This window comes from Myodes glareolus, chromosome 2 (genome assembly GCF_982192425.1).
Source record: "Myodes glareolus chromosome 2, mMyoGla1.1, whole genome shotgun sequence".
NCBI lineage: Eukaryota > Metazoa > Chordata > Mammalia > Rodentia > Cricetidae > Myodes > Myodes glareolus.
The window spans coordinates 1,343,573-1,415,661 of NC_142027.1; the positions used below are offsets into that span (position 1 = coordinate 1,343,573).

A 72,089-nucleotide genomic window follows, 5' to 3' on the forward strand; every position below is an offset into this window, starting at 1 on the left:
ATGAATTTATGGAAAATATAACAGATGAAACCTTTTCTTTACTACATGAAATGTTTGAAAAAATAATTTGGAGTGTTTTACAACAGATAAGGATAATGAAGGATAAATAGGTATATCTTTTGAAGTAAATGGCTATAAAGAACAAATGGAAGCACAGAAACAGAGCAGCCCTTTATGATGCTAATAATAACAGTATTATTTTAGAAGTAAATGAGCTTAAAATTAACTCACAAATAGATAATCATAGAATTTATCCTAAAATTTTATTTTAAATTTTTCTTTCATGAACATTGTATTCAAATTCATTAATCTCTATGATTATATACCTACACACATGAAGACTAATTAACAAAGACATTGCAATGTTGTTGATATAGCAGAAAATTAAAATCACAAATTCTCATATAGTTGTAGTGAATGCTATTTGAACAACTACTAAGTTATTTTGAATCCATGTCATTAATTAGTAATTCAATATTACAAGATAAATGCACAGCTAAAAATGAAACAGTGCTAATTAATTATGCATCTAAGAGCTATTGAAGAAATCAACATTATATTCTATTACTAATGACTCAAAAATGTTTGTTTTCTAATCTGTGCTTCAAACTGTCTCTTCATCCCACCTGGGTCCCTTTGCTCATAGCATTCCCTCTCGTGGAAATGATTCTGCATTTGTCTTCATCACAATCTTATATGGAGCTTTAAGTCATTTTTTGTTTGCATTTTTATTTCAGTTATTTATTAATGTTGAAATTAAGCTTATTATTTTTCTCTTCTCTAAAGAAACAGGTCACATCTAAAATGTTTATGACATACTTATCTTCATAACTAATCAAGGAAACTAAGGACAGAAATATATGGCAAAGAACATTAAAGAGAGGAATTGAAATTATCCTCAAGTTCATTAAAATAATCATTCTAAGTGTCACTTTGAAGCTAGAGAGATTGCTTAGCAGTTAAGAGCACCACATCAGAGAGAGAACTGATCTTAAAAATATATAAAGAATCAAAAAAATAGATGCCAAAATTCCAAAAAACTCAATTTAAAAATGGGATACAGAACTAAAGAGAGAATTCTCAACTAAAGAGTTTCAAATGGCCGAAAGACACTTAATGAAATGTTCATCATCATTAGCCATCAGGGAAATGCAAATCAAAATGAGTCTGATATATCATTTACACCAGCCAGAATGGCTAAGATCAAAAGCACCAATGATAGCTTATACCTGAGACGATATGGACTAAGGGTAACATTCCTTCATTAATAGTACAACAACTCAGGAAATAAGTAGGATGGTTTCACAGAAAACTGGGAATCAACTAGCCTCAGGACGCAGCAATACCACTCTTGGGCATATATCCAAAGAATGCTCTATCATACTACAAGAACATTTGTTCAACTATACTGCATAATTCTTACAACAAAAGCTTGGAGGGAGAATAACTGATTAAAAGCAAGTGTGTTCCCTTGATAGGTGGAAATACAAAACTAAAAACAACCACTAATTATAAACCATATTTATTTATGTTTATTTTAGGATTTACAAGATTCAGTTGGAGCTCACCTAAAGCAAGAAAAATGGGAAATCACAACAATGTGACAGAGTTCATTCTTTTGGGTCTTACAAAGAACTCAGAGCTGCGGAAACTGCTTTCTGCTGTGTTTCCAATCATGTATGTGGTCATGGTGCTGGGAAATATGCTCATCATAGTGACCATGATCACAAGTCAGAGTCTGAGATCACCAATGTACTTTTTCCTTACATTTCTGTCCCTAGTGGATGTCACCTTTTCTTCTGTCATTACTCCAAAGCTGACTGTGGACTCCCTTTTTGAGAAGACGATCATCTCTTTTGAAGGATGCATGACCCAGCTTTTTGCAGCACATTTTTTTTTTAGTAAATTTTATTAAATTATAAAAATTTCCATTTCCGCCCCCCCTCCCAACACCCTCCCACTCCCCCCACTCCCCCCCTCCTTCCTCCCCTCAGGGTTTCCTGCCCTGTGGGAAGCTCCACCTCCCTCCCCCTCCCTCCAGGTCCAGGAAGGCTAGCGTCCAAACAGACTGGATCCCCAAAATCCAGCATATGCAGAGGAAACAGGTCCCAGTGTCATAGTCAATGGCTTTTCAGAAAGACCCCGGGCCAGCCACAGTCAGAGAATCCGGCCAAATTCCGAGAATCCGGCTAGATCACGTCCTCGTTCAGTCCCAGTCCGACTGGCCCTGGTAAATTCTCATCAGATCCGTTCCCTTGTATCAGTGGGTGATAGCATCCCTCGCAGTACTGATTTCGTCTTTCATGTTCCTCCTCTTTCCGCTCCCCCTCCGGACCTCGGGGGGCTCAATCCGTTGCTCCAATGTGGGCCTCCGACTGCATAGCCGTCCTTCGCCAGACGAAGGATCTATGGTGATAAGCAAAATATACATCAGTATGGTCATGGGCCACGGCCGATTCAGGCACCCTCTCCTCTGTCCAGAGAGCAATCTGGGGGATTTCTCCTTGGACCTGGGATCCCATATATAATCAAGTCTCCTGTAAACCCTAAAATGGCTCCCTTAGTTGAAATATATTGTTCCCTGATCCCATATTCATCCTACCTCCTTCCCCCCCCCATCCCCGGCCACCAAGCTTTCCCCTTCCTCCCCTACTCCCTTCTCTCTAGCCCTCTCCCCCTCCATCGACCCTCCCACCCCCCCATGCACCCGAGGTTACCTGGGACTCTTGTCTATTTCCTACCTCCTGGTGGATAGCTAAATAATCTTCATCAGGTTCATCTTCTTATTTTGCTTCTCTAGGATCACGAATAATAGGCTCAAAGACCTTTAATTATGGTTAGAATCCACTTATGAGTGAATACATACCGTGTTCCTCTTTTTGGGTCTGGCTTACCTCACTCAGTAAAGCGTTTTCTATTTCCATCCATTTGGATGCAAAATTCAAGATGTCATTGTTTTTTACCGCCGAGTAAAACTCTAATGTATATATGTTCCACACCTTTTTTAACCATTCTTCTATTGAGGGGCACCTAGGTTGTTTCCATGTTCTGGCTATTACAAATAGTGCAGCTATGAACATAGTTGAACAAATGCTTTTGTAGTATGTTAGGGAATCTTTAGGGTATATTCCCAAGAGTGGTATTGCTGGGTCCTGAGGGAGGTTGACTCCCAGTTTCCTGAGAAACCGCCACACTGATTTCCACAGTGGCTGCACGAGTTTGCATTCCCACCAACAATGGATGAGTGTTCCCCTCACCCCACATCCTCTCCAGCATAGGCTATCGTTGGTGTTTTTGACTTTAGCTATTCTGACAGGTGTAAGATGGTATCTCAAAGTGGTTTTGATTTGCATTTCCCTGATCGCTAAGGAGGTTGAGCATGACCTTAAGTGTCTTCTGGCCATTCGAAGTTCATCTGTTGTGAATTCTCTGTTAAGTTCAGTACCCCATTTTTTAATTGGGTTAATTAGAGTTTTAGTGCCTAGTTTTTTTGAGGTGTGGGGATTATCATCCTCATTGTGATGGCCTATGACAGATATGTGGCCATTTGTAAACCTCTGCACTACATGACCATCATGAGTCCTCGGATGTGTTGCATTCTTTTGGGGGGAACTTGGGTAGGGGGGTTTGCACATGCAACCATTCAGGTTCTATTCATGTATCAAATACCTTTCTGTGGTCCCAATGTCATAGATCACTTTTTATGTGATTTATTTCAGTTACTGATACTGGCCTGTATGGACACCCATACCCTGGTTCTCAGTGTCGTCTTCAACAGTGGGGTGATGTGTGTGGCCATCTTTCTTATTCTTATTGCCTCTTACATGACTATCCCGTGTTCTCTGAAAACTCACACTTCTGAAGGAAGACAGAAAGCCTTATCCACGTGTGGTTTTCACTTCACAGTTGTTGTGTTGTTCTTTGTGCCATGTATTTTCTTATATGTGAGACCTGTGTCAACCTACCGCATAGACAAGGCAATGACTGTGTCTGAGTCAATTGTCACACCCATGTTGAACCCCGTGATCTACACACTGAGGAATTCAGAGGTGAAAAACGCCATGAAGAAACTGTGGATGAGACAGTAGTTTCTGTTTGCTATTATGTAGCTCTCATGTCAAATGTGCATGTGCTTTCCATGAACATTTTTTTCAAGATCTTATAAATCTGCTACTGTTAATTTTCTGCTGGCAACAACTGGGATATTTATTTAGAAAACTGCTTTCGATTACAGAATATCTATAATTTATTTATGTTCCTTCTTGGTACCATTTCATAGAATCATTTTGCTTTTTTAAAAGATTTTTCTAATTAATATTACAGTTAGAACTAAGGTTGAAATGTCTTCAGCCCACCACTTTCCTTCCTTATTCACCAGAGCAGTCAGGGCTTCCATGTTGTCCTAGAGACATGCAAGTCCTTTTTCTCCACAGTGCCTGTTATTTCTCCCTCAAAACCATCATCCTTGTCAGTTAATTTCTTACTTACTGTTAATCTTAGATAAATATTATATATTATTACCCTAGTAAAGCTTTACTCCATGACTCTATCCAACGCATATTCCATTTCTTTCCTCAGATTATTCAATCTTTTCATTTTCTTCACAGTAATATTTTCAAAGTGCTTTCATCTTTCTATACCTTCTAACCATTATTCTTCTCTCTCTCTCTCTCTCTCTCTCTCTCTCTCTCTCTCTCTCTCTCGTTGATAACTGTGCAAGAAATCCATTTTTGTTGTTGTTTATGCCTGGCATATACTAAGCTTTAACTTTATGATATCTCCAAAATTATAGAAATTACTTTATTTTCTTCAATAGTAGAATATATAGGTAAAGGGAACAAGATTACCAACAAACAATAGAAAATATACAATTATTGAGATCATTAGCAAAGGTTTTTGAAAAGAGAAGTCTTCTGTGTTCCTTAGAGAATTCTTCATATTTGTAGTGGTTGAAAAATAATTAATTTTTTTGGTCCTAGAACTTTTGAGCTGAGTCATTCCATGTTTCTGTGAGCCCTTCTAGGTAATTATGTCCTACACTTATCTAAAGGAGACATTGGCTTTGTCAAAATTCTCAACTCCATATAAATAGAGCAAGTTTATAAATACACCCAAAGCATCAATCTAGTTTGTAGTACTCTATGTCAGAAAAACATTTATTAAATTACTTTGTATATGTGAGTGTATTGGGTCTCACAAATATGTGTTTTGAGTATACATGCATGTGTATATACTAGAGTGCATAGGAAAGTGATAGGTTTCCTTCTCTATCACTTTCTGCCATATTCCTCTGAAACACGGTTTCTCCCTGAGACTGGAGTTATGCCAGCAGCCAGCCAGCTTCAGAGATACTCTGGTGTCTTCCTCCCACAGTCCTCGGTTAGGAGAATATCCCTGATAAAATTAGTGCAAGACTTGGTGGGAGCCTGGTTTGTTTGGATGCTCACCTCTATAGACCTGGGTGGAGGGGGGAGGGCCTTGGACTTCGCACTGGGCAGGGAACCCTGACTGCTCTTAGGACTAGAGAGGGAGGGTGAAGTGGGGAGGGAGAGGGAAAAGAGAGGTGGGGAGGAGGTGGAAATTTATAATAAATAAATAAATAAATAGAAAAAAATTAGTGCAAAATGTTTTTGATATTTTTTCTTGTCATATATTTAGAATAAAAAATTAAATATTGAAAAATATCAAGACTACCTTTGATCATTACTGGACATACCTATTGTTGGATACTTCTTGTCAGATTTAGAGTAAGAATCAGACAAAAAAATCAGAATAACAGAATTTGAAAAGTAGTCTTACTGCAAATATAATGAGTTAGAATTTGTGGAACAGACGGTGTGGCTGTTAAAAACAATCACATGCTTTTCACTGGGACAAAAAGAAAAGTAACCCTGACATATTTTGGTGTTTGGTTTAACTACAACCATCGCTTCCTTCAAGATACAAAACTGTAAATTTATTTGAAAGAGCCACCATTGAGAGGAGAGATCCTCAAGAGAATTCTGCTTATAGAGATCTATATAAAGAATAGAATTTAGCCATCAAAAAGGCAGTTAGAAGACATGGGTCCACAAAATTAACAGCTACTTCATCAGCTTCAGAGAAACCTCAATATTTTCTCTTTGATAAATATTTTTTTCCTTCATGCAGAATGCAAGGACTAAGGTGTTATGGGAAAAAAATTTACCTATTTTTATTTAAATAGGAAGCTTGGGAGTTTAGACAATGTTAAGAGAGTCAGTTTCTCTTAGAATTAACTGTGTGAGGTTGTAAATGTGAAGTCTAAGCAGCAATTAATTCCAATAAAACTGAAATTCAAGACATGTAAAGATCTGGCTAGAAAATCTTTAGGACATGAATGGAAGCAACCAAGGAGATGCTTCATGGGGTCTATAAATATCAAGAACTGAAAAAAAAAGAACAAAGAAATGCATATCGTGATACCACATGCTCTGACACTGGACATGGGACTCAGGATTTAATATTTGTCTTCCTAGTTTTGATACCGAAGTGACAGTTTTGGGGGGGTTCCTGTTCCTTGCTTTGGGAACAGCAATGTTTATTGGTGTCTTTGTATATTGGAAACATTAAGTTTCTTTACAATTTGTGGTAGATCATAGCCAAGAGTTTACATTGAGTATTAGAAGACATTTCTGAATAGTTTTATAATTTAAAGACTCTGTGAGGCTCATGGAGATGAAATTAATGCATAAAAGATGAATGTGAGCTGAAATAGTTCAGAGTAGAACGTTATATTTTAAAAGAATGTAATTGGATGCAAAATTGCTAAGGATTGGTAGCAGCTGTGAAGGTTAATCTTCATGGGAGTAACAGTTTGGTAATTGAAAGCATACACTGAGTCCAGTACGATGGTCTAAGGAAACTAATTAAAATATTTTTACCTGTATTTATCTTAAGGATAACATAATTTACTTTCAGCACTAGAAATTGAACAAGTTCTTCAAAAAGCTAGGCAACCCTTTACTTCTAGTCTTCTACTCTACAGCACACGGCAAGAAGACACCATTTAATGCTGATAGAATTTTGCTGGTCACTAGTTCTGTTGGTGCTATAGCTTTGGACTTCCTGTCTCAAGTAACTGTGAGAAAAAAAAAGGTATTTTTGTAATTATCCAATGTAAGTTTGTAGCAACAGAAAAACACCAAAATCAGGCTGGATAGATGGTGCAGTGATTAAGAGAAAGATAAAACTTGATTGTTCTATCTAATACCTTATATGAAATTTGACATAAATTTTTCCTGGTTTGAACATCATATATAAGACAGGACCATCATGATGGATCAGCATATACTGGCAATTGATATCATGATGAAATGCTTTCTTGATGATGGTGAACTGTATGCTCTCAAACATTCAGAAAAAAATAAATGTTGGGACCATTTGCATGGCCTCCAGCTGCTCTTCCCTGCTAGAGATCTTTACTTTCCTTCGGATTTGAGCTACTGAAAGCTGTGTCAAAGTTGTTTACCAGTTCTTCTTCATGAGCATGTATTGCCTTGCCTTGTGGATAAGAGGATAAGGTTTTCACCTGTTGGCCCACCTGACTGTTGGGTATATAAGCCTCCGTGGTGCTATTGAATAAAGGGCTTCTTACTAGTGACTAGAGGTCCATGTCTCTGTCTCTCTGTGTGTTTCAACCTCCAACCCTTGCTCGAAATTCGTGAACTGTATGATAGCACATAGAACACAAACAGGCATTGTGCACTGCAAATAAACACATCTTTCTTCCATTGCCATTTTTGTGATTTTTTTTGTCTCAACACTAAGAAAATGTATACATCTCTCTGAACACTGATTAAATCCTGATATAGCAACCATATCCATATTTCCACTGGCAGAAATTTGTCTTATGCTGGCAGAAACTCTCTGATAATGCCTTCTTATCAAAAATGAAATTCACTATGACATTCATCTGTGACCTCTCTTCTTCCCAGTTTCTGGATCCTTTCTTCACTCAAAAGCTACTGTTCCACAAATTCAGGAGAAACTGTTTAATGTAAATATCCATTTTTCTATCACTTCCACCTCTCCAAATCTTTGTGCAAAACCCTCTAGTAAGTTTACCTTGAGTACCAGTCTAAATCGACAACTAATCCTCAGCCCAAATGATCCTGACCACCACTCTACATTTGCCATTTGTATATAGAACACAGAAAATTTCTAAGAAATTATTTATCAGTTTACTTTTAGATATAGTAATTTCTAACAGGAAATTTCTAACAGGAAATTCAGATCACCAGGCAAGAAAAATTATACTCTGTATACTCTGTTATCTTGGGTGCTGTAATTGAAAATAATAATTATTTCAGTCATATTTGTTGAAACAATGTGTAATTGTATAGAATCCAATAATAGAAAAACTGTATAGTCATACATTCATTATGGATGGTAATAATAAAACACAGTAAGATAAAGTGAGTCTATAGTAGACTTCGGGTCACTTCAATATTTGAAGAACTTTCAAAATTCCAGAACTTTTATTATTTTAACTTGCTATATAATATAAAATATTTTTTTAAATTTTAAGTTTTATAAAGTCAATTCTTTATGAAAATGAGATCTTTATAGTTAACAAATCAATTTACAAAAATTCTCTGGTTGTGTCATTTTGTGTTAAATTATTTCTGAAGGATTGTCTAACTGAAAATTCTATGTTTCTCTCAATTTTTAAAAAATTACTAACTGGTGAATACATACATGTTGCGCTATGGCTGCACTTTTAAGAGTTTCACTATTTGTTTTTCTCAAGCAACTACAGTTAATGTTCAAAAGTATAATTGTTAAATAACATTAAAAGAAAAAGTAATCCTATATTAAATTAGTATAATTTTACTTTTGTTGAGATTTAGAAGCAAGAAAAATAAAAATATGTGGTAGCATGTATTAATTAACTCAATTTAGCCACTTTCAATATGCATATATAATGGTTTGGATACAAAAATGTATTCAGAAGTTTCATGAGGTTAAAGACCAGCTGTTGGTCACTGAGAGTTTGAAAGGTTACTGGGTCCTGAATAATTCATAGATGAATTCATAAACTGAATTGCTCTGAGAACATGAGGCTGCATTGAAAGAAGTGGGTTATTAGGACAAACCTTTAGAGACTATATATCTCCTCCGATCTTTACTCTCACCAGTATTTTATGTAAATTAATTACTGTGCTCAGCCACACACTACATAACATGATATCTAACTCCACCATGCACAGACTTAGAAGCAGGAGACTCACTGACAATAAAATGAAGCCTCTTACTCCATAAAAAAAATAATTATTCACCCTTAGAAACTTTTTTCACAGGTTTTTGTCTACACTGATTAAAAACCAAATCAACTCAACCCTCACACTTCAAGGAAACATGTTATTCATGATAAGGATATAAATTTGTATTTCTCAATTAAACAGAGGCAAAACTAATATAAACAGAATGAAATACATACGACTTAGCATCTTGTGATAGTCATATGTGCGGTTAGATGTTGGGGTGCAATCAAGGACAACTGCACACTCAGCATTGGAGAGGTACTGAAAAATATTTAAGGACAGAAACAGTTTTAAAACTATAGGATAGATGCTTTGAATAGCAATATGACTGAACATTGTGAATATGTTGATGATGTTATTTCATTCAATAATTTATTTTATTCAATAATTATGAATGAAATATATTCACTCATGGCAGCAGTATATCTGGGAATAGATTATTCTGAGAAGTAATATATCCCTTGAGGATTTCAATTTCCATTCATAATTGCTGGAACCTAAACTATAACAAAATGATGTAAGTTACCTCGCCTTTGGCATGGTACACTGATAACATGAGACAAGTCTACATATTCAAATCAGAAACATGGTATCATGTTATTTTATAAGGAGAGGTCAGCAAAGTTAGATTGAATGCTGATGACGATGTAAAAACAATTAGGAAGATGAGATGTATTGACAAAGACAAATTTGTTCTTCCTGTCTCTGAGACTCTCTTTTTCTCTCTTTTTTTTTTCTCTCTCACATTGTATGTAGGCAAAAAAAATACATTCTATAAAACTGACTTTTTGTTTTACTTGTTAGTACTAACTTGGAATGGAGATAAAAAGCAGCAAAGCTATGGTGGTAAGCCATGTCTGTGAACAGAGACCTGGTGCTGAGGACAGTGCAGGAAACAGAGACGAGTTAAATTTTAATGAGCAGTATTGTGGTGGTTTTCATGAAAATGTCCTTCATAGACTGCTATATTTAACTGTTTGGTTTCCACTTGTATTGTTTTGGGAAGGGTTAGGAACTATGGAGGAGATGTGTCACTAGGGATGGGTTTTGAGGGATGCCAAGCTCAGTATTACCCTTCAGCCTCTAATTTTCAGATGAGATGTAAGCTCTCAGCTCCTGCTCCAGTGTCTGCTTCCCTGCCAGCTGCCATGCTCTCCAACATGATGGGAAGGGACTCACCTTTGATCCTGAAAAAAGACCCCAATTAAATGTTTTCTTTCTTAAGTGGCCCCAGTCATAGTGTCTCTTAACAGCAATAGAAAAGTAGCTAAGACAAATACACAATCATTAACTCTGTTCATACTATTTTACTATCAGACCTGAAAGTATTTAGGGAAAAACAATGAAAGCAGTTGTTCCTGCCGCCATGGGGAAATTCAAGCTTGAGGCAACAACTTTCTGCAAAGGACTACAATTGCTGATGAAATGACAAGATTTTGCAAATGGAATTATGTAAAATTATTTTTTTTCTGATGAGTAGTAAAGATAATGGGAGAAAATTCTAGACAGCTATATTTCAGACACTTTGTTGATATCTATACTGTATGGAGAACTGAAAATAAATAAATAAACCAAGAAGTAAATAAATAGCAAGAAATCAATTATAGACTCCATATGGGAGAAAATGAATGAGTAGGTAGTACTCCAAGGATAAAGTACAAATGGCTAAAATCCATGAAAGCATTTATTATCACTTCCTATGCTTCATAATTTTCTCATTGTTGTGGCTGAATAAAAAATGGTTTAAGGTAAGAGGTGTTCATTAAGGCTTAGTATTTGTCAGGGCCATTCCTTCATGGCTGGGGAAATGGGTAGTAGGCAGGTTAAGAATCAGGAGCAGGATACCTGCTGGTAACAAACATCCTTAGTCAGCACACAGTGAGTAAGAATCAAGACTGGGTTCTAACTCCTCAATTAAGTGTCTTCTCCCTACATCTACTTGTCCCACAAGGCTCCAGCACTTACAATATCACAACCTCCTCAAACAGCGACATCTAAATATTCAAAAACATCATCCTAAGGAAAATATTTATGTTCAAATCACACTGCCCATAAGGAAATGGAAATTTAAGATGGATCAAAATTCTTTCATATTCCAATTGCAATTACAGTCATTAAAAAAAATAACAAATACTCCTAAATATGAAAGAAAAAAGGGCAATAATGTACAAAGTGAACTGGAATGGTCTTATCCAGTATATAAATTAGTATAGATATTCCTCCAATTCCAAATATATGATATTCCTGTTCCGTTATTCTGAAGGATTCTAAGTCAAAAGAAATACTTCTACAAAGTCAATGTTTATTGCCACACTCTTCACAATGTAAAGTTATTATATCAAACTAGCTGTCCATCAACAGAACGTGATAGATACATACACTGGAGTTACATCCAGCCACAATGAACAGAGCTATATTATCTATATAAAGATTATCATACTGAAGCAAATTAAGTAATACATAGAAAGACAAATATTGCATACATGTCTAGATTTTTATATAGCTACATGAATCGTGGATGTTTATATGTCAGGAGGATTAAGTGAAAGTTAATGATTGGAATTAACTTTCAAATTATTGGAGTAATTGGAAGAGAAGCCAGAAAACGGAGAGTGAACTGGAGGTAATACAAGGAACTTGGTCAAACTGTGTACACTATTATGAAAATGCTATTACACAGCAAGTTATTGCATATATAGTGATATATGCCAACTAAATTGTGGAATCAATGCAAATGAAATAACTTCATAGACAGAGAGCTCAGTTATATTATTTCTTCTTTCTCACATTGTATTTATATTTCATATATGAAAATGGACACATCTATAGCACTTTTCTTCCCAAAAATTCAATATTTCACTTGCTGATATCTTATTTTGATTTGGCTCCAGGGAAGTTTCCATCCTTGAGAACACACTATTATTACAGTTGGTGGATGAAAATGCATTAAAACTGAATTAGTATCTTCATCATTGTAGAATCAGCCTCAAGGGATGAATCTGGGATGAAGAAAGTTGACCTCAAGCAAGCACTCTATGCTCTTAACAGTCCTAGATAATACCCAGAGAACAGATACTCATATTTCTCAGAAGAAGCTAAAAAAAATTCTACTCTCATCCACAAATACAATCATCTGAAAATAGAAAGAGAATATGAAATGAATTGGTAAGTCTCCATTTGACTTCTCTTTAGTAATTGCTCTTCACTTATAAGGCAATATATCACTTAGTGATCTAGGAAGGTTATGTCTCTTGTAGGCTCAGAGAGTCTAAAAGTTCCTTCTAATTCTTTCTATGGACACAATAAAAGTTCTGGTCTACACATTTGATAAAAACTGGATAATTGCTTGAACTCCCTTGTTTATATTCCTAGATTTCCACATGATTAGATAAAAATAAACTGGGATAATTCACAGGTTCTATCTTCTCTGAGAAAGTTTGTTTCATGTCACTGAAATGAGGATGAATTTTAGAAGATCACAGATCACCCTATAAGGTATCTGAGAAACTTGACCTGTTCCCCATTTCCAAAGCGTTGTGAAAACAATCATCTAATCATCATTCTACAATGGTGAAGATATTACTTCAGTTTTATGCATTTTCATTCACCAACTATAATAATAGTGTGTCCTCAAGAGTGAAAACTTCCCTGGGGCCAGATGAGATTAAGGCACACCAGGTGAAATACTGATTTTCTGGGTAGAAAAGGACTATTAATTAGATTAAGACTTCATGTGCAGATCTCATCATTTTATGGAATAAGAGTATAGAAAAAACTTATAAAATATGATGTGTGCCCTCCCCTTGAGTTGTTCTGAAGTTTCTCAGAGATTTCTGTAAAAGACAGGGCTACAGATTTCACAAGCTCAGAGAAGTTATTACTAACACAAGATCAATTCATCATTCTCTCATGGAGTGTGAAGGGGTTCATGAGCCCTTACCATTAACTGAGGAGTTATTGGCACTTAATGGCCTCCAGAGAAGGGACAGTCTATTTTTTTTTAACTTCGCAGCTTTTAGTAGGTCAAACAAGTTCCACAGGATGGCCCTACAACTAGAGCCACATGGCGTTGTAAACTGGAGTCAGTGAGTTATAAAATTAAGAAAAGGAAGACATGAAGTCGGGATAGTTGTGTAGGAATATGAAGCCATATCTTTGAGAAGTTAGCGGGAGGAGTTGAATATGATCAATATATAAAATTATCAAATAATTAATATTTACTAAAATACGACAAGTTTTATTGAATTAAATTTCTTGAATAAAGAATAAAAGTTTCTACTCAGAGGGACATGCTTGCCAATGAGGCTTATTTTTTTTAAAGTTTAACTTAGTTGGTTTTTGTTTTTCAGTGTATCTATCTTTTTTCATATCTTGATTTACATATTTATTTATCTAACTGTTTTGTTTATGTTCTATTTCTCATATACCAAAATATTTTATGTTTTTATTAGTTAGTTTTTATTAGTTTCTTTATTTTTGGTCAGGGTCTCACCATGTGTCCAGGTTGCTCTCAGACTTGCCTTAAGTCAGTATTTTTCTTCAATTCCTTCAGTACATTTATTTCTATTGGAATTATTTTTAGTCTATGAGTTTTGTTCTCACAGACATATACTATATCTAAAAAACTGGTGCAATTAATCTGTCCTTGTTTGAATAAATACTTCTGGAGATTAGATTTATAAAACTTAGAGAGTTAACTGATTTTCTTCTCTTCAATGGAGTAGCTTTTTAAAAAAGAAAGTCTATTATTTTTCTATTTATTTTATTTATTGTTCTCTTATACATCACATGCAAACCAAAGCTTTCGCGCCCTTCTGTCCTCCAAGTCCCTATCTCTATCTTCTTTCTTCCTCAGATCTATTCATCTCCTCTTTCACTTCAAAAAATGGCAAGACTCCAACAAGTTTCAACCAAGCATAGAATATCATGTTGTCGAAAGACTAGGCACATCTCATACTAAGGCTAGATGAACCTACCCAATAGAAGGAATAGGATCCAAAAGGCATGCAAAATTGTCAGATACAGTTTCCACTTCCACTATAAGAACACCAACCTATACAACAGTAGCATTGATGCAGAGGGCCTAGGTCAGACTCCTGAAAGCTTCCTGATTGTTGCTTCAGTCTCTGTGAGTGCCTAGGAGTCCAGGTTAGTTGGTTCTCTGTTTTCTTGTCTTTCATTGACTTCTCTGACTTCTACAATCTTTCATCTCCTTCTCCCACAGCATCCTCAAGCTCTGAACTAAGCCTAATGTTTAGCTGAGTGTCTCTGTCTCTGTCTCTGCTCTGCCCTTCAGTTGCTTGATGAACATTTTCTGCTCTCTGATGACCATTAGACTAGGCTATACTCTACAAGTATAGTACAGTATTATCGGGAATCATTTCATGGGCTTTTTTTAAAAAAAAAAATAAAGTTTTTTTTATCCTAGATCTTGAGCTACCCGGGTTCATAACCCTGCAGATAATGTTAGCCATGGTTTCAATTGAACAAGTAGGGAACCCTAACTGCTCTTTGGCCTGGAGAAGGAGGGGGAGGAGGAGTGGGGGGAAGGGAGGGAAGGGAAGTGGGAGGAGGGGAGGAGGTGGAAATTTTTAATAAAAAAAAGAACAGAAAAATATTGAAAAACATTGTTAAGATTTTAGAAAATTGTTCTAAAAAAATGCAAGAAATTTAAATTGCCTCTTACATCCTATCCGATGACCTTGGATTAAAGATTGATCTTAACAATAATAAAACAACAGAAATCCTACAAACTCATGTAAATGGAACAACTCCCTACTGAACAAATACTGTGTAAAAGAAGAAATAAAGAAAACAATTAAAGACTACCTACAATTCATTGATAATGAAAGGAAAACATACCAAATTTCTGGGACACAGAGAAAGCAGTGTTAAACAGATTGTTTGCCAGGAGCAAAGATCTATATTGGTTATAGTTAAGCCATCTTAGTTCACAAGCTAAGTAAGCTATTCACCAGAAACCTCGGCTGGGCAAATTCTGGGTCCAGGAAATAACCCAGTATTTCCTTATCTCTGCATCCCTTTGTTAATTAACATTTAGAAACCCTCAGTATTTCCTTACCTCTTCCTATCAGTAAGGGACGTCTACATGCCTGACATTCCAGTTAGAACAATTGCATAGCAATCTACCCACCCCCTCCCTGCCCTTTTGCTATATAATGCTCCTGAGAAAAACTAAAATTTGCAGCTTGATCAGAATACTGACTTGCTGTCCATTTTCTTGTGTCTCTTGTCTCTCCATTTCTCTCCTCCAGAGTCTGGGTACCTGATTCGTGTCCTGCTGGTCAGGACAATTGTTCATAGAGCTAAAACCTTCATAAAAAAAATTGGAGGGATCTCATACTAGCAACTTGAAAGCATACTTGAACGATCTGCTTCACACTGAAGCCTGAACAAAGGAGACCTGGAAGACCACTCCCACAGTGAAAGCTGTCTCCAACAAGACTACACCTCCAGTATGCCACTTTCTTTGGAGGCCATTGATAAGGGACTCCCCTCTATATGCTGTGAGTATGTTTGTTACCACTGATTAATAAAGAATCTGCTCTGGGCCTCTGGCAGGGCAGAATAGAGCAAGGCGGGAATTCCAAGCAGAGATAGAGGATAAAGAAGGTGAAGTCTGGGAGATGCCATCTCGTCACTGCAGGAGACAGATACTGCACAGAGCCTTACAGTAGATATGTCACAACCACCGGACAATACACAGATTAATAGAAATGGGTTAACTGCTGGGCAGTGGTAGTGGAGACAGATCTCTGAGAGATCGAGGCCGACCTGGTCTACAAGAGTTATTTTCAGGACAGGCTCCAAAGCTACAGAGAAACCCTGCCTTGAAAAACAACCAACCAACCAACCCAAAAGAACCAACAAGAAGAGGGTTTATTTAATATATAAAAGTTATCCAGACAGAACTGTGTGGTAGTGACGCTCTCCTTTAATCTCAGCACTCGGGAGGCAAAGGCAGGCAGATCTCTGTGAGTTTGAGGCCAGCCTGGTCTATGGTCTACAAGAGCTAGTTCCAGGACTGGCTCAAAAACTACAAAGAAACAATGTCTCGAAAAGAAAAAAAAAAGAGTCATTTAGTAGTACATCTAAACTATTGGCCAAGCAGTGTTGTAATTACTAATTTCTGTGTGATTATTTTGGGTCTGGGCAGTGGGAATGAATAAGCACTGTCCACCTACAGGCCATTTTCTTTCAAACCACCACAGACTTGCATGACAAGAACTTCAAGTCTTTGAAAAGAAATTGGAGAAGATATAAAAAACAGAAAGATCCCTCATGGTCATGGATAGGTAGGATTAACATAGTAAAATGTGCCATATGCAGATCCAATGACATCCCCATGAAAATTCCAACATAGTTCTTTAAAGACCTTGAAAGAAAAATACTCAACTTCATATAGAAAAATACCAAATACAGAATAACTTAAATAATCCTATACAATAAAAGAACTTTCAGAGTTATCACCATCTAGGATTTCAAGTTGTACTACAGAGATATAGTAATAAAAAATGGCAGGTTGTCCTTAGTGATCGGGGAAATGCAAATCAAAACCACTTTGAGATACCATCTTACACCTGTCAGAATAGCTAAAGTTAAAAACACCAATGATAGCCTATGCTGGAGGGGATGTGGAATGAGGGGAACACTCATCCATTGTTGGTGGGAATGCAAACTTGTGCAGCCACTTTGGAAATCAGTGTGGCGGTTTCTCAGGAAACTGGGAGTCAACCTCCCTCAGGACCCAGCAATTCCTCTCTTGGGAATATACCCTAGAGATGCCCAAACATACTACAAAAGCGTTTGTTCAACTATGTTCATAGCAGCACTATTTGTAATAGCCAGAACCTGGAAACAGCCTAGGTGCCCCTCAATAGAAGAATGGTTAAAAAAGGTGTGGAACATATACACATTAGAGTTTTACTCAGCGGTAAAAAATAATGACATCTTGAATTTTGCATGCAAATGGATCGACATAGAAAACGCTTTACTGAGTGAGGTAAGCCAGACCCAAAAAGAGGAACACGGTATGTATTCACTCATAAGTGGATTCTAACCATAATTAAAGGTCTTTGAGCCCATTATTCGTGATCCTAGAGAAGCTAAATAAGAAGACGAACCTGATGAAGATTATTTAGCTATCCGCCAGGAGGTAGGAAATAGTCAAGAGTCCCAGGTAACCTTGGGTGCATGGGGGGGTGGGAGGGAGGGTTGTTGGAAGGGGAGAGGGTTAGAGAGAAGGGAGTAGGGGAGGAAGGGAGAAAGCTCGGTTGACCGGGATGGGGGGAAGGGAGGAAGGATGAATGTGAGATCAGGGAAGAATATATTTCAACTAAGGGAGTCATATTATAGTTTACAGGAAACTTGATTATATATGGGATCCCAGCTCCAAGGAGAGATCCCCAGATTGTTCTCTGGACAGAGGAGGGGGTGCCTGAACCGGCCTTGGCCCGTGACCATACTGATGAATATTTTGCTTATCACCATAGATCCCTCATCTGGCGTTGGATGACGATACAGATGGAGGCCCGCGTTGGAGCACCGAACTGAGCCCCCCAAGATCCAAACGAGGAGCAGAAGGGGGAAGAAAATGACGAAGGACTGCGAGGGATACTATCACCCACTGATACAAGGGGTCGGATCTAATGAGAGTTTACCAAGGCCAGCTGGACTGCGACTGAAGGAGGACGTGATCCAACCAGTTTCTCTGAATGTGGCCGGATTTTCTGAATGTGGCTGGCCTGCAGTCTTTCCGAGAAGCCATTGACAATGACACTGGGACTGGTTTCCTCTGCATATACTGGATTTCTGGGATCCAGTCTGTTTGGATGCTCACCTTCCTGGACCTGGAGTGAGGGGGGAGGAACTTGGACTTCCCACAGGGCAGGAGACCCTGACTGCCCTTGGGGACAAAGAGGGAGGAGGAGAGGGAGGGGGGAGTGGGAGGGCGTTGGGAGGAGGGGCGTAAATGGAAACTTTTTATAATTTAATAAAATTACTAAAAAAAAAATGGCAGGTTGTTCAATGGTATTGGACGGAAGATTCAGACAGAAATTCACATATCTATGAATATATTATTTTGACAAAGTGAGAAATACACAATTGAAATTAGATAATATCTTCAACAAATAGTGTTGTTCTAACTGAATGCTGGCATGTATAAGACTGCAACTTGATTTAAAATCTATCATCCTGCACAAAACTAAAGTCCCAGTGGATCAAAGATTTTAACTTAAAGCCAGATACACTGAATTTAATATGAGAAAGTAGAGGATAGCCTTGAATGCATTGGCACAGGAAACAACTTCCTGAATAGATCAGCAGTAGTGCAGAAACTAGGATCAACAATTAATAAATGGCAACACATGAAATTGAAAAGCTTCTGTATGGCAAAGGATACTATCAAGACAAAATGACAACCTATGAAATGGGAGAAAATTACAAACCTCACATCAAATCAAGGGCTGATTTAGAAAAATATATAAAGAACTAAATAAATAGACATAGAAAAATAAATAATCCAATTTAAAAATGGGTTCAGCTCTAAAAAGAGAAGTCTCAAATGTTTGAGAGAAAAAAGAAATATCCAATATACTTAGCTATCAGAGAAAAGAAATTTAAAACTACTTTGAGATTCCATCCATCTTACATCTGCTTGAAAGACCAGGTTCCAGCAGTTAGATACACCAGAGATCTAAGATAGAATCAAATATGAACAGAAAAAATCAAATAAATGACTCCTAATAGTATTCTCCTTTTTTCATAGATTTGTGCCTATCCAAACCATCATTCTGATGAGGCTTCATCCAGTAACTAAAAGAAACAGATACAGAGACCCACAGCCAAATATTAGGTAGCACTCTTACAAACTGGTGAAAGATGGGGAGGAATGATTATAGAAAACAGAGGGGGTCAAGGACATCTTAAATTCCATAGATCAACTAACCTGTGTTCATAGGAAACTACAGTCTGAACCAATAACCAGGGGGCCTGTATGATAATGACATAGGCATTCTGTATATATGCTACTGTTGTGTAACTTGGTCTTCTTGTAGAAATCCTAACAGTGAAAGCAGGGGTTGTCTCAGACTCTTATGTCTGCTAAGGGGACATTTTCCCTAATATTGGGTTGCCTGGTTTAGCCTTAATACTAGTGGAGGTGTCTAGTCTTCCTTTATATGTCATGTTTGGTTGATATCCATGGGAGGCCCACTCTCTTCTGGAGAGAAAAGGAGGAGGAATGGATTGATAACAGAGGGAGTGTGAGGGTAGGAACTGGGTAGAAAAGAGGGAGAGAGAACTAAAATAGGGATGTATAATAATAATAATAATCATAATAATAATGATAATAATAATAAATAAAATTTATCTTATATATCTGATTCATTGGTGAGTTTGATTATAGTGAATCAAGTCATTTTAATTGAGAATAAAAGTTATGATGAATTTATAATTTTGTTGGAATACCCTGCATTTGAAGTTCACCATGTCCATTCAGCTTTCTGAACTTGGTGTAATATGAAGAACTCCCTTTACAGCATGACTCCATTTCTACCTTATTTGGATTGAGTCTCTAGGATCACATGCCTGACTTTATTTAGAGCATGACCTTGCATTAAAACCTTCCTGCAAATTCTGTTTGACTTAACACACAAGCCCCTTCCCTTTTCCCATGCTATGGAATTTGAATGGGTTCACCATGTTCTCTTGTCCTCAATTAAGTCTGCATATGTAAATTAGGTACATTCCCTTCCTTGTTAGCCTCCCTTCCCCCCTGACCTGAACCATATGAACCTGCCTCCTGGCTTCATTAAACTGAGCTATCTTACTGAGGCTGGCACCTGAAAGTTCTTTCTGCCATACTCACAGCTATCTGAACCCTGCTTGACTTTGCTGTTCTATCTCCCTGGGCCTGGTGCCAGCAAACATAGAGGAAGAAAGAGAACCATATTATTTATTACTAATTTTTATTTCAAAGTAAAGAACAGATTTATGTCCTTTGTAGGAAGATAGATCAAGCTGGAGATTATGTTAATGAAATAAATCAGAGTTACAAAAAAATGGATTTTTCTCTTATATTCAAGAATTGTATTCAGTATCTATATTTGTTCCTATATATTAACTTACATTTTATGAACCTACAAAGTGGCAATATGATAGTATTGAACAGGTTGAACATAGTCAGAATCAAATAAGCATAATAGAATACATACTATAAAAAGTTGTAGATGGGGCATTCTGAGAAGAAGGGAACCATTGTGTATAGACCATATTATACAAAAGACATTTTAAAGAATAAAATCAGTAAAGAAAACATATTTGTGATCAAATAACATAACAAAACAAACTACTTTGTGTGCTCATTAACATACAGTAATATAAAAGGTAAAATTCTCCTACAATATAGTTACAGCCAAAAAGATAACAAGAAGACATGATAATAAATTTAGTGTAGCATAGTGCAATAAAACCAAGAGTTAAAAAAAGATTAAGTAAATTCCCAAGAATATGAATTCAGGACTATATTCTGGAGTACAGTTCACAGTGCATCAAAATTTGTTTATTACTAGTGGTTGACTTATAGATACACAAACACAAGGGATTGGGAATTGAGAAGATAGGAAAAGGTGCATAGAAAAGGTATAAAATACTTAGTGACAACTATTCATTAAATCCATGTCTATTTTCAATAGTAAACACTATCAAAAAGAAAACCCATAGCAAAAATATAATAAGGTGTTATGTTTATATTAAGCTGATGAGTAATGGTTTTAAAGGAAATGCCAAGTAGTTTTAAAAGATGAACCGAAATCCAATAACAGGTCTTAATATCTCTGGGTCTAAGTTAAATGGAGACCCCTAAGACCACTTATGTGAGGCATCTGCGAGGATGCTGTGCATCATCTGCCTGTTCTAGTCACCTCATCTATAAAAGTGACATAGAAATACTGACCACATTCAACTTTATAACTTGGATTATGACAGTAGTTATTGTAAGTGTATCACTTGGAGTGTAGAGAGAACTCAGCAGTATTCATCATATCTCTCTCTTCTGTGGGGAAACTCAATGGTGACTTCTCACCCTTTATTATGTCTGTACTGGACTGTAGAAATAAGAAAAACATCTCTTATGCCACCTATTTACATATTACACAGAGGTAATGCCCAGTAGTAGCATACATTGTTCATCAAGAAACTTGAACTAAATATTGTTATCTTAGGATACACTGAATCACACTGATTAATTTTATAACTCATTATACTAATAATTGAATCTCCAGAGGGAGTAATTTCCTTGTTGTTACAATGATATCCCACAGAGATTGGTGCTTGTTTTCAGAAGCTTTAGAATCATATACACACACATAAAGACGATAGCATTTCTGTACTGATAATATCAGGAGAAGAGGGTGGCATGTGATGTTCATTTGACAGGTTGGTTGGATGATTGGATCTGCATAGATACATTATTTTGTGGTGGGATACATTAAAATAATAGCTTCTTACAGTTCAATATTTGGATTTTCCCCTATTGGATAATACTTGCTTTAGAGTCTGGTTATACTATAAATTCTTTGTTAAAACATAATAAGAATAAAAATTATTCAAATAGAATGGAAAAAGCAAAACATGCAGTTTATTTTCACCCTATAATTATCATGTTTTGAACTTACTATTTTCTCTTGTATTTTGTGAGATCATATTATAAAAAACATAAAATCAAGTAATGTGTTTTCATAACTATTAATGAAATTTCTGAATCACCCTCTTTTGTTCACTTGATTTATAAACTCTTTTGTTGTTGTTTTGGTTTTGGTTTTTAGTTTTGAGTTTTTTGTTGTTGGTGGTGGTAGTGGTGGTGGTGGTTGGTTGGTTTGGTTTGGTTTGGTTTTGATTTTGTTTCTCTGTGTAACTGCTGTGGCTATCTGGTAACTCATACTGTCTCTAACATAGAGACCCTCCTGTCTGCTCCCTAGTGCTGGAAATAGAGGTATGAACCACCACTGCCCAACTGATTTATATGCTTTAGCACATTAAATAATTTACAATAATCAGTAGGCAGTCTTCTTAAAGATTTTTGGTCAACATCTTGATTAGAAATTATCTTTCAATTTCCCAAGAGATTCAACCAATATATTTTAAAAGATATTTTATATATATATATATATATATATATATATATATATATATATATATTTAAGCTGAAGACCCATGAACAGAAGGTGGAAAATAGCACTCAAAGATGTTTATTTACTGAAGCATGACTGGAAATAATTCTTAAAATTACCGAAATCTGTGTGATTATTTCACAGTTGTAAATGACAGTATAGAAACTAACTTCATTCTCCCAATTTTAAAATAACAGAAGCAAATAACTCATCACATCAGTCATATAAGTTTTTCTGGAGACAGTAAAGGCCACCTCTAAACTTAGAAGTTAATTCCAGGACTTTAATGTTTTGAAAATATGGGACTCGTTATCTAGATGAGACTTCTAGGTGGAAGGAATATAAATCTTAGAGATCAGGGAGTTAAATAAAGCATTGAATAAGTAATGCTTCAAACTTTTTCCTATAATGTCACAATTAAGAAAAAAAGTAAAACCATTGCATACAATGCACAGATCTTAATTTTGCTTTGCTGAATTAAACTGTAGACTTTATGCATTTCTATTATCAAGGCCTTGGTCAAGGATAAATTCAGATGTACATTTTCTTATATCATTACAGATATTTACAACCCCACAACCAGAATCTGTTTGTAACAGAGAGGCCAAGCTACATTTTAAAGTACATGAATAATGTAGTTCGTTTCTCCAACCACTTTTAAATGTAACACATGGTTGAGGGAAACTGCACCTCTGTGGCACAATTCATTCTCCGGGATTGTCAGATGTCCCTGAGGTGAGTGTTGTCCTCTCTTTGGTGTTCCTTCTCATTTATGGGGTGACTGTCTTAGCCAACCTGGGCATGACAGCCCTGATTCAGGTCAGCTCCCAACTGCACACCCCCATGTACTTCTTCCTCAGCCACCTGTACTTTGTGGATTTCTGCTACTCCTCCACCATAGTGTCCAAAATGCTGGCTAACATCTTCAATAAGGACAAAGACATATCCTTCCTGGCATGTTTGGTCCAATTCTATCTATTTTGCACATGTGTGATCACTGAAATCTTCCTGCTGGCTGTGATGGCCTATGATCACTTTGTGGCCATTTGTAACCCACTACTGTACATGGTCATCATGTGTCGACATCTAGTTCGTCGGGGATCCCCGGGTAAGAGTGCCGAACAAACCAGGACACAGGGGATGCAGGGTGGAAAACAGCACTTGCATCTGCATGCTGTATGTTTATTAAGTTATCCTTTTATACACTTTAGAAACAATTGCTTCAATCAACAGTTTTACCTAAAAGAGGAACTATAGATCATGAGTTAACCAAGAACTTATTTAGATTATGCACACAAAGCAGCTTAATGTAGCAAGAGTGGTCTGGGGGCTTTCAAAACATTCTAGCCTATTTTAAACAAGGGCCTCTAGAGACATTATCTCACTGTCCCAATCTATTCTAAGATTTCCTTCAGTGAGTAGAATAGTTGCTTCAAGCTGAGACTGCAACCTCAGGGCAGCCACTTCCACAAACCACAGGGCATGTGATACTTGCTCTCAGAATTAAAAGTCAGAGGGCTTGTCACTCTGAAATGTCCCATAGCATTCCATGGAACTTCTCTTAGATTCCAAGGTAGTACTCAACACCTCCCCTGGCACGGGTGGCACGATCCCTGCATTTTATAACACAGTCTCCAAATTTCCACAACTTCTTCTTTTTTCTTTAAATTTTTAAAAATTACTGCCTTCCACAGAGTGACCAGTGAGCTATGTGTGGACCGAATGCAAGCGAAGTATAAAATAATAATCAGGAGTAGGAGCACGAGTAATACAATCCCCATGCCTCCTGCAGTATGGGACAGACTTTGTAAAAGACCTTGAGGGTCTAATCCTTCCAGTTGTTTCAGGAATGCATCAGCCAAGGCCGGAACATCATCATGCTCAAACTGTCGGCCAAATACCTCTTGTATGTTTAACTGTAGGCTATTAATAATCTTAGAAGCAGATATATTTCCTTCTAAGTATTGCTGAATTAATTGCCAATCATGTTCAGAGTCATTATTATGCAAGCTGGTCACACAAAAAGTAGTGGAATTCCAATCACACCTAACCCAGATTTGTCTTTCTATAACCAAAACCTTCTTCCCAAATCAGTTAACTGTTTGCTTGAGAATGTTAATTTGAGTCTGCAGTCATGTGTCAATCTGTGTTTGGGCTAACCACAGCTCATGGGAATCTTTATGCCATTGTTCAACAAAATGCTTAGTCTGGAGGTAAGGATGTAGAGCCATTCCTGACATGGTGGCTACCGTGGCTACAGCTATAAGACTTAAAACAACTGCCAGAACCACTCCAATCATACGCTTAGTGCGCTTAAGAAGTTTGGTAAAAAATTCCATCACAATAGTATCAACAGGATTCTGGGACCATTCCTGGCCCAGTTTAATGGGTAGCCAAATATGGGTTCTTTGTTGCAGAAGCACAATGCTGTCCCCAGGTTGTAAAGAAACAGAGGTATTAAGACATGAATACAAACGGCAAGAGGGGCAGGACATTCCTAGCCCAAAAGTAACCTTTCCAACAAGAAAAACATACGGAAAAGGCACACAGGCAGTAACATTATATTTTTGAAAAAGGGTAAATGAATAACTAGAAGCAGATTGAGCAGTCCCACTAAATGACCCATTAAACAGCATAACAGGTTTCAACACGGCAGCAATCTTCCAAAGGTGTGTCTGCACAGCTGCAGGAGCAGAGAGCGAAGCCATCCGCAAATCTGCGATGCCACAATCTCCCCAGGCCATCAGGCGGGAACCAGTCACGATACCCTCTTTAGGGTCAGGCATCCTAGTGGTTTGAGATAAATCACACAATGTCAAATTCCATTCAGAGCAAGTGTTAATAAATTGTCCATATGGTCCCCACGCTGTAACACGAGGGCCGGCTTGTTGGGGTTTCTGTCCCGCCCAGTACCCCAACAAGCCAGCAAGTACCAAGGAAAATCACACCGAGTCTACATTAGGTTATAAACTGATTGGCCCATTAGGTCAGGCTTCTTGTTAACTCTTATAATTTATGTTACCCCATTATTCTTATCTACGTTACCCACATGGGCTCAGTACCTTTCTCAGTGTGACAGCTTACATGTTGCCTCTTCGGTGGTCTGCGCAGGAATGGCTGAGGAACCTTTCTCTTCTCTAGCCTTATCCTATTCTCATTACTCCGCCTCTACTTCCTGTCTGGTTGACCCGCCTATACTTCCTGCCTGGCCAATCAGCGTTTTATTAAAACACATGATTGACAGAATACAGATAATTCTCCGGCACCACCCACACAACGTAGGGGTCCATGCGCTTCCCAAACTTTCCTTGACATTCTTGCCAGGAAAAGTACTGATGTCTCAAATCAACATATGTAAAGTCAGAGCAATATGGAATAGTCAGTTCATCAGCAAATTTAACGTTATTCCAGGTCACATTAATAGACCAAGCAGATACCTGCTGTAGCCAAGTGCGTGATGTTTTAGTACGATTCCCAGGAAGCAGCCAATGCTGCCACCCAAATGGCAAGCAAGGAGGCTTGCCAAGGCAGATGGGCAAACCTGAGCCTGTATGAGAAAAATTATAAGCACTTCCATCATCTTTGTTAAGGTGTGTCAAATTGCCCCATGAAGGGGGGGGGGGCAGGATGGCTGGGTAAGTAAAGATAGATGCGTCCACATCTCCCCAAAACACCGGCTCAAACAAAGGTGGATTAGGGATATAGGTCCGGTAATTTACTCCCGCTTCCACAGAAGAGGTTACAGACAACAAAGCACACATAGCCAGAAACAGGTTTTTCACGTTAGGTGTTTTGCCTGTACGAGCCAAAATCTTTTGTCCTTCAAAAGTTAATTTTTTAATTTGCCCCCAAGTAGGTAAAGGTGTGGCCTGATTATGTCGAGGTCGGCGTCTACGTGGTTGAAGAGTCAGCTGCGCCATGGCCTGCACAGGAATATCAGGTGGTGTAGACAATGGGGGGCTCTGATTGCGAGCCCTCTGGTGCAGATACGGAGACATTCTTATCGGGCCATGCCTGGATCCATTGTGCGGGTATCCATTGTTGTTGTCCATTGCCTATGGAGACAAGACCATATCCCCTGCCTCTATGTATTAACACTCCTGGCTGCCATTCGGTATCCTTAGCCAATTTTATCCATACTGATTGATTCAGATGTGGATATCCTTCTTTCTCTGTAAAATGCTTCTCTGCTCTAGTCAATATCTCTCCTTGTGGTAAATTTAGAAAATTCAAAATAAACAGTGTTTGATGTAATATAGTTCTTGCATTATTGTGTAAGGTGTAAAATAATTCCATTCCAAAATCCTCCTTTTTAATTTTTTAATTTGCATTTTTAAAGTACCATGAATATGCTCAATAAGGGTCTGACCCTGAGGATTATATTCAATGCCTGTTTTATGAATTATATTATGCAAGGCACAAAAGCGTGCAAAATGCTGGCTGGTATAAGCAGGTCCATTATCAGTTTTTAAGATGGTTGGCACACCCATAATTGCAAAAGTCTTGAACAAATGTTGAATAACATGTTGTGTGCATTCTCCAGGGAGAGCAGTGGCCCACAAAAATTTAGAATAAGTATCTATGGTCACATGTACATAGGATAAGCGACCAAATGCAACTACATGAGTAACATCCATTTGCCACAATTCATTGGGAGATAAACCTCTAGGGTTAATTCCAGAAGGTACAATGCGAAGATGCATGGGATGACAAACAGGGCAATCTTTAACTATTTGTTTTGCCTGCTGATATGGAATTTTATACTGTATATGTAAATGGCCAGCATTGGAATGATACAGGGCATGGTCTTCTTCAGGAGTAATAAAGGCTAGTAATTTAGTTACCTGAGCATTTCCATAAGTAATAGGCCCAGGCAAGGAAGTATGAGAGCGAACATGGGTAATATATAGTTTGTTATTGCGATGCTGCAATAAATGCTGTAAGGATTTAAAAAGAGATAATAAGGATTGTTTTGGGGAATAAGTAACTGCATTATAAATGTTTTGTACCACGCCCACTACATAGGCTGAATCTGCTACAATATTAACTTCACAAGGAAATTCCTGTAATACCTTAATGACTGCAAATAATTCATTCTGTTGAACTGACCCCAAATCTGTATTTTGTACTCAATACTTATCAATGGTCCAAGAGGCACATTTTTGAAAAGAGCCATGTGCAAACATGGTGGGTGCTGCTAGGGGATACCTAGCAACTATGTCATTTATAACAAATTGCTGTCTGTGGAAGCAATCCCATAATTTACTAGATGGAAAATGATATTCAATATTACCAGTAAAGGAGGCTAAAGCTATTTGAATTCTTGAGATGTCTGTAATAAATATTCAAATCTATCCTTAGCTAATGGAACAATTATAAATGCAACATCCATACCTGTTAGAGTTATAGCCCTCTGTCTACCCTGCTCAATTAATAAGGCAATCTGCTGCTCATAGGGCATAATATTTTTTGCAAAGCGATGTCGAGTATAAATCCATTCAGCTGGGCGCAGCGCCTGACCAAGTAATGCGATGGGATATTTCCATGTATCAAGAATATAAAGAGTTAAAGGCTGCAAAGGATCAATACGTTCTAAAAAGGCTTCTTTCAATTGTTGCTCATATTGTAACTCTGCTTCTGCCTCTTTGGTGAGGTTCCTGGGGCTAGTAAGAGAAGAATCTCCGTGTAACAAAGAGAATAAATTATGTAACTGATAGGTAGTTATTCCTAATGTTGGGCGAAGCCAATTAATATCCCCTAATAATTTCTGAAAATCATTTAAAGTTTGCAAACTATCCCTTCGCAAGGATACCTTTTGAGGGCGAACAGTAGTACGAGATACTACATACCCTAAATAATTTACCACCAAATCTCTTTGAATTTTCTCTGGAACGATTACCAAGACAAAAGGTTCAAAATAAGTGGGCAAAACTTTTAATAGGGATTCCAATTCCTCAATATCTGGTCCAGCAAACAAAATATCATCCATATAATGGGAAATACAAAAACGAGGCCAGAAATGACGCACCAGATTCAAAGCTGCATCAACGTAAAGTTGACACAATGTGGGTGAATTCATCATACCCTGAGGCAGAGTTTTCCACTGAAATCGATGATGGGGACCACAATGAGTAATTTGGGGCAAGGAAAAAGCAAATCGTTTTTTATCCTCAGGGTGCATGGGGATAGTAAAAAAAACAATCCTGCAGCTCAATAACAATCATAGGTCAATTTTGAGGAAGTGCCACTGGTGATGGAATGCCAGGCTGCAAAGCTCCCATGGGAAACATGGAAGCATTAACCCCCCTGTATATCAGACAGCAATCTCCATTTACCAGATTTCTTTTGAATAACAAAAATAGGTGAATTCCAAGGGGAAGTAGAGGGCTCTATATGGCCCTTCTGTAATTGTTCGTGTACTAAAGAATAAGCGGCTTCCAATTTCTCCTTTTTAAGAGGCCATTGCTCAATCCACAGAGGTTCTTCCGAACTCCACAAAAGTTTTATGGGTTCCATCTGTGGAAAGAGCAACAGCAAGATTTCCTAATACTAAAATTGAATGTGAGCTCCCCATTGCTCCAGCAGGTCTCGTCCCAATATAGTAATGGTTACTTCCATCATATAGGGTTTTAACACCGCAACCTGGCCATCCTCAGACACTATGGAAACAAATGTTGTAGCTTGACCAATGGAATTGACAGGAGTGCTACTTACTCCTCTAATTTGGCAGGGGACAACCTGATAAGGGATGGACAAAGGTCATTCCTCCAAATTTATAATAGTAATGTCAGAACCAGTATCTACCAGCCCAAAGATACTGCGTTCTGCCAGTTGAATTTTTAGCTTAGGTTGTACTTTTGTTATCTGAGCTGTCCACAAAACATTTATCTCATCAGTACTACCAAAACCCCCTTTTCGGCTTGCTGCTGAATAGCCAATAGGTAGATAAGGCAAAAGTAACAACTGAGCATACGATCTCCTTTAGCAAACTGGATATCAGCTGCAGCTGACATCAAAATTTGTATTTCTCCTTCATAGTTTGCATCTATAATGCCTAAATGGACATGCACCCCTTTTGCATTGAGACTGGATCTTCCTGTTAAGAGCGCAAACATCCCAACAGGCAGGGGACCATAAATGCCAGTTGGAATATGCTTGGGAGAGTCCCCCAGCCCCTGCTGAGAAGGGCATTGCTATAAAGATATAGGGTCTTTCTGTCCCTCCAATCTTTTTCCCAATCTGAGGCTTGGATGATAGCCCATCTTTGTCATCATCTGTTGTGAAGCTGGGGAATACTCATTACTGAGTTTAAATCCCATGTCTTTCAGCAGATCCCTCCCCCACAGGGAAACGGGGAGCTCTAGATCATAAGGCTGAATACTCCCTGGATGGCCTTCATCGTCGCTCCATTGCAACTGTCTAGCACTCATATCTGGGGCTTTTGCATAACCCAGGCCTTGTAAGGTTTGAGAGGAAATTTGAATCGGCCATCCTGATGGCCAATCCTTCTTGGCTATGATGCTTTTATCAGCACCTGTATCCAACAGGCCAAGAATGTACTTTCCATCTACTTTAAGCGTTAAAACTGGCTGTTGGTCCAAGTCAAGGGACAAAAGGGTTAAATCTGTGCCCGAGAAGACAAAACCTCTATTTCCTCTTTCTGCAGGGCAGGCTTCAAACCTCCCATGAAGATTGGGAAGGAGTATGAGCTGAACAATCCGATCTCCAGGAGAAATTGCAGAAATGCCCCTAGGTGACTCCACCATAATTTTGACTATTCCAGTATAATCTGGATCTATAACTCCAGGATGAGCTCTTAGTCCCCTCAACGTTGCGGAAGACCTCCCTATAAGTAACCCTACTGTTCCTAAATTAAGAGGCCCCTTAAAGTCCAATTCTACAAGCTGGACCCCCATTCTAGGGGTTAATACGAGCGTGGTGGTAGCACGGAGGGTCAGTCCTGTTGAGCCCACAGTGGCTCTCCGTGGTCCTTTGGATGTCGGAGAATAAGCCACGCCCCCTGGCATGTGTCCCCATTCTGACACTCAACTGCCCCATATATTCACAGGCCCTGGTGGTGGGGGCCCCACTGCCCATTTCTCGAATGGGAGGCTGCAGGCATCTGAGGCAGAGGCTGGCCATTTATATCCTTTAGAGACCGGCACTCATTTGCCCAATGTTTCCCCTTTTTAAATCTTGGACATATGTCTGGCTGAGCTGAACGTTGACCATTAGGCCCTTGAAGGGTGCCTCCTCTTTCTGGACACTGCCGTTTTAAATTTCCCACTATGACACACTTAAAGGCACCTGAAACTGCTCTTTTTCCTTGTGTTAGTTGAATCACTGCTGCTGCTAGGCCTGCATTTGTAAGCGGACTTCCCAATTCTCTACAAACCTTCATCCATGCCTCAAGGTCTCAGCTTTTGTAAGGGGTTATAGCATTTCTGCATTCCTTCGTGCATTGTTCATACACCAGCTGTTTTATCAGTGGCATAGCCTGATCTGGATCCCCAAAGAGTCTGCCTGCAGCCTCAACCATGAGAGCAACAAAGTCTGAAAATGGATCAGTGGAGCCCTGCGGGATCTTAGTAAGATTGCCACTCACTTCCCCCTGGTTGTGCAAGGCCTTCCAGGCTCTAATGCCAATTCTATTAACTTGTTCAAAGACTTGAACTGGGTACCCGGTCTGCTGATTGGCAAAGGGACCCTGGCCAAGTAGCATGTCCCTGTCCCAAGCATGGTTTTCTACTGCTTGATTGGCAGCTGCTTCCTGGTTTGCAAACTCTATCAAAAAGGCTCTCCAGTGACTGAAGGAGCGCTTGATCCAACCAGATTCTCTGGAGGAGGCTGGATTCTCTGAATGTGGCTGGCCCGAAGTCTTTCTAAAAGGCCATTGACAATGACTCTGGGACTTGTTTCCTCTGTATATTCTGGATTTTGGGGGATCCAGTCTGATTGGATACTCACCTTCCTGGTCCTGGAGGGAGTGGGGAGGAACTTGAACTACCCACAGGGCAGGAAACCCTGACTGCTCTTAGGGATGGAGAGGGAAGAGGAGAGGGAGTGGGGGGAGTGGGAGGGTGTTGGGAGGAGGGGTGAAAATGGAAACTTTTATATTTTAATAAACTTTGAAAAAAAAGGCTCTCCAGTATAGATATTGTCCTGGGCTCAAACACGCACGAGCAAGCCCACTCCAACCGCTGGGCGTCATGCAATATAGGTTCAGGGCTTCTATCTGTGCCACCGTGAAGGAAGCGCTAGTTCCATAAGTTCTTACAGTCTCAGTCAGAGATTTAATAATCTTAAAATCTAAAGGATCCTCATATCTGTTCCCTTGTGGATCCTGAAACACTGGATACGCTAGTGATAGCTCAGTTCTCACCACTTTCCAGACACCCGGACAAAATGTGCGTCCGGAGCTGTCCTGGCCTCGTCCCACATAAGGTGGAGTGGTGGAGGGTGTCATGGAATGAGGTGTCGGAGCTTTTGAACCTCCTTTCTCCTTTTTTCTCTCCCTTTTTCTTAATTTTCCCTTCTCCAATATTTTTTATGAGCACCTGCAGCTCCTTATCTGACTCAGCCGATTCTGGATATCCTCCCTCTGACTCTTTTAATTCAGAGAGGTCTGGGTATAACTTTCCCCACTTCTGATGGTTCCTTTCACTGCTTGCCTTCTCTGACTTTTCTGACCATTCCTCCTGCAACATCTCCAGCGCTGCCTGGCCATCTTCTACCGCTTCACTGCAGTGCTGGTCCTCAAGACAGATTCTAACTAGTTTCCAAACTGGCCTAACCCCACCCTTAAGGGTCCCTTGCACAAAGGCAAAATCTAGGTCTCTCCCTAGCTTCTCCCACGATGATATCGAGAGACTCCCTGAAATGGCAAACCAGGGTACAATGGTATCTCACTCGTTCAGAAACCTCTCCAAAGTACTTCCTTTTATCTTTAAATTCTTTGAACGTAGCAGTTTGTTAAGAGCCAAGAAAATTGGCTGCGACTGAGAAGCACCCATAATTATTTTTCTTTTTACTTTTGGTTCATCAAATTGCGAAACCGCACTACGCTCTGTCTTTATCTAAAGAGTAGAGCAATTACCACCCCCCCACGCTCTTGTCGCGGTTGTTCTCTCTTTAGTTACAGAGTAGAGCAATTAAGCCATGCTTTTATTGCGGATTCCCAACTTACCTGGGAACTTTCCAGTGTACTGCCCTGGCTGCAGAAATTTCAGCGTCCTTGAAAAGAAGGGTCTCCATAGGGGCCACCACTTGTGGCGTCCGCTTTGACCAGCAAAAAAGACGCAACACAGACTCTTCTAACTATAGTTTATTCAGGAACCTTGAACAACCTTCTGACCCCGGGGAAAGCCCCCTCAAAGCTAGAATAGCCTCTGGGTAGCCAACCCAGCAAGCCACATGGGAAATGGGGATAGGCCCAGGTACGCAGAAGCAAGCCTGATTACAAATTTTGGCCAAAAATGGAAATGTTTATGATTAGAGAGCACTCATTGATTGGGGGGATGAAAGGCAGAAGCCAGTGCGATCTTTAAGGCGTGGCACAAAGCAGCTCTCTACAGTTTCGCTCCAAAATGGATTCTTTCATGACTTTGTAGATTACTGAGACATGCAAAGGCTTTACCACACTGATTACATTCATAGGGTTTCTCTCCAGTATGGGTTCTTTCATGACTTTGAAGACTACAGTGCTGTGAAAAGGCTTTACCACACTGATTCATAGGGTTTCTCTCCAGTATGGGTTCTTTTATGTTTTTGAAGACTACTGTACTGTGCAAAGGCTTTACCACATTGAGTACATTCGTAGGGTTTCTCTCCAGTATGGGTTCTTTCATGTTTTTGAAGATGACTGTGCCGTGCAAAGGCTTTACCACACTGATTACATTCATAGGGTTTCTCTCCAGTATGGGTTCTTTTATGACTTTGAAGATTACAGTGATGTGCAAAGGCTTTACCACACTGATTACATTCATAGGGTTTCTCTCCAGTATGGGTTCTTTTATGTCTTTGAAGATGACTGTGCCGTGCAAAGGCTTTACCACACTGATTACATTCATAGGGTTTTTCTCCAGTATGGGTTCTTTCATGACTTTGAAGATGACTGTGATGTGCAATGGCTTTACCACATTGATTACATTCATAGGGCTTCTCTCCAGTATGGGTTCTTTCATGACTTTGAAGATGACTGTGCCGTGCAAAGGCTTTACCACACTGATTACATTCATAGGGTTTCTCTCCAGTATGGGTTCTTTCATGACTTTGTAGATTACTGAGACATGCAAAAGCTTTACCACACTGATTACATTCATAGGGTTTCTCTCCAGTGTGGGTTCTTTTATGTTTTTGAAGACTACTGTACCGTACAAAGGCTTTACCACATTGAGTACATTCATAGGGTTTCTCTCCAGTATGGGTTCTTTTATGACTTTGAAGACTACAGTGCTGTGAAAAGGCTTTACCACACTGATTACATTCATAGGGTTTCTCTCCAGTATGGGTTCTTTTATGTTTTTGAAGCCTACTGTACTGTGCAAAGGCTTTACCACATTGAGTACATTCATAGGGTTTCTCTCCAGTATGGGTTCTTTCATGAATTTGTAGATGACTGTGATGTGCAAAGGCTTTACCACATTGATTACATTCATAGGGCTTCTCTCCAGTATGGGTTCTTACATGACTTTGTAGATTACAGTGACGTGTAAAGGCTTTACCACACTGATTACATTCATAGGGTTTCTCTCCAGTATGGGTCCTTTTATGTATTTGAAGACTACTGTACTGTGCAAAGGCTTTACCACACTGATTACATTCATAGGGTTTCTCTCCAGTATGGGTTCTTTCATGACTTTGAAGACTACAGTGCTGTGAAAAGGCTTTACCACACTGATTACATTCATAGGGTTTCTCTCCAGTATGGGTTCTTTTATGTCTTTGAAGATGACTGTGCCGTGCAAAGGCTTTACCACACTGATTACATTCATAGGGTTTCTCTCCAGTATGGGTTCTTTCATGAATTTGTAGATGACTGTGCTGTGCAAAGGCTTTACCACACTGATTACATTCATAGGGTTTCTCTCCAGTATGGGTTCTTTCATGAATTTGTAGATGACTGTGATGTGCAAAGGCTTTACCACACTGATTACATTCATAGGGTTTCTCTCCAGTATGGGTTCTTTTATGACTTTGAAGACTATAGTGCTGTGAAAAGGCTTTACCACATTGATTACATCCATAGGGCTTCTCTCCAGTATGGGTTCTTTCATGCCTTTTAAGATGACTGTGCTGTGCAAAGGCTTTACCACACTGATTACATTCATAGGGTTTCTCTCCAGTATGGGTTATTTTATGCATTTGAAGACTACTGTACTGTGCAAAGGCTTTGCCACACTGATTACATTCATAGGGTTTCTCTCCAGTATGGGTTCTTTCATGACTTTGAAGATGACTGTGATGTGCGAAGGCGTTACCACATTGATTGCATCCATAGGGTTTCTCTCCAGTATGGGTTCTTTCATGACTTTGAAGACTACAGTGCTGTGAAAAGGCTTTACCACATTGATTACATTCATAGGGTTTCTCTCCAGTATGGGTTTTTTCATGCCTTTTAAGATCACTGTAATGTATAAAGGCTTTACCACCCTGATTACATTCATAAGGTTTCTCTCCAGTATGGCTTCTTTCATGACTTTGAAGATGACTGTGATGTGCAAAGGCTTTACCACATTGATTACATTCATAGGGCTTCTCTCCAGTATGGGTTCTTTCATGCCTTTTAAGATCACTATAATGTGCAACAGTTTGACCACACTGATTACATTTATAGGGTTTCTCTCCAGTGCATATTTGTTTATGCATTTGAAGATGACTGTGATGTGAAAAGGCATTACCACACTCATTTTCTTCATAACATTTCAATCTAGTATTTGTTTTTTCATGACTGTGAAGATGACTGTCATATGCAAAAGTTTTAACACATTGAGAATATGCAGAACGCTTTTTTCTAGTTTGACTTTTTTCAAGCCTACAATGATAATGGTACATGTGAAAGCATTACTACATTTAATACATTGTTGAATATTTTTATCTGATTAAGTTAATTTTACAATTTAGTCCTATTTTAAAGAGGAATTATATGTTAAGGTTTTATCACCATGTTTACAATATTGTTTTTCCCCTTCATTAAGGCTTGCTTTCCATCGTTGAAGATAACTGATAACAGCCTTCAATATATGGTTCACAATTACAGAATCTTTTTTTCTGTATGAGAACATTCATATATTTGAAGAGAACTGAAAAAACTCAGAGCTTTACCACTCTTATTGCATTTATAACATTTCCTATACTGCGAGTGATGCTACATTTGTTAAGTGAATTAGGACACAGAGAAGTTTTTACACAGTCCTAGTACTCATGGTGCTTTTCTGAAATGTCAGTTTGTTGATATATTACTTGTATACGGGTTCATCAAATTCAATAAGTATACTTAACATGGGGACTGCTACATATTTTCTATTTGTTCTGAGAGAGGTATGATATATCTTTTCACATCCCTATGCTCATGTGTCTTGTATCCAGAGTAATAAATGACGTACTTAGTAAAGGAAGAATAACAAATATAAGATTTCCACATTGAGTTCACACAGTTTGACTTTGTGTCCTCATAAACTTGTAGTATATGGATTAAGGCAACTCCAAAACAGCTGCCCTTTGATTCGTAACTCTAAATGCCCCCTCACTAAACTTAACACAGTCACAAGTGTATGGGTTAAATTACCTTTTCTATGGACTGTTAGTGTAATAGATAGTTTTAGAGATATACTTATCACCTATTCAACATGCATATCTTTTATAATATGAATAATATGAGATAAATGGATTGACAATTTTACAATAATATAATAGCTTTCATTGTACTATGATTCAAATGGTAATATAGGTTAAGACATTGTTTTCTTAACTTCTTTCTTAAAACAATGGCTTGCAAATGTAGTTCACCTATCTGAAATTAAGGTATATGATTTTGTGAGAATTTAATAAACATCAATGCACTTTATTATTTATACTGATGCTTTTGTTAAATCATATAGGATACACTGCAAATTCTTCAGAGGTACATTTGTATCAGCTTATACATGAAAATTACCTTTCATGTCTTCTAGAATTTTGACAATGTTCTTCAAAATTATGGTCTTCCCAACTGTATCCTAAAATATAATGCCAGAAATTGTATGATTTATATTAAAAATTGTAAAAAAATTACTTACCATTTGAAGCAAACCTTACAACCATGCCTGATTTATTTACCCCATTCTTCTTTTTTAACCATATTTAAAAGAGCATCAGTAACCAATGAATAATTGTCACCTTGTATGAAACATAAAAGATAATACAGTCTTACCTATAGTACTGAGGTTTCTGTAGGTCTCTACCATCACATCTATGTAGAGACTCTTCTGGGAAGGATCCAATAAAGTCCATTCTTCCCAAGTGAAGTTGACATGCACGTCATCATAGGTCACTGAATTCTAAAATATCACATACATGTGTACAAAAGAAAGTATAATTTTGACAACATTGTAAATGTATACTTCTTTGACAGTATAGTCATATAATTCTGGTGCTCCCCATACTTATTCCATGACAAAGACATCATAATTTAATCACCAAGACACATTAGAAGCAAACTGAATAGGAGGTTCACCTCTGCCATTTCTGAACCCTTTGAATGAGTTCAGAACCTTGCAAGAGAAATGCTTACTAACCAACAATGAAAGATGCATAAACAGAACATCAGTACAGAGTACAGATAAAAAAAATTGTATGAATGATTAATTCCTAACTACAAAAAAGTAAATAAATGAAAATTCTGGATGCATTGAATCATGACTCTCTAATCTTTGCACTCAGAAGGCAGAGGCATGTATATCTGTCTGCCTCTGAGTTGAATACCAGCCTAGTCCATGCAATCACTACTAGTGCAGCCAGAAATATATGTTAAATACCTGTTTTACATGGAAAAAATCAACCAAACAAGCATAAAAGCTAGAAATAACTCATAGCTTTTTTTCTGAAGTTTCTACAAAGAGTTACGCATTCACTTCAACTCTTTATTCATCTACCAGAAAACTGAAGTGCCCCCAACTTAAACTGCAATATAAATGAGATTTTACTAAAAGGCACTGTGTTTGTAAAAAATTAAAAATGGGCAAATGAAATCAATAGAAATTAATATGCTGACTACAAATAATAAACACAGAGCAGGAAAGATGGCTCAACAGTAAAGAGTCCTCCTGGTCTTGCATACAGGTGGGCTCAAGGACTTACATGGGGGAATAGTAACTATCCATTATTCAAGTTCAAGGTTTCTAATACCATCTTTTGATCAATGTAAAGACCAGGTACTCACATGGTGCATATCCAAGTATTCAGGTATAACACTCTTTTAAAATAAAAATTCAAAACAAACAAAATAGGCAGGAAGGTTATGCACCTGCAATCCAATAACACAGAAGGCACAGGCAGTATTAATGTCATGAGTACATGCTATCCTGGGAAACATAATGATACCCTCTGTCAAATTTTAAAATTCAAGATATGGGTGAAGCTCAGTACAACACCATATGCTTGATAGGAACAAAACCACTATGCAACAATATAAAAACTAAAAAGCCCACCTTTAATCCCAGGACTTGGGAGTCAGAGATTCTCTGAGTTTGAAGCCAGCCTGATATATAGAGCTACTTTCAGGACAGCTAGGGCAACACAGACAAACCTTGTCTTCAAAAAATAACAAACAAAAATGAAAACAGTAGGCTACCAAACCACCTTAGCACCAATTAGCAGCAAATTCTACTGAATTTTGTGTGATTTATTGATAGAGTTTATGATGGTGGAAAGTTATGACAGCAAAAGAAGAAAGCTGACTGATTAGTTTCAACCATAATACAGCAGGCACAAAGAACAGGAAATGGGTTGAGGATGTAGAAACTCAAATTGTGGAATTCTTTCTGTATGCTGTGATTATCATTAGTTAATAAAGAAACTGCTTTGGGATTATAACAGAGCTTTGGGACAGAACTTAGGTAGGTGGGAAAACTAAACTGAATGCTGGAAGGAAGAAAGCAGAGTCAGAGAGAAGTCATGTTGTAGAAGGAGTGGTGGGCAGCATTCCCTCCTGGCTCCTGCATGGCTAGCTTCACACCCAGAAATATCAACACACAAACTGTATTCATTTAAACACTGCCTGCCCCATTAGTTTCAGACTCTTATTGGCGAGTTCGCACATCTTGCTTTAACCCATATTTAGTAATCTGTGTAGCACCATGAGGTGGTGGCTTACCAGGAAAGATGCTAACCTGTGTCTGTCTTGGAGAGGAGAGTCATGGCATCTGTCTCACTGCCTTCTTCCCAGCATTCTGTTCTGATTACTACACCTACCTAATTTTTTGTCCTATTAAAGGGCCAAGGCAGTTTCTTTATTAACCAATGAAAGTACACATAGACAGATGACCCTCCTCCATCAGAGACAGACGCTGAGAAATTTAACTGGTAAGCCACAGACACATGACAATACACAAATTAATAGAAATTGATTAAATTAATACGTAAGCGTTAGCCAATAAGAAGGTAGAGCTAATGGGCAAAGCACTGATTTAATTAATATAGTTTCTGTGTGATTATTTGGGGCTGAGCAGATGGGAAATAATAAGCGGCTTCCCACAACAAACTGGTGCCCACACAGCCAACTAAAAGCCACTTAAAATCTTAGAGCGCTAGGAAAGGAATTCTAGATACTAAAAAATGAAGTTTAGCCACATTTATTTCCCCAAAAGGATTTTGCTTACTGGTAACATGCTGCGGCTCCTTTTAGAGAAGTTTTCCTGATTTAGAGGTAGCAGAAAAAAAGCTGAAGATTTTCATATAGTTATCCTACTGGATATTGGAAGTAGACAAGATTGCCAGGCAAAACGTGGGTGCACGGGGGTGTGCAGGGGTGGATGTAAGGGGAGATGGGTAGAGACAAGGGAGAAGAGGAGTATTTGGGAAAGCTGGGGGAATGGGATGGGTAGGATGGAGGAAGGGTGGATATGGGAGCAGAGAAGTAAATATCTTAATTAAGGGAGCCATTATAGGGTTTGCAAGAGACTTGATTCTAGAGGGGTTCCCAGGTCCAAGGAGAAATTCCCAGATTGTTCCTTGGGCAGCAGAAGAGAGGGTGCCTGAACTAGCCTTGTCCCATAGCCACACTGATGAATATCTTGCATATCACCTTAGAACTTTCATCTGGCAATGGATGGAGATAGAGACAGAGACCCACATTGGAGCACTGGACTTAGTTCCCAAGGTCCAAATGAGGAGCAGAACGAGGGAGAACATGAACAAGGAAGTCAGGACCACGAGTGGTGCGACAGAGACAGTGGGACTGATCTAATGGGAGCTCACCAAGGACAGCTGGACTGGAACTGGTGGAGCAGTTCCACCAGTTCTGAACTCTCTGAATGTGGCTGTCAATGAGGGCAGACTGAGAAGCCAAGGACAAAGGCACTGGGTTTTGATTCTACTGCATGGACTGACTTTGTGGCAGTCTGGTTTGTTTGGATGCTCACCTTTATAGACCTGGATGGAGGGGGGAGGACCTTGGACTTCCAACAGGGCAGGGAACCCCTAGTGCTCTTAGGACTATAGGGAAGGGGAGGTGGGAAGGGAGAGGGAAAAGAGAGGTGGGGAGGAGGTGGAAATTTTTAATAAATAAATGAATAAATAAATAAATAATAAAGCTGAAAATTTTGAAATGCCGGCTTTCCAGACTGTGCTGCCAGAGGGAAATCTGACTCTTCATGGAGGACCAACTATGGGGTCTGTGAGCAGATTTCTAATAGCAACGTAGACCCCATGTAAGCCGGAAAATGGGGCAATGTACATGGCTCTTGGAGGCAGCAAATATGCCTCTGCCATGTTGTAATATGTGGAGCAAGCAGGCAGGCCATATTTACTCTACCAATGGTACAGCTTAAGTTCATAAGAAGTGCTTAGCATTTTAAGAAGCGCTCCTTATTTTTCAAAAACAGAAGATAATGACAATTTCTGGGATCAATACAGTTGTAGCTTCCAAGATCATATAGGATTTGCCTCTGTAAACTGTAAATATGTTTTGTTCCCATTGGTTAATACAAAAAAAAACTGCTTTGGGTTTATGGCAGCACATGATAGAGCAAGGTAGGAATTCCAAGAAAAGATAGAGGTGAAAGAAAGGAGAGTCAGGGAGATACCATGTAACTGCCAAAGGAGACAGATGCCAGATGGAACCTTACTGGTAGGCCACAACCATTGGCAATACACAGATTAATAGAAATGGGATAATTTAAGATGTAAGTGTTACTTAATAAGAAGCCAAAACTATTGGCGAAGCAGCGATGTAATCAACATAATTTCTGCGTAATTATTTCTGGGCAGCCAGAAAACCAAGAGCCTCTGTCAACAGAATGGTGTCAAAATGAGGCAACTTCATCAACAAAAAACCTGAGAGAGTTAAAGAAAATCTAGACACAAAAGAACAGAGTTAAGTAAGACTTCTTGGAAGTGACATATTTTTCCAGATGGGCTTTGTTAGATGACAGCAAGTAAGGGTGCCACACCTCCTATAAGAGATATCTTCCTGACTCAGCATTGGCAACAATTGATGCACAGCTTCTTTAGGGAAGGGCTTCCTGCTTTGTGCTGGCACAAATAGCTCTGTCTCTTTGGGGAGGTACTGCACTGAAATGGGGAGTGTGTGCACCATGTAACAAATTGCTTAATGGAGACATAGACGCACCAAGTTCCTGCTAAGCCAAACCAATATATATTTTAAAGGTATCTTGACTTCAAAATTTGGCTCTAAGGATATGTTGCTTTCGAAAAAAGGTTCTGCTTTTGTTTCTGCAGAGGATGAGAACCTGTTGATTCCTTCCAGAAAAAGGTTGTTTGATGGACCAAGATCCCCTGATAGGTTCCATGAACCCTCAAAATTACTTAGACCAACAAAAAGCAGAAGGCAATTTGAAGAAAACTACTCCAAAATTCTCAAATATTGTTTATAAATGTTTATTTACATTTAAAGGGGACATAATATAGAGATAATATTTTGAATTTGTACAGATTTTGGTCTATTGATACAAATTTAAGGTCAATATTGTTAAATGAATCTCTGCTCTTGTTTAAGGTATTTGATGAATACAAATTAATAGATATTCATTTATAATAGTTAAACTTGGAGTCATATTAGCTAGGCTTTCTAGATGTACGGAGATATATTTCATATTGATAGATATTCTTCAAATCTTTCAAAGACATACAGAATATGGCATTTTAAATGTTTTAAAGACAGGCCATTGCATGACAGTGAGACATGTCTCCTTTTGGTAGTACCAATTATTTCAGAGAGGTTGATGGGCATTGCAAAAACTCGTTATGGAATTTGTCTTCAATGTGACAAGGCTAGCCATTTGGGCAAGAAACTGCTCTTGCCTGGATTGTTTGATGGTATGTTGTATAAACTGCACAAGCAGGACCTACAAAAAATGACTGTTAAAGTTGCCGAAAGGTGAGACAGTACCTGTTTCATGAAAGAGTCTGTTAGACATTCTGAAGGACACAAAAAAGGTGACTGAGATACTGTCATTATAGGTGGAACTGCCTTTGAAATTTTCTGCTTCATGGAAAAGTCTGCCAGACACTATGGGCCTGTAAACTGAAGATGGATGCCCCAATGTTACAAAAGAATTTTGGGAAACGGTCCAGGCAGCAAGATGTCTTTGTCAATTCTAGAGTTTTGGAAGTGCTTATAACTACTTAGGAAATATATATCCTTCTGAAGTCTTTGCTGGAGTTGAAGAAAGGCAGTTTTATAATTATAATAGATTAGATATAAAACTTTAGACTCACAAAGATAGAATAGTTGATAGAGTATTTTCCTCAATTTGCCAAATTAAATGGACTAAATATTGTAACTATAATTCTTGCTTGATGATTTTTTTGTTATATGTAATCTTGCTATATCAAAGTTAAAAACCTTTCTTTTTATTTAGACAGAAAGTGGGGGTGTTGTGCAATTCCCCTCTGTATGCTGTGAACATGTTTTATTCCCATTGGTTAATAAGGAAACTGCTTTGGGCCTATGGCAGCACAGAATAGAACAAGGTGGGAATGCCAAATGGAGATAGAGGAAAAAAGAAGGCAGAATCACAGAGAGGCCATGTAGCCACTGAAGGAGACAGATGCTGGATGGAACCTTACCAATAGGTCACAGCCATGTGGCAATACACAGAGTAATAAAAATAGGTTAATTTAAGATATAAAAGTTACTTAATAAGAAGATTAATCTATTGGGTATACAGTCTTATAATTAATAAAATTTCTGTATAATTATTATGAGTCTGGGCAGTGGGGAAATGACCAAGCATCTTATGTCTATAAAAGGATATAGTGAAGTTTGCAAGCTATACAGCACACACGAGATTAATATCTAAGTTCAATTGTCCTGTTAAGCATTCATGATTCGTTGACTACTAAGTGATCATACAAAGAAGCACAAATCAGCCTGAATGCTTCACTGCCTGAGGGAATGCAACAGTCTGTCAGGAACTGGGAGGTATAGAGTGACCCAGGAACCATGGACTTTAACCTAGTCTCTCAAGGCAGTTAGGATGGGCAAGCTGGATGATTCCATGAAGAGTCTACTGCCCAGTAAAATTCTATGACCTTGATCTCCACTGTCTGCCATTACTTGCAACATTCCCATCTTCTAGGTCCTACAAGAACAGATGATTAAGCTCTTTGTCCAGTTTTCTAATATCTTAAGCATTCTTATTAGAGTCAACATTCCCAGGTTCTTTGCAGCAACAAAATCCTCTTTGAGTCCCACTTTTGTTCCAAATTTCTTCTCTGTTGCTGTTATTAAATTATGCAATCAAAAGCAACTCAGGAAATGAACATGTTTATTTGGTTGTTAACCCTATTTCACAATTCTTCCTTATGAGAGCTTAGGCTAGATACTCAAGCTAATAACTAAAGGCAAAACAAGTGGAACCATTGTTTTCTGGCTTTCCCTCTTGCTTTGTCACTGTCTTGTGCTCAACTAGCTTTCCTATCTATCCCAGGGCTGCTTGCTCAGAGATAATGCCAACACAGTGAAATTTGATTGAATTTGTCAATCAAAATCGACAAATCTCTCTCAGATACCTAAATCAGGTATTCTGAACTAGGCATACTCTCAATTGGTATTTTCTCAGATCACTCTAAGCTATGTCATGCTGGTAGCTGAGTCTATCTAGAAAGAGCCAATAATATACAAGAAGGCTTTAACGATCCAAAGGCAATGTATTCATCATATCAACCACTTAAGCAGCAAAAACACAAAGATAGATATGCCAGGAAATGGAAAGAGGCAAACATCTAAGATAAAGAAGAGAAAACTAGAGAAGATACAATGGAGGGGTAAGTGTGCTCCTGACCCACCACAATAGCCCAGTAAGGGAACACACAATTTTCCCGCCACCCTCATCTCCCTGGGTATTCCGAAGGGGCGGCTTCCCCCAGCTAAGCCCTCTCTCCTAATACCCCATCCCTGTTTTCAGCCAGGAACCCCTTGCCTTCCTCTCTGTGTTTTTCGGGGCATAAAATCCCCCAGCCCAACCTGTGTGGGCACTGGGACAGGGCGGTGAGTGCAACCCGGCAGGAGAGAGTTCTTTTGTTTTAATAGCCTGCCTGCAGCAATGTAGGACTGCAGACAGGGAGATTCATGGCAAGCAAGGGGCACTGATCCTGTAGCAGAAGATCCAGGGGAGGGAAGAGCCATTGGAGAGCATTTGAAGGAAGAGATGGGCAGGCGCCAAGGAAAGAATTACTCCATCAATCTGAAAAACAACATGAAAACACCAGATCCCAGCGATCTTACTACAGAAGGACTTGAACACCCTACTCCGGAAGAAGTGGAAAACAGTGTCATTATGAAAGCAATAGAGTCCCTTACACAGGATATGAATAACTCACTTAAAGAAATAGAAGAGAAATATAATAAAAAGATGGAAGAAATGAGTAAAGAAATGGAAGAGAAATATAACAAAAAGTTTGAAGAAATGAGTAAATCCGTAAACAACACCCTGAGAAACCAAGAAAAAACAATCAAACAGGTAATGGAAACAGTTCAAGAATTGAAAACTGATATGGAGGACATGAAGAAACACAAACTGAGGGCCGGCTGGATATGGAAAATCTAGGTAAACAAACAGAGACTTCAGAAACAAGCATAACCAATAGAATACAAGAGATAGAAGAACGAATCTCAGATTATGAAGACACCATAGAGAAAATAAGTGCTCTGACCAAAGAAAACAGCAAATCCAACAAATTCTCATCACAAAACATTCAGGAAATCTGGGCCATAATAAAAAAACCAAATCTAAGAATAATAGGGGTAGAAGAAGGAGAAGAATTGCAGATCAAATGTCCAGAAAATATATTCAACAAAATTATAGAAGAAAACTTTCCCAACCTAAAGAATGATATTCCTATGAAGGTTCAAGAAGCATACAGAACACCGAATAGACTGGATCAAAAAAAAACCATCCCCTCGACATATAATGATCAAAACACAAAGCATTCAGATTAAAGAAAGAATATTAAGAGCTGCAAAGGAAAAAGGTGAAGAAACTTATAAAGGTAAAGCTATCAGACTTAACCAGACTTCTCTATGGAAACCCTGAAAGCCAGAAGGTCCTGGATAGAGTTACTGCAGAAACTAAGGGACCATGGATGCAAGCCCAGACTACTATACCCAGCCAAGCTATCGTTCACTATCAACAGAGAAAACAATATATTCCAGGATAAAAATAAATTCAAACAATATGTAGTTACAAATGCAGCCTTACCGAAAGTATTAGAAGGAAAATCACAACCTAAGGAATCCAACACTCCCAATACTGCCTCCAATAACTCAGACATCTAGTGACCCTTCACAAGCACAACTAAAAGAAGGGAAACACATACAATCTACTACTCAAAAAAAAAAATAATAACCGGAGTCAACAACTACTGGTCATTAATATCACTTAATATCAATGGACTCAATTCACCTATAAAAAGGCACAGACATGGGGGAATGGGACGGGGGAGGGAGGAAGGATGGTTCTGGGAGCAGGGAAGTTTATATCTCAACTAAGGGAGCCATTTTAGGGTTTGCAAGAGACTTGATTCTGGAGGGGTTCCCAGGCCCAAGGAGAGGTCCCCAGATTGTACTCTGGGCAGCAGAGGAGAGGATGCCTGAACTGGCCTTGGCCCATAACCATACTGATGAATATTTTGCATGTCACCACAGAACCTTCATATGGCGATGGATGGAGATAGAGACAGAGGCACATATTGGAACACTGGACTTAACTCCCTAGGTTCAAATGAGAAGCAGAGGGAGGGAGATCGTGAGCAAGGAAAGCAAAATCAGAGGGGGCACTCATCCGACGATGGATGGAGATAGAGACGGACACCCACATTGGAGCACTGGAAGTCAGGACCGCGAAGGGTGCATTCACCCACTGATACAAGGGGACTGATCGAATGAAAGCTCACCAAGGTCAGCTGGACTGGGACTGAACGAGCATTTGATCAAACCGGATTCTCTGACTGTGGCTGACATGGGGGTTGACTGAGCCCCCGTGGTCCAAATGAAGACTGAGAAGCCATTGACAATGGCACTGGGTCTTGTTTCGTCTGCATGGACTGGCTTTTTGGGTTCCTGGCCTGTTTGGATGCTCACCTTCCTGGACCCGGAGGGAGGGGAGAGGAACTTGGATACCCCACAGGACAGGAAACCCAGACTGCTCTTGGGAATGGTGAGGGAGGAGGAGAGGGAGTGTGGGAGCGGGAGGGTATTGGGAGAAGGGGAGGAAGTGGAAAGAGTGTTTTCCGATACTTGAATAAACAAAACAAAAAAAGGCACAGACTTAGAGATTGGATACGAAAACAGGATCCAACATTCTACTGTTTACAAGAAACACACCTCAACCACAAAGACAGACACCTACTCAGAGTAAAGGGTTGGGAAAAGGTTTTCCAAATAAATGGACCTAACAAACAAGCAGGTGTGGCCATTCTAATATCTAACAATATTGACTTCAAACTGAAATCAATCAGAAGAGATGGAGATGGACATTTCATACTCATAACAGGAACAAATTCATCAAGAAGAAGTCTCAATCCTGAATATCTATGCCCCTAATATAAAGTCATCCACTTATGTAAAAGAAACACTGCTAGAATTCAAGGCAGTCATCAAACCACACACACTAATAGTAGGAGACTTCAACACACCTCTCTCACCAATAGACAGGTCAATCAGACAGAAAACTAACAGAGAAATAAGAGAATTATTGGAGGTATCGAATCAAATGGACTTAACAGACATCTATAGAACATTCCACCCAAATAGGAAAGAATATACCTTCTTCTCTGCAGCTCATGGAACCTTGTCGAAAATTGACCACATACTCGGTAACAAAGCAAATTTCCACAGATACAAAAAAAATTAGTAACCACCTGTGTCTTCTCAGATCACCAAGGATTAAAGTTAGAATTCAACAACAATTATACCCCCAGGAAGCCAACAAACTCATGGAAGTTGAACAGTCAACTACTAAATCACCCCTGGGTCAAGGAAGAAATAAAGAAAGAAATTAAAGTCTTCCTTGAATTTAATGAAAATGAAGACACAACATACTCAAACCTATGGGACACTATGAAAGCAGTGCTAGGAGGAAAGTTCATAGCACTAAGTGCCCAATTAAAGAAAATGGAGAAAGCACACACTGGAAACTTAAAAGCACACTTGAAAGCTCTAGAAAAAAAGAAGTTGATTCACCCAGGAGTAGAAGACTGGAACTAATCAAACTGAGGGCTGAAATCAACAAAATAGAAACACAGAAAACAATGCAAAGAATCAACGAAACAAAAAGCTGGTTCTTGGAGAAAATCAACAAGATTGACAAACTCCTATCCAAACTAATCAAATAGCAGAGAGAGAACATGCAAATTAATAAGATCAGAAATGAAAAGGGGGACATAACCACAGACACAGAGGAAATTCAGAGAATCATTAGATCTAACTACAAAAGCCTGCATGCCACAAAATTGGGAAATGTACAAGAAATGGACATTTTTTTAGATAAGTACCATAGACCAAAGTTGAACCAAGAACAGGTGAACAATCTAAATAGACCTGTCAGTCGTGAAGAATTAGAAGCTGTTATTAAAAATCTCCCTACCAAAAAAGCCCAGGATCAAATGGTTTCAGTGCAGAATTCTACCAGAACTTCCAGGAAGAGCTAATACCTACACTCCTTAATATATTTCACAATATAGAAACAGGAGAGTCATTGCCAAACTCTTTTTATGAAGCTACAGTTACCCTGTTACCAAAACCACACAAAGACACAACCAAAAAAGAGAATTACAGGCCAATCTCACTCATGAACATCGACGCAAAAATTCGCAAGAAAATACTGGCAAACTGAATCCAAGAACACATTAGAAAAATTATCCATTGTGATCAAGTCGGCTTCATCCCAGAGATGCAGGGCTGGTTCAACATACGCAAATCTATCACAGACCAGTCAAGGCCCAGTCTTGCAGGAGTTGCAGGACTATCTATCCAGCACTGGGCAGCAGAGGCAGGATTAGGTGTTTAAAGCAATTTTCAGTTACATAGCATGAGGTAACAATATTATAAGCTCATAGTCTCCCACACCAGGATGGCAGAGACTCCCCCTCCCCCAAGGAATCCACACTCAACAAAGCTCAGAGGCCAAGGGCCACTACCCAGGTCACGACACAAATTAACAGAACCTGTCTGGCTCATGGCCCATTCCTTTCCAAGCATCTCTGACAGCTCAGCCAACCTGTTCTTCCTGGTCTGGGGACAGTGGCTCCTACATTCACCATGGCATGGCTTTGTGGTCCTCCGTACAGCTCCCTTCAGCAGAACAAGAGAATCCTGTAAAGAATCTGTAAACTACCTCCTACTGGTGCTCCTGATTGCCTAGGAGAGTCCTTCATTTGCTAGGATCACCCATCCTGGCTTCAAGACATTAGCAATTACCCTACTGGGTGAATAGAGATCAAATGTCTCAGAGAGCAAAAACCCTCCAGGTTTGTCCTTCCACACTACGGTGAGACAAGACCCTAATTTATAGTTTAGTAAAATCCTCCATTATCCTAGAGCACTTCCTGTACCTTCTCCAAGGCACACAGACCTATATGTGCACATTCCATTACACACTCAATGTCCAATGTAGTCAACCCTTTACTTCATAGCTGGGAGTAACCAAACACAGGACACATTCAAACAGTAATTGTTAAACAAAAAGAGGCCATGGATTAGAATATAATAAAAGGTCCATGGGAACAGTTGGAAGCAAGAGAGAGATAGTGAAAATAATGTAATTACAATATCAAAAAAATATGGTTAAAAAGTAGAAACAAACTTCATGGTCATGTGCTCCAGAGACTAGGGATCTGTATTACAGCACACCAAGTACAACTCACATCATTCTCTCAGGGTATACAGTCATGTTAAGTAGAACTACACCATTTTATCCAGTTCTTCTAGTTTGCTTGAACTACTGTAACTACAGTAATTTGGTTTAATAATAAGTTCAGTTTTTATATCGATTCTTGAATGCATGGTCTCTGGTATGTCACTTCTCATTGCTAATGTCAGCTACTGTCACAGCAGGAAAGCTTTCACCCTCTTTCTTGTCCATCCCTTTTTCTGTTGTGACTATGCTTGCTTTACAGTTGGTCAGTGAACTAAATTCTTACACCGGTCCTACTTCACTTATAAATTCACAATAAAATATGGAGAAGTTGGAGGATACTCTTTCACTAATCTATTTCTCCTTCCCACAGACCAGTCGAGGTCCAGCTTGGAAGGAGTTGCAGGACTGTCTTTCCAGCACTGGGTAGCAGAGGCAGGATTAGGTGTTCAGAGCAATTGCCAATTACATAGTGTGAGGGAAGCCTGAGCTACAGGAGACATTGATATAAACCAGTTATTCTCAATCTTCCTAATGTTGTGATCCTTTAAAACAGTTCCTCCTGATGTGTTGAACTTCCAACTATTAAATTATTTTCACTGCTACTTCATAACTATATTTTTGCTACTGTTATGAATTATAATATAAAATATCTGTGCTTTCTGATGGTCTTAGGCCAGTCCTGTGATAGGGTCATTTGATCCCCCAAAGGGAGCCGTGACCACAAAGGTTAAGAAACCCTGCTCTAAACTGATGTAAATAAACAGCAGTTAAGACAAAATGGAATGAAATTATTAAACTAGGAAACATTGAAAAATATAGCAGTAATGCATTTAAAGAAAATGAATGCTAAAAATGATACCAATAATTGATGATTTAAAATGATTTAAAAAACAGTAGGAAACTTATGTATACTAAATCTGAAATAGAGTAGGCCCTTCCCTGATAGAGAGAATGCCATTAATATGAGACTGTAAGACTTTATTCCATATAAAATGTTAGCTACTGAGTGTTGTAATGTGATGGTGTTAAGTCAATCGCCTGTTTCTCAAACCTTTCAGCTGACTTGACTATGTCAACTAAGGTTGTACATATCTGCTTAGGAGAGTTGTCTACTTGGAAACAATATTTAGTAGTTCAAGCTATCCTCCCTAAATTGTACACCCACCAACTCTGTCTGCCTTGATTCACATGGAAGAAATTAATACATGAAGAGAAATTACAAAGAAAGTCACTCACCATGCCCCATCAGTCCTTCTTTGTAATGGAGACCCCTGCAGTGCAGCCTGTGACCTAGCCATTATCTAGTCTGTTTCCTCATGCATTGAACACAGAACAATGTTCCTCCTCTTCTGGTCTGAAGGGAGAAGCCATGCTCCACACACAAATCCTTTCCTGTTCTGCAATGGACAGTCCACTATGTGACGCAAACACAATTTTAGAACTGTGTGGTGCTGCAGACATGTAATCCAAGGTTTAGTGTTTAGTCAAGAGGAGAACAAGGGCAATGCCTTGTGGGGCTACAGACAGACAGGGTTCAAGCACATCTCAATCAAAATAGGAGACCTTGACTCAAAATTAGTTTTCAAAAAGACTGGAGATTAATTCTACAATTAATATACCTTTATGTCACAACAGAACTTAAAGTTGGTTGAGACCCTGTAATGGCCCTTTGAGCAGTATTTAGAAGCCAGTTTTTTAATGGAGGGATGGGTATTTGTGCTGGTTGTAAATCAGGTTTGTCTCCTTTATTATGGGATTGTAGCCGGTTAAAACAAACTTTTATATTTTATCATACTAATCTCTAACAGGTTAGAATAACATTACCTTTGGGGTATCTGGGGTGAAGCTCTTCCTTACCTAAACTCTACGTTGTGACTTAATGTTTCCCAAGAACTGGAAATTCTATTACCATCAATTCTACTCTACTACATCACAGTTTAGCAGTGGAGTGCTATTCTATACAGGAAATACTGTTTACAAGCTCCACAGAATTAACTCAGGATGGATCCTAAACCTAAATATTAAATATTCAATGTGCAGAACTTCTGGAAGATACTAGAGGGACCAGAGCTCTCTGACCTTGGCAAATCTGTGTTCCACTGCGACAATACAAGCACTAAGGGAGCCTGCATTTCACAGTGAAGTCAACAACAAGGGTATTTCAAAGCACAGTCCCGCTACCAAATCTCTGAACAGGCGCAGTAAGGATAGTGAAGTCACTCAGAGGCGGCCAGCCAGCACGGGAATTTCAAAAAACATGCAGAATCAAGCAGCATCACGCAGACCCTGCTGAGGTATGCAGGACCAGAAGGACCAGGCAGAAACATGAATAACTCTGCACCTGGTCACCGACTCCTACCCGGCCAGAAGAGGATCCACAACACGGTCTCCTATGGCTCAGCTAGCTGCTTCTCCTGGTCTGAGAAAAGCCCCAAACTCACCACATTGTGATTTTCCAGCTTGTCCATGCTTTGCTCAGCTTACTGCACTCACAGCAGAGAACAAAAAACCAGAGACGCCGACTTCTCTTCAAAGTCAAGCTGGAAAATGGCCGCTGCCGGAAGAATCCTGCACAACTTATGACTGGCAGGTCACCTGAGGGCCTGATTGGCTAGCGAGGTCTGAGTGACAAGAACACCTTCCTTAGTGGTACCGTATACTTAAAGACACCGCACAATTTTTCCTGGCCGCGACTTCCAGTCAGACACAGAACTTTTCTAGCCACAGGCTGCAGGATTGGTTTTGAAGAGGAGCTGGCGCCAGAGATTTGGGGGCTGCAGTGTGATCGCTGCTGCAGGGAGCTGCGCGGAGTGTTTGGGAAAGCTAGAAAACCACAACATGGTGAGAGCGGGGCTGCTGATCCCAAATGGGGCAGAGCAGATGTATAGGTTCCGGAGCCAATATGGTGGGTCCTCCCCAGATCTGGGTGGGAACCTGCAGCCAGATTCCCTGCCCTGTGAGGTCTCTTGCAGCCCTTGCAAGTCCTTGGACCAAGAGGCAGGCCTTTGAATAACAGCTCCGTGGACTGAATTTGCTCAGAGCATTAGGAATAGGGAGCTGTATGTAGAAACATCTTTCTATTCAACTCCTGTGTGCTTTTGTGCTTCCATGAAAAGCAGATTACCAAACTCGGAGAGGCCTAGATTCCCCAATATCTTCTAGACCTTCAGCACTTTGCATTTAATCTCTACCTGTAAGATCCATTTGATTAATTTTGTGAAGGTTGTAAAAGGCATCTAATGTGTTGTGTAGCACTCTACTACTCCGAGTCTCACAAAATAGAATTTAGCTGGGGAAGGACCCAAAACCATATGCTGACTAAGCCTATTAGAGATGCTAGAATACACATTTGTTCACCAGGATTTTCAAGACATTTGACACCAAATCATTACAAAGAAGCCCCCCACCCCTGTTTTACAACCAGCTTCTAGACCCATCCCCATATATCAAAGAACAGGCCTCTAAGCTGCTCAAGGAAGCATTACAGGGTCACAACCAACCTTAAGGCCTGGTATGCCATAAAGTTGCAGTTTTCTTCTTGAGAAAATCATAGTTCTAACAGATCCACAGTAAGACACCAGGTACAAGTATTTGAAAAGTAGAATACTGTCGTGTTAAGGAGTGACCTGATCAAGCAAGGTTTTCATTTAGGCCCTCGGTCTGGGTGGTGGAACAGCCTGAGTCCTAGGCCTTGAAAACTTTTCCTATGGCCTGGGGTATTGATAATACATCAGAGCTCCTTTGAAACCTGGAATATGTTTGGGACCAGGGCCTTTGTGGACAGGTTGCTTCAGATCCTGAGAATCCAACTCTTTCCACCAGATGGAGCTATAGTTATCAGTCACAAGGCTACTGTAGGCTTAGTAATTAATGTTTTGAAATACTCTGCCCCCCTTGTGTAGCATTGCTTGATTAGCTTCCTCCTGAATTTGTCCCACTACTGACTTCATAGAAGCCTCCCATTTCCTTCCATTTCCCTACTGGAACTAGTAAAGGTGCTATTTTTTCTTGAGAAGCTAACTTGGCATGGGACATAGCTTGTACTAGACCTCCCCAGTCCAGCTTTTATCTTTCCACTTTCTACTTGTCTTTTCTTGCTCAGACCCTGTGACCTTCACTATAGGACCCTGCCACTGAAGAATGACCTGCTGTTCCAGGTCTCTGAGAATATCTTTGCTGTGCAACTCTCCCATCTGCCTAAGTTCCTAGACTGGCAAGTTGCCTGTCTCTATTTAAATTGTTCAAAGTGTAACCTGGAGTGTGAACCTAAAAGACACTGAAGGATAATGGCATATGTGGGATGAAAAATCTGTCTAACTGATTTGAGCATCAGTTAGAGATGGATGCATATCATCATTAGAGAGATTAGATTTTTTTATTAAGTATATGAAGTGATTTCACACATGTTATTATTAATTAATTCTAGAATAGCTGCATTTCCATCCCATTAGAAAAATGTTGCTGAGACAAGCTTTCCTATGTTGACTCAGGTTGGTTTGATTCCATCTGTTGCTCTCTAGGGCAATGACCTTGCTGTCCTCTATATTACAGCTTCAAAATTCTTAAGTTAAATGACTGTACCACCTCAGAGTTTTAAAATTATCCATTTGAGTCATGTAGTTGACTATCTAATGCCATCACAAGAAAAGGATTCACATTTGGAACATTGCTTCTGTCATCAGACCAAAATAGGAGAAATAGTTTATTATGTTCTCTGTAGGGAAAACAGGCTAGGAAATCAGCTGCCGGAGTCACCTTTATGAAGTAGGACCTGATTGTGGTACGGGGTGGGAAGTGGTGATTTTGTCATTTCCCAGCATGTTTTAATTTATGTCATGTAAATGAAAACAGACCAGATTGTGTTGGTGTGCAGTTTGGGAGGGTTATCTTGAGCCAATGAATATTGAATTTCTAATTAGGCAGCTCTCCTATGCAGATATGAATGTTCAATCCTGCTTGAAAAGTTGTGTCAGCTCAAAGGTTTGAGGAACCAGCCATTGACTATAACTCTATGTGTCAGGTTACAGACCTCAGCAGTCAACATATACATATGGGCAATATCAATCTTATTAATGACATTCCCTCTTCTAGGGAAGAACTTATTCTTTTTCAACATCAGTATATCTAAGTTTTTTGTTTCTTAAAATACATTATTTTTATCATTTTAAAATCACTTATGGGTATCATTTTTAAATATTTTCCTTAAGTGCATTATGCTCTTATCTCCATTTGTTTCTGTTCTCTAGTGTTCTAGGCAATTAATAGTCTTATTCCTTTTCTCTCAAGTGATGTTGATTATTGATTTCTGTGTAGAGCAATGTCTCCTATAGCTTGGGCTTGCCTTATGCTATGTAACTGCGAATTGGGAAACTGTTGTGAAATAGCGAACTAATTCCCAAATATGTAACAGAAATGGAGTTAGCTGCAACCAAATCCACAATAAAGGACAATCATTCATTCACAAAGTAATGACAACAAATTCCTTGCTTCTTGGCTTAAAAACCTTTACCAAAGCTATTGGCTTTGATAAGTCAATCAAAATAAGATGATTGAGCAATTATTGTATAATATTGTGGCTTATAACAAGAATTGAACTCAGGGCCTTACCCATAATAACTACGTACTCTATCAATGCATTCTACAGCAGTCTAGTTGGTGTCTAGAAGAATAGGTCTTTCATTTATCTAACCCATCTACAAAACTCTGAAACATTTGTCTTGAGCTAGCTAAAACTTAATTTCTTTTTGAATAACAAGATTAAAAAAATGGTGTTTCACACCTGTACATGACAATTTTCATTTCAGTGTAACTCACACGATTGATGAGTGGATTATGCAAGGGGACAATCATCTGTAGAATGTGGGTACCCAGGTTGTTCCCCATTTTTCCCGAGGCGCTTTGCAGGGCTGTTCTGCTTCCTGGTTCCACTGCATCAGCTTGAGGGTGTGGCATAGAACTGCCCTCTCCTGTTATGTTAATTTCACCTATGGCCCAAGGGTGTAGCTTAGAGAGAACTCTTCTGTGGTGGTAATTCCACGTGCAAGCAAGGTTCTCGCCCTCAGGCAAGGTTCCCGAGGCAAGGTTCTCTGAGCCTGAGCACGCCCACCTGGCTTCCTCTTTTCTCTGTTCAGCTGCTCTCCGACCTTGGGTGCAGCCCCCTGACTTTTCTCTTTCCTTGATACTGATGGGGGGCTGGTGTCTTTCTGCCCCACAGTATGTATACCCGACTTATGCTTAATAAAGCTGCCATTTGCCACTTGCTCCTTGGCAGATGAGCCCGGTCTCTGTGTGTGTCATGTGTTCAAACCCTCAGGACAGTCGTCCGTTCTCTTGGGCTCCAGTCAGGAAAAGCGCGCGCCTGTTTCGAGGTTCGGGTGTCCACAGAAAAGTGCGGAAGCTTACAGTAGAACACAGGCATGACCTTATCCTTGATCTCATGTCCTACAGGTAACATGTAAGTGGTAAAAATTTCAGGCACTTAAAGTAGAACTACCACCATGTCAGAACTATGGGATGAGAGAGGTTTGTATAATCATCTTGTGCCCACATTATACAAAAATGAAAATATACCCATATGTACACCTCCCCTGTGATTCTGATGCTCGTAGAGACTTGGCTACAGCAAACAAAGGCTTTTTCTATAATGGATCCATGACTCAGCTCTTCATTGCTCACTTGCTGGCAGATGTGGAAATATTTACCTTGAACCAGTATGCTGCCATTGTCAAATTCATGCCCTACATGGTCATCAGAAATGAAACGTGATGCAATATGATGATTATGTTGTGTCAATGATTTCATTCCTACATTTTATCTTCCATCAGGTTCAGGATATATGATTTTGCACTGAAATTCTTCTCTTTTTTGTTTTGTTTTGTTTTTTTGAGACAGAGTTTCTCTGTGGGTTTTGGAGCCTGTCCTAGAACTTTAGCTCTTGTAGACCAGGCTGGCCTCAAACTCACTGAGATCTGCCTGCCTCTGCCTCCCGAGTGCTGGGATTAAAGGCATGTGCCACCACTGCCCTGCTGCACTGAAATTCTTGATCCATATTTTTACTGTGTTTTATGCTCGGTTATAGGTATAGGATGTCTTCATATTTTCTGCATATAACTACCCAGTTTGATAAGCACCATTTTAAAAGATATATTTTCTACAGTACAACTTTTGAACCTCATTTTAAAAATAATAGAACACTTGGTTTATGAAATAATGTCATCTTCATTTCTATTCAAACAAGCAAAGTATGTTTTTATGCAAATATTGTTGCTGTTTTGGTTATTATTGCTCTGTAACAGTTTTAAAGATGTGATTGTGATGTCTCCAGTGGTTCATTTATTATGCCGAATTATTTAAGTTATTCTGTTTTTTTTTCTGTTTTTGCAAGTGTTGCCATGTGAATTTGAATATTTTTCTTTATTTGTTTTTTGTGAATGTTGATGTTCATTTCATTAAATTTGTAGAAGTTTCTTTTTGTTATTGTTGTTGAATCTAAGACTTCTAATACTATACAAAGCGGGTATCAAAGAGCAGACATCCATTTCTTGTTCCTGATTTTAGTGGAAACACTTAGTGGTTTTCTCTACTTAGTTTGGCATTGGCTGTGCATTTGCTATAAACCATCTACATTATATTGAAGTATATATATTGTCTCCCTAGTATTTCCAGGATCTGTATAATGATTTGTCAAATATTTTTTCTTTATCAAATGAGATGTTTATGTGTTTTTGGATTTTTTTATTTTTAGTCTGTTTATATGGAAGATTACATTTATCGATTTACATATTTTGAATCATTTCTGTATCTCTGGAATGACACTTACTTAAGCACAATGGAAATTTTTTTATTTATTCTTGGATTTATTTTGTTACTATTTTATTGGGAATTTTCATATTCATCTCCATAAAGGAAAAAGTTCTGTAATTTTCTTTTGTTTTTGGATCCTTATGTAGTTTTGGTATCAAGGTGATAGTGACTTCATAAAAAGAATTAAGAAATATTCTTTCAGTTTTATTTTATGAAATAATTTTGGAAATATTGGCCTTAGCTGTTCTTTGGAGGTCTGATAGAATTCGGTGCTGAATCCATTTGCACTTGAGCTTTAATTTTTTTTAATGGAAGCCTCTTAATTACTTTTCTGATTTCAATAGAGATTATGTGTCCAAAATATTTATCTGATTTCACATTGATAGTTAATATGTGTCAAGATATTTATCCATTTCTTTTAGCTTTGCCAGTTAGATGTAAAAGAAATTTTTTATATTATACCTTATGATTCCTTAACTTTTCTTCATGTCTGTTGTGATATCTCTCATTCAATCTTAAGTCTATTAAATTGGATCATCTTTTTCTGTGTTTTGTTGAATTTGATTGAAAGTTTGTCAATCTTGTTGATTTTCTCAAGGAAAGCTCTTTGTTTCATTGACTTCTTGCAAATTATTTTTTTCTACTTCATTAATTTGACCCCTGGCTTTTGATTGCTTTTTCTTATTGTTGTTCTAGAGACTCTTTCATGTGTAATTAAGCTATTTATTTGAGAGTTTTCAAGTTTTATGTAGGTACTTAGCCCCTCTTTACTATATAATTCCTTGACAAAATGTTCAAATGGCCTCTTGGAGCTCGATCCAGTGCTTGACTGTAGATTTCTGTATCTGATTTCATCAGGTACTGGACAAAGTCTATGATGGGTAGTCATCAACCTGATTACTGGGGAAAGCAAGTTCAGACACCCTTCCCACTATTTCTAGAAATCTTAGATGATGTCATCTTTGTGGGTTGCTGGGAGTTTCCCTGGCACCAGGTTTCTCCCTAAGCCCAGAAAAAAATCTCTCTATCAAAATATCTCTTTCATTATTCTACCCCACCTTCCCACTCTCAACTCAACTCTCCTGATCCCTCATGTTCCCATCTCTCCACCCCTTCCCTTTACTCTGGTACACCCCCAGTTACCTAAGAACATCTCATTTATTTTTTTTCTAGGTCCCCATTTGACTATAAATTTCATAATGTAACGAATTTTTCCAAAGAATAATAGTCCATTGTGCAGATAAACCATATTTTCTTTATCAATTCTTCACTGGAAGGGCACATAGGTTGTTTCCAGGTTCTAACTATTATAAATAATGTTGCTGTTATGAACAGAGTTGAGCAAGTGCCTTTCTGCTATGACTGAGCATACTTTGTGTTTATGCCCAAGAAGGGTATCACTGGATCTTGAGGTAGATTGATCCACAAGATTCTGAGAAACCATCATACTTTTTTTTACCAAAGTGACTATTCAAATTTGTGCTCCAACCACTGTAGAGAAATGTTCCCCTTACTCCATATCATCTTCAATGTAGGTTATCATTAGTCTGTTGTGACAGGTGAAAGAAGGTATCTCAGAGTCCTTTTCATTTGCATTTTTCTGATAGCTAAGGATATTGAACAGTTCTTTAAGTGTGTCTTGCCCACTTGGGATTCTTCTGTTGAGAATTCTGTTTAAATATAAACCTCAAATTTTAATGGGATTGTTAGTTATTTTAATTTCTAGCTTCTTCGGTTCTTTACATGTTTTGGATAACATTCCTCTGTCAGATGTGGGGTTGGAGATTTTTTTTCCATTCATCAGGTTGTCATTTTGTTTAATTGACCATGTTCTTTGCTTTTCAGTTTCATGAGGTTTAATTTATTAATTATTAATCTCAGCACCTATGTGACTGGTTTTATACTCAGGAAGTAGTCTCCTGTGTCCATGTATTTAAAGATACTTCTCATTTTCCCTTGAATCAGCTAAAGTGTAACTGGATTTGTGTTGAGGTTTTTGATTCACTTGGATTTGGGTTTTGTGCAGGCGATAGATATGAATGTATTTACAATCTTCTGCTTGCTGACCTCCAGTTACACCTGCACCATTTGATCAAGATGCTTTCTTTTTGGTTGTTTCTTTTTGGATTGTTTGTTCCAAATCTAGTGTTCACAGGTGTCTGAATTTATTAAGGATCTTTGATTTGATTGCACTAGTTCACCTGCCTGTTTTTATGCCAATACCAAACTGCTTTCATTACTACATACTTGAAGTCAGGGTTGATTACACCTCCAGAAGTCTGGGCAGGCATTTTTGGTCCATTAGTGTCTGAAAAACATCTGTCCAGGACCTTCTGACTTCTAGAGTATCCAATGAGAAGATGGGTATTCTGATAGGATTGCCTTTATAAGTTACTTGGTCTTTTGTTTTGCAGATCTTTAAATTATTTCTTTATTTTATATATATATATATATATTTATATAACATTTATATATATATAAATGTTAGTATAGTTAGTGGTTTGATAATTATGTGGAATAGGCACTTTTTTTTTGGCCCAGCCTCTTTGATGTTATGTAAACTTCTTTTACCTTTGTACAAATGACTTTCTTTAGGTTGGGAAAGTGTTCTAGGATTTTGTTTGTTGAAAATGCTTTCTGTGTTTTTGAGCTGGCACTCTTCTCCTTCTTCTATACCTATTATTCTTAGGCTTGGTATTCTCATGGTGTCCCGGAACTCCTGAATGTTTTATGTTATAAACTTATTGGATTTTACGCTTTTTATTTACTGATAACTTTATTTCCTTTATCATATTTTCAAATCTTGAGATTCTCTTTTGTATCTCTTATTTTATGTTGCCTATATTTGCATCTGTATTTTTTTCCTTCTGCATATTTTCCATTTCTAGAATCCCCTCAGTTTGTGTGTTTCTATTTCAGTTTTCAAGTCTTGATCTATTTCCTCCACCCATCTGATCACTTTTTTCTTGACCTTCTTTGCTTCTTTTAAGGGATTTATTTATTTCTTCCATTTTCTGGGTTGTCTTTTTCTAAACTTCTTTAAGGGAATTATTTCCTGCTTAAGATCCTCTATAATCTTCATTAAGCAATTTTAAAGCTTATTTTCTTCTGTTTCCCCTGCTTGGGATGTTCAGCTTGTGCTGTTGTAGCATCACTGTATTCTGGTGGTGCCACTTTGGTCTTTCCTTTGTTGAATGTATTTTTTACACATGTGTTTAATCTTTTCTTCCAACTGTTGTGACTTGTCTCTGTGCCTGTTCTTCCTACTGCTGTGGTTTGTGATTGTTCTTGGGTAATTTGCTGTTTTTCCAACTGGTGTGGTTTGCACCTGTGCTTATGTAGTCTGTTGAAGTTACGGGGTACGATTGGTATGAATATCATGAGAATGACATTCAGGTGTGTGAAGTTGGTTGACAGAGTTGGTCTTTATGGGACAAAGTCCAGTGGAGTGTAGGGATGGTGCCACAGCCTGGAGGCAGGTATCCCCCCTTCTTCCATGCTGTTGGGCACTGCCCCAGAGCAATGGAGTTCCACCACAGGTGGAAGCAGAATTCAGCTGCTTTCCTGGTGATGGGATGAGATGGGGAGAGGCACAGAATGTGCCCTGAGGTTTTGTTAAGATCTAAATTTTGGGACGGTCAATCTGAGAAGTCAGTCACTCATCTGTTTTTCCAACTGATGTGTTTGAGCCTGTACCTATGTAGTCTCTTGGGGTTACTGGGAAAGACTGTGCTTAGGAATGATGTCAAGGTGCTTGATTACACTAGGGATGAAAGAGAGAGAAGAAAATTAAATCATTTCCTTGGCTCAGTATAATTGAAGTGTTGTGTTGTTACCACCAGGGTTGAGACTATACAAATGTCGCATAGCAAGCTTGGGGCTTTGTGGTTGGAAGAGAGAACTTTAGGGATGATAGAATCCATCCTCAAATCAGTTCCCCTGCTCAAGGTAGTAGATACCAACAGAGGGTAGCTTCCTGGATACTAACAGTCGACAGGTTTTATAGATGAAGTCATGCCCAGAGCCTTTCAGTTCAGCAGAGCCTTTAGGTCATTAACCATCCACCTAAAGCTGTGCATTTTCTTCTTATTTGTAGAGCTGTGTTTTCATTTCACTACTTTTAGTAATTTTTAAAATTTCTTTCTAGAGTTCTTCTTTACCCTAGTCATTATTCAGTAATGAGTTGCTTAATTTCTATGAGTTTAAGTATTTATTGGGGATTGCTTTACTATCATTTTTAAGTTTTATTACTTTGTACTTATATAGGATTGCAGTGTTTTCGAATATGCACAGATTTGTTTTGTATCCAAGGATTTTGTCTGTCTTAGGAATCTTCAGTCCTGTGTGTTCTTATAAGTACAACATGCATTCTTTTGTTTTGGGTTGGAATATTCTACAGACATATGTTAAGTCATTTGATGTATGATGTCAATTAGTTCTCATGTTTTTCTGTTTAATTTTTGTCCAGATGACCTGCCCCGATTAATATAGAAAACTGAGTTTTGAAATCACCTACTATTTGGATTGATGTTAATCTTCATCTTTAAATTTAATAGTACAAACTTTTTATGAAATTGGATGCAGCAGAATTTGATGCATGTATGTTTAGTATATTAATGACTTCTTTTTTAACTGTTCCCTTGATCAAAGTGAAGTGTCCCTCCTCGTCGTTTTTGATTAGCTTTTGTTTGAAATCCATTTTGTCAGATATATGCGTTACATTCCTTAGTGATTAACGCTGAGTTACCAAAAATACATGGAGTCACACTAAGGAAAGAAATATAAGCACTTCCCCCAGAGTCATTTAATCAAGAATGAATCCATACTTGAATACTCTACATCATGCTTCTTGTGTTTTCTGTCCTCTGTTTGTTTGTTGTATAATTCTGAATCTGTGCCTGCTTGAAGGTTGTATGTGGTTCTGTGAAGTCATATGTGTTTCTGTCTGTGACTGTGTGTCTCTTTGTTCTGATGTATGTTTGAGAGTATAAATGGTGCTTATCTCTCTGTGTGTGACTGGAAATACATCTGGGTCTCTGTCCCTAAAAAAAATTACTACACAATGTTTTTTGAACAGCACAGAAAACATCACATAGAGGAAGAAATGGGCTACTTTACAAAACTCTTAACCAAGTTTTACAAGGAATTAAATGACTAAATCTAATTGATTCCGATTGATCCAGATAAGAAACAACACTCTTTATCAAAGAATATCCATGAATAGTAATTTTCAAACTTTATGATAGATTTCAGGATGTTGATTTCAACTCCTGTATTTGCGGCTTTCAATAAATTAAATATACAGTGTCTAGGTCAGAGACATAGAAGCATAAGCAATTGAAGATTTTAGCTATGTATTAGCTTATTTTGTAATAGTTGACTACATGGGAAATTCAGAAGAGCAGCAGTCTTAAATGTTAAGAAAGTTCAAAATAGATTATTTATTTTGGCTATGATGTTCAGTAAAATTTCTAGTGTCTTAGAATGTAAGATATTTTCAGGATGTTTTCAAAGTCATATATTGGGATAGTAATACCAAATACTTTTCAAAAATAGAGATTTTACTTTCGTTTGGTTTCCTATAGAGTTAGGAGGAAAAAGATGTAGTATAAATGTGATGGTTTGGCTTGCTGGGGACAAGACACTAACCAGAATAGAGAGGACCATTGTATCATTACCTGATTGTTAAGTTTGAAAGACATCCATGGGGCTGGATTCACAATGGAGTAGTATCGGCGCGAATCAATCCCACACCAGTTATGTTTTAAGGGGTTATTTATTTTGGGGGGTAAAACTTACATACACCATAAACCGTCAGGAAGGGAGCCTAGTTGCTGGAGCAGGAGCCGGGAGCAGGAGCCGGAAACCAAGCACCGGAAACAAGAGCCGGAACCAAGAGAGCCTGATCCGGATCTGCTTCTCTTTTTAAAAGAGAAATATACCATGCCCCAGTGGGCTGGTATTTCAGCAGCTATTGGCTGACTGAGCGGAAGTCGCTCCCCGCCTCACTGTGGGCTCGTATTTCAGCGACTATTGGTTGAGGCAGCGGAAGTTACTCCCACAACAGAGTAGGGTAATGCAGAGGAGAGATTGCTGTTAGCTTTCTGGGAAGCATTACTTCCTGTGTGTAAGATAATGATTGCTCAATGTCCCCTGTTTCATTAGAAGCCTCCTTAGGGCATTTTTAACCTCTGCATTACTCAAGGTGTATATCAAAGGATTTAACATTGGCTCAATGACAGTGAAGGACACAGCCACTATCTTGTCTACAGGGTAAGTGACCACAGGTCTGACATACAAGAAAATACACGGCACAAAGAAGAGTACAACCACTGTGAAGTGGGAAGTACATGTTGAGAGGGCTTTACGCCTTCCTTCAGAGCTAGAGGACTTTAGGGAGCAGAGGATGATCACATAGGAAGCAGGTAGAAATAAGGAAAATGGCCATACACATCACTCCACTGTTGAGAATGACCAAGAGACCTAGAATATAGGTGTCCATGCACGCCAATTTCAACAGTGGAAATAAATCACACATAAAGTGATCTATGATATTCGGGCCACAGAAAGGTATTTGATACATGAAAAGAAGCTGAATGGTTGCATGTGCACATCCACCAACCCAAGTCCCTCCTACCATAAGGCAACATACTCTGGGACTCATGGTTGTCAAATAATGCAAAGGTTTACAGATGGCCACATAATGGTCATAGGCCATCACAATGAGAAGAATTATCACCACACCACCAAAGAAGTAATCCAGAGCTGAGTCATGCAACCTTCCAATGAAATGGAAATGTTCTCAGAGAAAGAGTCCATAATTAACTTGGGGGTAATGATAGAAGAGTAAGTAACCTCCATGAGGGATAGCAACTTAAGGAAGAAATACATGGGAGACCTCAGACCAGGACTTCTAGTTATTGTTACCACAATCAATATGTTTCCTAACATTGTTGCTACATACATGAGTAGGAACAAAACTGATAATATTTTTCTTAATTATGGATTCTTTGTAATTCCCAAAAGAATAAATAAAGAATAGCTTCTCCATCTGATGCGAGTTGATAAAATCATGGACTACTGAACTCAATAATCTGCATAAGAAATGTTTTTTTTAAATCAGTAGTTATTGGTTTGTTGGGCAGTTTGGCGGCACTGTCTAATAATCACTTTATCATTCTTTTCTCCATCTTGTACTACAAAAACCAAGCACTAACAATAAAGGCTTTATCACAGTTTCAACTCTACTGCTCTAGGAAGCTTTACACTCATACAGTTCATGGTTTCTGTTCTGTGTTTTCTGCTTGGATTTGAATTCTTATTATTACTTCACTATACACATATTCTTAGGATATGCTAGGACAAGCTTTGGCCAACTAATGATTACCAGTTTCATGTTTTTTCATTAATTTGTCTTCCATTATCATTCTCTTCATACCTTCACTTTATCTTTTTACAAACAAAAAAAAATTCTACTTAATGTGTAAGACCTATTTAATGTTTGCATTTTTAAACTTGAAGTTAAAATGATAAATTGTATTTATTTATTAAATAATCAAAACACTTGGAAAACATAATAATTTTTATTTCTTTATTTCCTGTCAATACTGTCTCCTTGGAATGTCCTAGCTGAAGAACCATATGCAAAACTCTTGACTTAGCAGTGACTATACTCTTCAAATTGTATGTCTTCTAAAATTGAATCATTAATATTACTAATATACATTGCTGATATCCATTGATTCTCTACTACGTTTCATAAACAGGAATTTCTATAAAGTCATTTATTCACTTTTGAGAGTAGGATATAAGTCTAAAGAAGTGAAAGAAAACCTAAATTTCACATTGCCAGTAGTACTGGAGCCAAATTAAATCAAGGTCTTGTTACTTTTAAAATTAATACTAATAAAATATACATTGTGACCCTTTTGATAATATCAAAAAGACAACATCAATAAGTTATTGTGGTTCTTTATATTCTTATATTTTCATGACTATCAAGCATTATAGATTCAAGTTTCAGCTAATAATTGGATAGACAAATTCAGTAACAACCGTGTATCAAACTCCAAACTATAATGCTGTATATATAATTATTAGCTGAGTTATCATGCAGTCTCTTCATTTTCTGGATAATATTTTAAGAGAATATACCCAGCACCCCTACAATTGAAATAACATCATCCTATAATGAGTCAATGTCAACTGGATGATATTAATAATGTATCATTAAAGATATGGTAACTATTGGTACTCCTTTATCATAACTAAATATTGCCTTCTTGTGAAGTGATATTTCCAGATAAAATTAAGAATAAAAATAAAATTAATAGCAAGAATAAAAGCAAGATTATTCTAAATAATACTTAAAGTATCAATTAAAAATCATTTGTCTGCATAAAATTATATTTTAAGAAGAGTTTAAGCTGATTTATCAATTATCAGATATGTTTTATATTACATGATATTACTATTACTAGATCTCCTCACTTGAGAATGAGGAAACTAAACCTTAGAAGCCTAAACGTATCATCAGAGAAGCATGGAAATTATGAATCAGGCTCTCTCAGCTTCTTCCTTCCTTCCTTCCTTTGTTTCTTCCTTCCTTCCTTCCTTTCTCTTTTTCTTTTTTCAACCTGGTTCAGGGTTTTTCTGTATAGCTTTGGTGCCTGTCCTGGAACTAGCTCTTGTAGACCAGACTGGTCTGGAACGCAAAGAGATCCATCTGCCTATGCCTCCTGAGTTCTGGGATTAAAGGCGTGCATCCCCACTTCCCATCTAGGCTATCTCAGTTTGAAGTGATAGGTCTTCATCATTACACTAACCTTTTGTAGAACAGCACTAAGATCTCTGCACTCTAAATAATTTTCTGCCAGAGAAGATCAGTAGAATAAAAGTACTTTTTCAGTAAGGAGTAACTCTCTCTATCATATGGAGACAGTACAAAACATTTGTCATTTGACTTAAATAATGAGAGAGCCTTTAAAGTCTCTGCTATTTTTAAACCTATGAAACAGACGAATTCAAATTTCCGACATCTTTCTTCCAAAAATTATTTTGTTTTAATATTTTTGTAATTAAAATATAATTACACTATTGCACCCCTTTTGTTTCCTCCCTAATACTACAATTTAGCTCCTTTATATTAGGTCTCATTTTCTTTAATTGCTGTTATACACACACACACACACACACACACACACACGTAAATACAATGTTTCTTACATGTACATGACTTCAGTGCTGAGACTTGGCATTGGTTATCTTACTGATATTCTTAATGAAGTGGATGGAGCACATTCTTATATATTAAAACTGAATTTTATTTTTAAAACTGACTTGTAGGATATGTTAATAGTTTAATTCCTCTCTGTGTCTCAAAATGTTTGTCCCAAAATGTAAAACAGCTAAGAGTTTGAAGGAGTGATCTAAAGCTTTAATTTTCACAACAATTTCCACTTAGTTCTTATGTTGTATGCAATCACATTGCCTAGCATATATAAAAATCCCATGCATTAGGTAATATTTATAACCCTGCGTTTTTGGAAAGAACAAATAATCAGTGAACTTAGAATGATTTTGTTTTTATTACACATCTCCTTACCCTGACATAATCTATTTTTCCCTGTATATAATATTTCTGTTTTGCTGTTCTCTCTCTCTCATTAAAAATCTAGCATAACTTTTAATAAAGAAACAAACAGTTCAGTTAATTTGATTTCTCTATTAGAGTAAACTGACTTAGTTTTCTTTTGTTCTGTGGTCCATTACTGATAACTGAAATAGTTGGACACAGTGTTTTACAAAGGTAAAATTTTCTCTAGGAAACCTAAATTTTGTGGTAAACTTGGTTTACAGATTCAGATGGAGTCTTAATCTTAAAAAGCAAGCCAAGAAGCAACCAAAAAAAAAAAAAACAGGCTGTGAGAAGAGAACTATTTTTATCTTAATATCAGACTCAATAAAAAAAAGTTTGGATATCTTGTAAAACTGGTGAAAAGCCTTTGAGTGGACACATTATCAACTTAACCAAAGGAACAAATTACTCTTCACCATGACTCTTGAATTGTATTCTGTTGCCTCTGATCATCCCGTTATAAGTCATCAATCACTCCCTCTCCATACCACTTACCTGGTACCCTTCTCACCATGTCATCCACGGCATTTGTTACATGAACTTGCATCGGTGACACAGCAATAATATTATTTGGTTTCAGGTTTTCTAATTTCATGTCCAGTTTATCATCTAAAGAACGGCTGAGGATGACTCATCGTCTTTCCATCACTTTCAATTCTGTGATATTTGTACACTAACAGCTTAATTAAATTCAATTTATTCTTTCAAATTAACCCGATTCTGAGGAACCTGCACTGAACCATGAGGACTCAGTAAGTCTGGTATCAGGCTTGACTCTAATACTGAAAGAGTTCTCATCAGGTTGTTACCACTGTATTATTCTTTAAATGTACTACTTAACACCTTCATCTCTATTTCTTCTAATCTACATGATGTGACCAAGCTTCAGAGCTGAATCTTACCTGCGTTTTCAATTCTGTGTTGAACCACTGTTATCAGATCTCTATTATTTGATAGTTTTCAAGTACACACACATGCGCACACACACACACACACACAAAAACTGAAATCATTGTTAGCTAAGAACTCTTCACTCTGAGGTGATTATGCCCACAAATATAAAAAAGGTGATTTAATTACACATTAAAATACAATTATGAGTTTGTTGGGTGTGTCAACTATTGCAATAATATCAAATGGCATCCTAGATTAATAGTAACATCAATAAAACTCAGGTAAATATTAACATTTTCCCAGTTTCATTTCTATGTTAATTTACCTCTGTGACCTCAAAAAACCAGTTACCTGATAATCCCAGTGGGCAAATATAAAAACTGTAAATAGTGAACACATAAATTGTCTAAGCCGACATCAAGATGACCCAAAATGCTGCCCTAGCAGTGATGTTCTTACGTGAAACGAATCTTTCCAGGATGTGTTGGAAATCAGAGCAGCAACAAACAACTTACAATGCATGGGAAATTTCCTCGATAGGAACAGAGTTCCCAAAGAATTAAGGGTAGAGATTACACAAAGATACACTGTAGGTTCTTAGATTTAAATAGTCAAACAACCTACATTTTCATTAAATAGGAACAATTCCCTTACAACAGTCATCAGAGCTTGTCAAAAACCCATTCATGGTACTCTACCTATCATTTGGTGGTATTTTGAGCTTAACTTTATAAACAGCATTCAAAGAATATTTTAGAAGATACACATTTATCACACCCTCTCTTAGGTAGTGGGCTCAGGGGAAAGAAATCAGACAATAGGTGGGAACGGCAAAGATTTTCAAGATGAGGATGATTGCATCATTCCAACTGCATCCCTTCGTGACTGTATCTCTACTGACTCAGGATCTAATGACTTTACCATAAATTCTCTCCATCCACTCTGAGATCAGGGTTTTCCCCGGGGTAGAAGCACACTAGATGAAGACCACCTGATATTGTATGAGTAACGACCAAGCAAGCAAAACAAACACAAAAAAGACATCATAGAATGACCCATTTAGTTGCTTGTTCCAAACATAAACAGCCTTTCAGGAACTGAACAGCCTCACAATAATGCATCTTCCTAAAATCAGATAAGTGAAAGCAAATCCTACTTATATTGCTCATTTAGCAAGTATCCTGGAAGAAGATTTATTCTCACACCACCAATCTCTTTACTTTTCTTGGACTACTGTTGAAATTGTACCAAATAATATTTAACTCTAGGCTAGCTGAATGTGTATATATGTATACATATGTATGTATATATATATATGTGTGTGTGTGTGTGTATGTATGTACATATATGTGTAATGCTTTAGCTAATATCAAAGACTAAATTCTTTCACATACTAGAAGAATTAATGTTCTACAGTGTTTTCAATTAGAAAGAATTGGAGCTTCTTCCAAACACAAAAACTCAAACACATGTGAAGTCAGACACTGTGACAGCATGCATGAGACCTACACAGGTTTAAACCAGACAAAAATCCGAGCACTCAGAGGGGGAAGTGAACACAAAATTACACACCTAACCAAGAAGTTATTTGCATTATATATTATATAATTATTTAATTTGCATTATATATTATACCTGCTTGGAAAGGAAACATCAGTTTCTCCAAAAGATTGTCTTAGAGGGTAGGCCCCATGATCAGGAATGGTTGAACCAATGCAAAATGATCTTTGTTTTTTTGTGTGTGTGTGCTTTGGGGTTTGTTTTGGTAATCTTTTTCTTACTAGATTTCTTGTTTTTTCACTTTGTTTGTTTTCATTTGTGTTAACATTGTTTTCACTAATAGACTATATATATATAAAATAGCAGGGTGATAATATTGTTAATATATATTACTGATTGCCCTACTATAACTCACACAGTAGAATACCTTGCAAAAGAATAAAAGAAAAAACAAACAACACATATTTTTCATTTAGTGATTAGAAAATGAGGCTTTTAAGGGTAAGAAAAAATTACATAAAGTTGATTTAAAATACCTAGGAGTCCTTGTATCTACAGCTTGACTGACATAATCGCCGTAGAGCACAAACCATAGAGATGACATAAATATCATACCAAAGGACATAATGAGACCATGATCAGACCTCCTTAACACAGGTTTCTGCTTCTATTTTTGCATATTAACTTTATCTCCACATGAAAGAAATAGTTCTGAAAAATAATGACTATATCTACACAAAATTTTCCCATGTTTTAACATATAAACATTACATCATGATTCAAGATCCATTGAGTACATTATCAAATGTAATTTTTCACATTAAGTAAGTATCATTTCAGTTCCCATGATGAAAAAGAGAAAACTGAGCTTGAGGACCATCTCCTGTAAAATTAGTAAGGATTATGAATTTTCCAATAATTTTAAAGTACATTAAATAGTAGTTCAATCCTCTGAAAAAGTGAAAACAAACAAGAAAAGACAGACACCTAATAATTCCAGTAAGCAAAAAACAAAAATTGTGAAAGTAAGTTTTAAAGTAAGGTAAATTGTTTAGCTAAAAAATTTCATCTTTTGCCGGTTCCTTTTCAATTCATCTTGTAAGCCAACTTGTAAGCAGTTTTCATGTAGGAATTAAGTACTAAGAAACTATGTATAATAAAATGGTTTTGTGAGTATGTGAACTTTCAAAAACACCTGTATTTCATTTTCAATGATTTTGAAATAAAGTATAACACTGATTAAAATACATAAACAAGATATTTTTATTTTACAATTATAATCAAAAACCACACTTTTATATAAACAAATACATCAGAAGCTACTAGGTGAGAATATTTTGGCTTAAGTCTAATGTATCTGTTCTAAAATTTACTTCTGTTTTAGGTCACTTTTTTTCTGTAAATTAAGGATACTAGAGTTCAAGATTTAAGGTTTCTCTGACATTCTGTGACTTGAAATGATTTTATAACTTTTCTGAACTCGTTTTTACTCTTCAATGAAAGAGAAATAGTCACATTAGAATCTTTATTTCAAATGAGCTGTAAGAGCCTGTTAGGAGGTTTAAGTTAAAACTTAAACGACAAAAATCGGTGCTTGCCCCTGATTTTTGGTGAAACATAACACAAAATAATAAATATCAAATTTCATAAATAAATCTTTACTGATTTTAAATTACATGTCATTATTTGCATTACAAGGTAAACTTGTAGGAGACATTGTTGACAGAGGTTTTCTATGTCGCCTGGTCCCACAGCTATTCAATACCAAAGAATGAGCACGTTGTACATCAGGTACATCATGATGGTGATTACAGGAATTATTCCACCACTGACAGCAACCAAGAGGCAAAGAAGGAAAGTGTCAGCACAAACCAGTTGTAGCAGGGGGAACACATCACAAAAGAAATGAACCAAGACATTGAGGCCACAGAAAGGGATCCAGAAGGAAACAAATGTCTGCCCAATAGACTATAGAAAACCCACTATCTAACACCTTGCCACTATGAGACAGCAAGTGTGGTGGTTCATCCTGATCACATAGCTCAGAGATCGACAGATGGCCACACTCAGTCAAACAGCATAACCACAGGGAGGACACTCTCTTAAGCTCCTAAGAAATGCTCAACAAAATGATGATTCATGCAGACATTGAAGGAAAAGTTTTTTGTCTCTAATAGTAAGTCTACCAACATTTTAGGGATTGTACAAGAAGAATAATGTGCATCTATCAGAGATAAGAAAGCCAGAGTTTGAAGAGTTTTTCTGTGACGGTGATGATGATGGTGATGAATAATTCCAAAATTAGAACTCACTGTAGCTGGGGGCTCAGTGTCAGTCCCATGAGGATGAATTCAGTCATATTCATTCTGTTTTCTCTCATTTGAAAGTTGCTGGGGAGCTTAGAAGCACTGAACTAGCCTGGAAAAAAAAGAATCTTAATAGGAGCATTGAGGAGAAACACTTCATAGTTTTCAGATGAGAAGAAAACATTTTAATAATGTAAATTATTTTGTTGCATTGTATGCAGAGAGAAACACACTATGCAACCTCTTTTATAGAACAAAATTAGAATTTACCTCAACATCTTATAAGAAATTTTATTTGAAGACAAGTGTAAACTAAATTTACCATTGAAGAAATGTTTTTGTAACCCTCAATTTAATTCCTACCCATTCTTAGTTAGCATATGCATACTTATCAATCAGTATGAAATAAGTTTCTTAAATAAATTATATCAGTCTATAGATAGTGTATATGCTTGTCTGTATGTGTACACTTGCACATGCTAATAGTTATCTAGATATAAGTTTATGTTAAGATTTACTTAGCAGTCAATTTATAAGGTCATTTCTATGCACTTATTAATTACCTCTAGTAAGTAAAAGTACACTAGTAAAAATTGCAAATCAAGCCTTTTTCTTTCTTCATAGCAATTGGAAATAGGTAATTTAAAAAATAAAATTATTTAACATATCTGTTTGTAATACTTGCCCTGAAAATGATATGGCAAGATAAGCCAAATATAGAGCCTTACTTAACCATATAATTATGTTCAATACAGTATTCAAAGAACTTTATTAAGGTAGAATACATAACAAGTATAGAAGAGAGTGAAGAAGGAGCTAAGATGACATCTAAAACAAGGAAAATCCCCATGAAATGCACAGAGTTAAAGTCTATTACCTAGTGGGCATGGGGCTGG

General features: G+C 38.0%; 3 protein-coding genes and 1 pseudogene across 4 annotated transcripts; 2 read left to right on the top strand and 2 right to left on the bottom strand.

The window, feature by feature from the left end:
• Nucleotides 1-1,582: 1,582 nt before the first annotated feature.
• On the top strand, nt 1,583-4,088 carry LOC148122860 (olfactory receptor 4C6-like). Its single transcript, XM_087898486.1, has 2 exons — nt 1,583-1,901; nt 3,496-4,088. Exons 1-2 carry the CDS (start codon nt 1,583-1,585, stop codon nt 4,086-4,088), a joined length of 912 nt encoding a protein of 303 aa, XP_087754612.1.
• Nucleotides 4,089-23,278: 19,190 nt separating this feature from the next.
• Nucleotides 23,279-23,720, top strand: LOC148122861 (olfactory receptor 5L2-like). The gene is made up of 2 exons (XM_087896698.1): nt 23,279-23,585; nt 23,689-23,720. Exons 1-2 carry the CDS (start codon nt 23,279-23,281, stop codon nt 23,718-23,720), a joined length of 339 nt encoding a protein of 112 aa, XP_087752824.1.
• LOC148122862 (endogenous retrovirus group K member 13-1 Env polyprotein-like) lies at nt 23,619-51,622 on the bottom strand. Of its 2 annotated transcripts, XM_087898278.1 has the most exons (5): nt 51,495-51,622; nt 36,888-37,014; nt 36,633-36,693; nt 33,234-34,922; nt 32,838-33,155 (listed from the first exon to the last, which is right to left on the bottom strand). In XM_087898278.1, exons 1-5 carry the CDS (start codon nt 51,519-51,521, stop codon nt 33,128-33,130), a joined length of 1,932 nt encoding a protein of 643 aa, XP_087754404.1. In that variant the 5' UTR covers nt 51,522-51,622; the 3' UTR covers nt 32,838-33,127. The 2 variants fall into 2 exon arrangements, with proteins under 2 accessions (XP_087754406.1, XP_087754404.1); XM_087898280.1 differs by lacking the exons at nt 32,838-33,155; nt 33,234-34,922 and adding an exon at nt 23,619-25,264.
• Nucleotides 51,623-62,970: 11,348 nt separating this feature from the next.
• Nucleotides 62,971-63,930, bottom strand: LOC148122863 (olfactory receptor 4C6-like; annotated as a pseudogene).
• Between the last annotated feature and the right edge of the window lie 8,159 nt (nt 63,931-72,089).

Bases quoted from the DNA above. Each gene is read 5' to 3' on its own strand.
- LOC148122862 (XM_087898278.1), bottom strand. From the start codon at position 51,521: ATGGACAAGCTGGAAAATCACAATGTG. The intron at 36,694-36,887 runs GTAAGACTGTAT...ATTATATTTTAG, and splicing joins CAGAAACCTCAGTACTATAG to GATACAGTTGGGAAGACCAT. The intron at 33,156-33,233 runs AACCCATACTGG...AAAGTCATGAAA, and splicing joins AGTCTTCAAAAACATAAAAG to GAACCCATACTGGAGAGAAA.
- LOC148122861 (XM_087896698.1), top strand. From the start codon at position 23,279: ATGACAGCCCTGATTCAGGTCAGCTCCCAACTGCACACCCCCATGTAC. The intron at 23,586-23,688 runs GTAAGAGTGCCG...TATACACTTTAG, and splicing joins AGTTCGTCGGGGATCCCCGG to AAACAATTGCTTCAATCAAC.
- LOC148122860 (XM_087898486.1), top strand. From the start codon at position 1,583: ATGGGAAATCACAACAATGTGACAGAGTTCATTCTTTTGGGTCTTACA. The intron at 1,902-3,495 runs GTAAATTTTATT...AGTTTTTTTGAG, and splicing joins TGCAGCACATTTTTTTTTTA to GTGTGGGGATTATCATCCTC.